At 37.0% G+C, this 72,089-nt stretch overlaps 2 protein-coding genes across 3 annotated transcripts; both read left to right on the top strand.

Annotated features, from left to right (window-relative positions):
- The first annotated feature begins 17,911 nt into the window (after positions 1 to 17,911).
- Positions 17,912 to 21,909, top strand: LOC127075189 (pentatricopeptide repeat-containing protein At1g05670, mitochondrial). 2 transcript variants are annotated; one of them, XR_007786238.1, is made up of 2 exons: positions 17,912 to 20,668; positions 21,277 to 21,909. XR_007786238.1 is itself a non-coding variant. In XM_051016668.1 (1 exon), exon 1 carries the CDS (start codon positions 18,184 to 18,186, stop codon positions 20,380 to 20,382), a length of 2,199 nt encoding a protein of 732 aa, XP_050872625.1. In that variant the 5' UTR covers positions 17,912 to 18,183; the 3' UTR covers positions 20,383 to 20,913. The 2 variants fall into 2 exon arrangements, 1 of the variants encoding a protein (XP_050872625.1); XM_051016668.1 differs by lacking the exon at positions 21,277 to 21,909 and having other exon boundaries at positions 17,912 to 20,913.
- A 144-nt stretch (positions 21,910 to 22,053) lies between these two features.
- Positions 22,054 to 23,080, top strand: LOC127075190 (glutathione S-transferase U18). Its single transcript, XM_051016669.1, has 2 exons — positions 22,054 to 22,504; positions 22,607 to 23,080. The coding sequence occupies exons 1-2, from the start codon at positions 22,178 to 22,180 to the stop codon at positions 22,982 to 22,984; spliced, it is 705 nt and encodes a 234-aa protein (XP_050872626.1). The 5' UTR covers positions 22,054 to 22,177; the 3' UTR covers positions 22,985 to 23,080.
- The last annotated feature ends 49,009 nt before the right edge of the window (positions 23,081 to 72,089 follow it).

Here is a 72,089-nt window from a genome sequence, read left to right as displayed (position 1 = left end):
GGTCATTCGTGAGCTGAGCCTTCGTTCCTTTAAGATCAGTGCCGTAAAAATGGGTCGGAGTGCCCTGAAAAACGTCTTGAAATATTAATGGGCAAATTTTGGGGTATGACAGCTGCCCCTGTTCAATATTCTTGAACCGAGAGAGTTAGAATGGTATGTGCCGTTCGTGGTCTGGAGGTGAAAGATTATTGAACACTAGAATGCCCCAAAAATTTGCACTTGCCAATTAGTCTTGGTGGAGATGGGCTTAAAGATGCCATCCAGGTAGTTTGATGAGGAGATTTCCAGATTGTGTCGTACGCTAGACGATGTCTGAAGACATGGATGTCATACTGGGTCATACACTAGACCGTATAGTGAATCCCCCATCATGCTGTTGACTTCGCTGGGGAGTCAGAGTATGCTGTATACTGCTGGGGATAAGGGATCAGAATGGGTCATATACTGGACCATATCTGAGTACCAGAGTGAGCTGTTCGTTAGGCGGATGACTTTGACGGGGATGAAAGATCAGAACGGATCGTACGCTAGATCGTTTCTGAGTTGCAGAATGAGCCGTCCGTTAGGCCGAATCTGCTTGAAGAGGGAGTAGCCGTATACTAGACTACCATTCAGAAATGTACCTGTCCGAAGGTAGCATCTGAGCAAGGGAGTAGTCGTATACCAGACTACCATTCAGGAATGTACCTGTCCGAAGGTAGCACCTGAGCAAGGGAGTAGCCGTATACCAGACTACCATTCAGGAATGTACCTGTCCGAAGGTAGCACCTGAGCAAGGGAGTAGCCGTATACCAGGCTACCATTCAGGAATGTACCTGTCCGAAGGTAGCACCTGAGCAAGGGAGTAGCCGTATACCAGACTACCATTCAGGAATGTACCTGTCCGAAGGTAGCACCTGAGCAAGGGAGTAGCCGTATACCAGGCTACCATTCAGGAATGTACCTGTCCGAAGGTAGCACCTGAGCAAGGGAGTAGCCGTATACCAGACTACCATTCAGGAATGTACCTGTCCGAAGGTAGCACCTGAGCAAGGGAGTAGCCGTATACCAGACTACCATTCAGGAATGTACCTGTCCGAAGGTAGCACCTGAGCAAGGGAGTAGCCGTATACCAGACTACCATTCAGGAATGTACCTGTCCGAAGGTAGCACCTGAGCAAGGGAGTAGCCGTATACCAGACTACCATTCAGGAATGTACCTGTCCGAAGGTAGCACCTGAGCAAGGGAGTAGCCGTATACCAGACTACCATTCAGGAATGTACCTGTCCGAAGGTAGCACCTGAGCAAGGGAGTAGCCGTATACCAGACTACCATTCAGGAATGTACCGTACACTAGGTAGCATCTGAGGAGATGAGGGTCTAACTTGGTCGTACATTAGACTGTATTTGAGCATCATCTGGTCTAACTTGGTCGTACATTAGACTATATTCGAGGCCTTGAAGGAGTCATATGTTGAGATGAATCAGGATGAACCGTACGCTAGGCTATATCTGATAGTATTTGTGTATGCTGTATTTGCAATGCCTATTTGGGATGAGCTTATAGATGCCATCGTTAGGAGGATGTCCGAATGAATGTTGTCATGGAGTGTATCTGAAAGATGTAGTTGAATCCTGAATGTAATTGATAAGGATGTCCGTCTGAATGGACCTTTGTTTTGATTGTATCAAGAGGATACTTGACCTGAAAAATAAAGTTAGCTTCATGCCATGTCATGATGCATGAGATGCAAATGTTGTATGCATGCGTATGCTGTGAAATGATGTAATGAGTGAATTATGCGTCTGGAATAAATGAGAGCATTGTATACATGTATATGTTATGAAATGATGTAATGTATATGATGCGGAACGAAAATTGTATGTAGGTATGTGATGTGAAATGATGTAATGAATGCACTATGTGTCTGAAACGTTCTTCCAGGGGACTCTACTGGGGAAATAAATCTCAGTCTTCTGGTCGGAGATATTTGTATTGATGATCCTTCCTTAGCTAGGGGTATTTGACTTTTATCTGATGGCAGAGATATTCAACAGAGCCTGGCTGGGGGTAGAAGAGATGACCAGTCTAGTGATGCCCATTTCTTCTGGGGAATAACTGGCTTAGCCGGGGAATAGAATTGGCAACAGATTCATTGGAAAGCCTGGTTAGACCTTCTCCTCGATCCTGAAGTCCTTCAGTAATTGTCATTGTTATTTTATGCATGTATTTTGATAAACATTGATCATATTCAAATGCATATATCAATTCAAGTTAAATCAACGGACGTTTACGCAAACAAAACAGAGAAAGTAAAACAAAAGCATCTTTTTGGAAATAAAATTGTATTGATTTTGCAAGAGGGCCTATAAATAGGCAATTTGAGTACAAGGAGACAGAAATCCTAGTAAGAGGAAATTGTCAGGCAAACAAAGAGAAGCTATGAGGAAAAATCCTGTTGATTTTAACTCCACTACTGTCATTATGTCTTCAAGCATCTCATCTCCTGCTGTCGGATAGAAGTGATTGGCTTGTTCAGTCCCTTGAACTTGGTTGAAGCAGACAGAGAATGAGGCATAGTCATACGCTTTAATCCCTAATTTTGGCCTGGACCGCCTTTTCAGGTTTTCAGTCCACCGGGATACCCTTTTTTGCTCAAGCCGCCTTTTCAGGTTTTCGACTTGCCGGGTGTACGTCTTTATATGTTTATCCCTAATTTTTGCCCGAACCCTTTTGGTTCGTCGGGATGCCCTTACTTTTGCCTAGGTACGTCGACCTAGCGGGTCTCTTTTATGCGTAGTATTTTTTTAACTATGCCAGCGTTCACAGGATGCGGGAACTCTTCGCCGTCCATTGTAGCAAGCATCATGGCTCCACCAGAGAATACCTTCTTAACTACAAATGGCCCTTCGTATGTGGGAGTCCATTTGCCCCTGGGATCACCTTGTGGTAGAATGGTACGCTTGATAACTAAGTCGCCGATTTGGTACACTCGTCTCTTGACCTTTTTGTTGAATGCCTGGGTCATGCGCTTCTGATATATCTGCCCATGACAAACAGCCGCAAGTCTCTTTTCATCAATCAAATTTATCTGATCGAGTAGAGTTTGAATCCATTCATCCTCATCTAAGCCTGCATCTTTCACAATTCTTAGAGAGGGAATCTGAACTTCCACTGGTAAAACGGCTTCCATTCCATAGACTAAAGAGAAAGGGGTTGCCCCCGTCGAAGTGCGGTAACCATGAAGAGCAAAAGGTAACATCTCATGCCAGTCTTGGTATGTTACTGTTATATTCTTGATATTGTTAGCAGCCTCCACGGCGTCGTTCGTCTTTGGCCGGTACGGAGAAGAGTTATGGTGTTTTATTTTGAACTGCATGCAGAGTTCATTTTAGTACCATTATCAGTGATAACTCTTTCAGGAGACAGCAGGTTTCTCGAATGTATATTTGATAAGATCCATCTTAGGAATCAATAAAGTGGTATGGTTCAACATATACTGTCTTAGTCGGCGAGCAGCCCAAGCCAAAGCGCAGCAAGCTTTCTCGAGCTGTGAGTATCTTGTTTCACAGTCGGTACCTTTTGCTAAGGCAGTGTATGACATGCTCTTTTCGACCAGACTCGTCATGTTGCCCCAGCACACCCTATTGAATTTTCTAACACGGTCAAATACATAGTTAGAGGTCTTCCTTTGACTGGTAGCATCAGAATTGGAGGTTCTTGGAGATACTTCTTGATTTTGTCATTCATCATTCCATACCATCTCTTGGTTTTAGTAATTTGAAGATGGGTTCGCAGGTAGCAGTCAAGTGGGGAATGAATCGGGCAATGTAATTCAAGTGTCCCAAGAAACCTCTGACTTCTTTCTTGTCTATTTCAGTACCCAGATTTACAATTTCAATTGATTCCTCATGCGGTTGTGTGGTCTTTTCTTCTTGCAGTACCAGTCTGGCAAGTTCTCCAGGGACTTCACAATCTTCCTCACTTCCATCCTCGGCTTGGTAGATCGGATTTTCAAAGTCATAATGAACAGTAGCAGAATCCTTACCAACAGGATCCAGAGTGGATATGGATCGGCAAATTGTTACGTGAGTGTGTGCAAGAAAACATAGCTTGTTTGAAAAATGACAGGAAAGATAAAGAGCGCAATATTTGAATGCAAAAAGTCCATTGATTTATTGAATATGAATATGCTTATGAAAATGACAAAACCCTTGAAAATTTAGCTATTATGCCCCGGGTATAGACACAATGCTTTTGAAATACTAAAATAGCAATAACAATTACTCCTGACTAAAGGAAATCGGGATAATGTCTTCAGCCTTCCCATTATTGAGTCCGTCACCAATTATTGGGAAAATCCAGCTATCCAAGTCATAATCGTTATCAGTATCTTCCACAGCATTGACAGTCTCGTCATGATTAGGCAGAGGAGCAGTGATGACATTAGGAGTCTCCGGAGGATCAGAGGTAACTGCCTGTATCTTTCCACTTCGAATGCCGCTTTCAACATGTTCACCTGTTAATATAAGTTCAGTGAAACCCAATGAGGAACTCCTTAATAGATGGCCGTAGAATGGGCCAGTCAGTGTGCTCATGAACATGTCCACTAATTCTCGATCAGTCATAGGGGGTTTGACTCTGCCAGCCAAATCTCTCCATTTTTGAGCATATTCTTTGAAACTTTCTTTAGGTCCCATAGTCATATTCTGCAACTGTAGCCGAGTAGGCGCTAGTTCAGAATTATACTGGTACTGTTTATAGAAAGCAGTTGCTAAATCAGTCCATGTGTGGATGTCAGAGCTCTCGAGCTGATAATACCACTCCAATTGTGTGCCAGACAGACTCTCTTGGAAGAAATGGATCCAGAGCTTCTTATTAGTGGTATACGGCTGAATCTTTCTCACGTAAGCTCTCAGATGCATCTGAGGACAAGATGCCCCATCATACTGAGTGAAAGCGGGGACCTTGAATTTGCGAGGAATGATCACATCGGAGACTAGACCCAAACTTTCAAAATCCAGACCGGGCGCCTTCTGACCTTCCATAGCTAGCATGCGTTCTTCCAGCAACTTGTACTTGCCATCTTTTGGAGAGTACTGTTCATTTTCATAGTCCTCATCGTCATCCTCAGGGTTGAAAGGATCAGCATTCTCATCTTCTGAATCTGTCTCTGTTTCCTCTTCTTGATCCTTCGGAATTCTGATTTTGATTCCCGCAGCCTGTCCTTTAAGCCTTCTTCCCGGGTTAATGTAACTCACAACTTTCTTGTCTTTCTTTTTCTCGAGCAAGAGAGCTTTCAGTTCCTCCTGCCCCCTGGATAAGTTCAATATCATCTCCTGGAGTTGAGCATTCTGAGCATGGAGATCCTTGACAGTTTGTTCGAGGTCCATTTTTCTGTTTGGAGGAAAACCGTGAGAACACTGATCCCTTTAGAGTACCTGTTATGCAATGTTATGTTATGCTATGCAATGTATGAAATGTTTTCAAGGCCTTTTGGAATTTAACTTTGTATAGACTACCGAAAAGGGAAACTTTTTTTTTTGTTTTTTTTTTTTTGTTTTTTTTTTGTTTTTGTTTTTTTTTTCATATAAAACAGAGCAAAGTTAAATCCCTAAGTCCTTGAAATGGTTAGTACAATGCCATGATGTTATGATGTTATGATGTTAAGTAAACAACAAGCACAAACAAGTCACACAACCATCATTCCTAGGTTTTAAGGCTTGCATGAGTTCCATAGGTAAGTACCCTCCCCACTGAAGTTTGGTTGGTTCAACCTGTCCTAGAATAGTAACCGGGTTCTAGAAGGATCTCAAATCATTGACCTTTCTTTAAGTCCACTTCAGTGCAACACCAAGTGGTTGACCAAAGCTTCCCTAAAGTCCGATCTCAAAGAGTGTAGTATCGAGTATCAACCAACTCCAGTCGGAACCGAAGTCAGTTATCTCACTACTTTCTAATGGCTAGGATGAGTCAATTAGGGTTCTAAAGGTCTGGTTAATGCTTTAATGACACCACGCGGAAGCCAAATTTTTCCTCAAGTGAACATGAGGAACATCAGGACATCCAAAGTGTCACATTAACCGTAGCCATCATTTTAACCATTCCAGTATACGCCGGATAGTCGCGATGATCTATTGCTACTTACCTAAGGTACACTAGATCCGGGTGTAGGATCTTTCACTCAAAAATACCCAAGCAATCCCTTAGAAGTAAATCAGACAATTTGGAATAAGTGATCTTGTTTTTTAAGGTAACCTCTCTTTTTAAAGTATCTCCCCAGCAGAGTCGCCAGTTCTGTCATACGGTGAACTGGACTTTTTTGTGGTTTTAATCGCAATGTCGCGGTTAGCAAGAGTCGCCACCGACTTTTCTTTTATCCAATAAGGAAAGGTGGAAAAGAACAGGAAAGACCTCAATAGATTTTGGGTTCGGGAGGTACATTATACAAAGGGAAGGTATTAGCACCCTTTGTATCCATGGTTATCCATGGGCTCTTAATTGCTGGATCACTTATATTTTTGTCTGAAAAGTGTTGGTGAATTGTTTAAAAATGTTTCGAAAAGAGAGTTTAACTTTGTAATGATTCTCGTATGAATGTATACAAAGTATTTATCTCGTTTGATTTTGAAAAACAGTTTAGAAAAATATAACTTGGTAATGATTCTAGTATGAATGTATACCAAGTGGTGATTTTCTAGGACTTGCAAAGTGTGAGGGGTGGAAAATGTTTTAGGTTATGATCCAGTAATTGAGAGTTATACCTTCCTAAGGTCGTTATGGGCATTTCCTATCCTTATGAGGGTAAAACTGTCCTTACTATTGAGAAGTAAGTAGTTTTATCCTTTGGATGTAAAAGGGTCATTGTAGGGTCACCGATAGGTCATTGAAGGCAACAGTTGTAAGGATACCTTAGCATTCGAAGGGACGATCATCATTTAACCGTAGGCTACACCGAAGGGTCATCGAGGGACAAAATCATATATTCGAAGGCAACATCCGAGGGACTATGATTTATTTTAAAGGGACATGATGATTTAATCGAAGGGTCTTTGCTAAGGGTATCCCCACATTCGCGGGACATGACCGTTATACCGTAATGTCGTAAGGCAAAAGAGAGGTCCAAGATCACATATTTAAAGGCCATATTTTAAAGTTAAGTAGGTAATTAGGATGAGCCTCCACATTAAAATCAATACATTAAAATTACATTAATTATTAAAATTAACACATTAAAATTAACTATTAAAATTAACACATTAAAATTAATTAGGCAATTTAGGGTGAGCCTCCACAATGGTATCCCACACATAAAGTGGAAGACCTAACGGCAATCTTTTCCTGGGCCATATGAACCTTTGCAAAATTCAACAAACGGGTTAGCATACCAAAGCAGGGTGTAATCGAGGAGTTGCACCAAAGCAGTAACAGTATCAGGTAAACAAAGCATGGTTATAATAAAACAGGTCAGAAGGGCAAAGATCAAAACAGAACGAAAAAACAGCGGCATCCATTACAACAATTCAAGGTATCCAGGCATACTTAAGTCTACATACAGAACCTCAAATATATTTATGAATTCAATTATAATATCACATGGGAATTCGGAACGTAAAGCGGCGATAGTAACGCAAACCTGTTTGCAATTGAATTGTAACCTTGAATTGGCACTCTCAGGGTTGATGCCGGATTGAGTTGAGCGGTGCCGCCGGCTCTTCCTTCAGGGCTTCCTTTAAACAACAAATTAAAACGAAGGAAATAAACTAAATCCTAACGTAAGGTTAGATTCGGTAAAAAGGTGCACAATAGTTTCCGTTGCAGAAACTATTGTGCGAAAAGAATTAACTAAATGCTAAAAAGGAAATGGGAAATTGCAAGGGGAGCCGTGTAGAACTCCTAATAAACAATGACTAAGCTATTGGAAAAGAAACTATGCAAAAGCAAAAACGGAAAAAGGAAAAAAAATGTGGAAAAGCCTCCCTGTTTTAGGTTTTCAAGGTGGCTATTTATATTGGTGTCGTTAGGTCATGCCTGCTGCCCAAAAAAAAAGTCTTCAACGCGCGTGGATATAAGGCCCAACATCCCTCAACGTATCTTCAAGTCTCCGAAGCATTACCTGCGCCCACAAAGTAGGGGAATGGTGTGACGTTCGTCACACCATGTGTGACGTCCGTCACAAGGTTGTGTTGCGTGACGCTCGTCACGCCCTCTATGACGTCCGTCACAGGCACAGCATTTGTGTCTTGCGCTTTGGGCTGGACTTTGCTATTTGATTCTTTTTCTCTTTGCACCTCCTTTTCTTCCATTTTACTTGTGCTTCAAAATAAGCCACATGAGACCAATAGGAAGAACATACCGCGTAATATCTAACAACATAAAGTGAACTGAAATAAATGATGATAAAATTTAATTGAATTAAGTCTTATAATATAAGTTCATGTTATCACTAGGCGAGTGTGTAGCGAACAGGCCAGTTTGGGTCATTCGTGAGCTGAGCCTTCGTTCCTTTAAGATCAGTGCCGTAAAAATGGGTCGGAGTGCCCTGAAAAACGTCTTGAAATATTAATGGGCAAATTTTGGGGTATGACAGCTGCCCCTGTTCAATATTCTTGAACCGAGAGAGTTAGAATGGTATGTGCCGTTCGTGGTCTGGAGGTGAAAGATTATTGAACACTAGAATGCCCCAAAAATTTGCACTTGCCAATTAGTCTTGGTGGAGATGGGCTTAAAGATGCCATCCAGGTAGTTTGATGAGGAGATTTCCAGATTGTGTCGTACGCTAGACGATGTCTGAAGACATGGATGTCATACTGGGTCATACACTAGACCGTATAGTGAATCCCCCATCATGCTGTTGACTTCGCTGGGGAGTCAGAGTATGCTGTATACTGCTGGGGATAAGGGATCAGAATGGGTCATATACTGGACCATATCTGAGTACCAGAGTGAGCTGTTCGTTAGGCGGATGACTTTGACGGGGATGAAAGATCAGAACGGATCGTACGCTAGATCGTTTCTGAGTTGCAGAATGAGCCGTCCGTTAGGCCGAATCTGCTTGAAGAGGGAGTAGCCGTATACTAGACTACCATTCAGAAATGTACCTGTCCGAAGGTAGCATCTGAGCAAGGGAGTAGTCGTATACCAGACTACCATTCAGGAATGTACCTGTCCGAAGGTAGCACCTGAGCAAGGGAGTAGCCGTATACCAGACTACCATTCAGGAATGTACCTGTCCGAAGGTAGCACCTGAGCAAGGGAGTAGCCGTATACCAGGCTACCATTCAGGAATGTACCTGTCCGAAGGTAGCACCTGAGCAAGGGAGTAGCCGTATACCAGACTACCATTCAGGAATGTACCTGTCCGAAGGTAGCACCTGAGCAAGGGAGTAGCCGTATACCAGGCTACCATTCAGGAATGTACCTGTCCGAAGGTAGCACCTGAGCAAGGGAGTAGCCGTATACCAGACTACCATTCAGGAATGTACCTGTCCGAAGGTAGCACCTGAGCAAGGGAGTAGCCGTATACCAGACTACCATTCAGGAATGTACCTGTCCGAAGGTAGCACCTGAGCAAGGGAGTAGCCGTATACCAGACTACCATTCAGGAATGTACCTGTCCGAAGGTAGCACCTGAGCAAGGGAGTAGCCGTATACCAGACTACCATTCAGGAATGTACCTGTCCGAAGGTAGCACCTGAGCAAGGGAGTAGCCGTATACCAGACTACCATTCAGGAATGTACCTGTCCGAAGGTAGCACCTGAGCAAGGGAGTAGCCGTATACCAGACTACCATTCAGGAATGTACCGTACACTAGGTAGCATCTGAGGAGATGAGGGTCTAACTTGGTCGTACATTAGACTGTATTTGAGCATCATCTGGTCTAACTTGGTCGTACATTAGACTATATTCGAGGCCTTGAAGGAGTCATATGTTGAGATGAATCAGGATGAACCGTACGCTAGGCTATATCTGATAGTATTTGTGTATGCTGTATTTGCAATGCCTATTTGGGATGAGCTTATAGATGCCATCGTTAGGAGGATGTCCGAATGAATGTTGTCATGGAGTGTATCTGAAAGATGTAGTTGAATCCTGAATGTAATTGATAAGGATGTCCGTCTGAATGGACCTTTGTTTTGATTGTATCAAGAGGATACTTGACCTGAAAAATAAAGTTAGCTTCATGCCATGTCATGATGCATGAGATGCAAATGTTGTATGCATGCGTATGCTGTGAAATGATGTAATGAGTGAATTATGCGTCTGGAATAAATGAGAGCATTGTATACATGTATATGTTATGAAATGATGTAATGTATATGATGCGGAACGAAAATTGTATGTAGGTATGTGATGTGAAATGATGTAATGAATGCACTATGTGTCTGAAACGTTCTTCCAGGGGACTCTACTGGGGAAATAAATCTCAGTCTTCTGGTCGGAGATATTTGTATTGATGATCCTTCCTTAGCTAGGGGTATTTGACTTTTATCTGATGGCAGAGATATTCAACAGAGCCTGGCTGGGGGTAGAAGAGATGACCAGTCTAGTGATGCCCATTTCTTCTGGGGAATAACTGGCTTAGCCGGGGAATAGAATTGGCAACAGATTCATTGGAAAGCCTGGTTAGACCTTCTCCTCGATCCTGAAGTCCTTCAGTAATTGTCATTGTTATTTTATGCATGTATTTTGATAAACATTGATCATATTCAAATGCATATATCAATTCAAGTTAAATCAACGGACGTTTACGCAAACAAAACAGAGAAAGTAAAACAAAAGCATCTTTTTGGAAATAAAATTGTATTGATTTTGCAAGAGGGCCTATAAATAGGCAATTTGAGTACAAGGAGACAGAAATCCTAGTAAGAGGAAATTGTCAGGCAAACAAAGAGAAGCTATGAGGAAAAATCCTGTTGATTTTAACTCCACTACTGTCATTATGTCTTCAAGCATCTCATCTCCTGCTGTCGGATAGAAGTGATTGGCTTGTTCAGTCCCTTGAACTTGGTTGAAGCAGACAGAGAATGAGGCATAGTCATACGCTTTAATCCCTAATTTTGGCCTGGACCGCCTTTTCAGGTTTTCAGTCCACCGGGATACCCTTTTTTGCTCAAGCCGCCTTTTCAGGTTTTCGACTTGCCGGGTGTACGTCTTTATATGTTTATCCCTAATTTTTGCCCGAACCCTTTTGGTTCGTCGGGATGCCCTTATTTTATGCATGTATTTTGATAAACATTGGTCACAGGCACAGCATTTGTGTCTTGCGCTTTGGGCTGGACTTTGCTATTTGATTCTTTTTCTCTTTGCACCTCCTTTTCTTCCATTTTACTTGTGCTTCAAAATAAGCCACCTGAGACCAATAGGAAGAACATACCGCGTAATATCTAACAACATAAAGTGAACTGAAATAAATGATGATAAAATTTAATTGAATTAAGTCTTATAATATAAGTTCATGTTATCACTAGGCGAGTGTGTAGCGAACAGGCCAGTTTGGGTCATTCGTGAGCTGAGCCTTCGTTCCTTTAAGATCAGTGCCGTAAAAATGGGTCGGGGTGCCCTGAAAAACGTCTTGAAATATTAATGGGCAAATTTTGGGGTATGACAGATGGGTCAGGATTACCTTCTGCAGTAATAGCTCCCCAGAAAGTATCTAGCTTATCCTATGTATCCCAATCATAAAATAGTTCATCTATAGCAGCCGAACCATACTGGAATCCTAATAGTTTTGCGAACTCCTTATGGTTATAGGTATACTCATGTCAAAATAATCTAAATGTGATGTTTCCTCTATTAAATCCATGACCATTATAAGGCTTGTAGGTAAGTGAATTCAGGACTCAAGAGTAAGGTTCCGATAGGTAACATTTTTGCTCTCTGAATACTCATCCCAATCTAACTAGCTACACATGGATATGATGTTAGGCTTGATCCCTAGGGTCTCTAAGCAGTGAGAGTCAAGGTATCTGGTAGGTAACATGGGTCTCTCAGATAATTCCTCATAGCGTTTCTTCTGGATATCATCTCTGAAATGAACATGCATGTCATCAAAGTTCTGCATCTTGAAAGTATAGTTAGTAGGAACAAAGAACACTGAGACCTGAAGTGATATCAACCAAAAGTTAGTCTCGTTAGTAGGAAGAAAATAAATCTCCATTATATACAAATAAAAATAATATGCATAAAAAAATGAAATCATGGATTGCCTCTCACGCAATGCTTTGTTTAATGTCGGTAGCTCGACAAAACGGAGAGATGCAAATGCTCATGGGGGGTTCTTTAGAGGATAATTCTTCGATTGAACTTTCAATAGTCTTTGGTTTCCATGGCCACTTATCGAGCCATCTCTCGTATCCTTCACCTTTTCTTTTTCCTTTTCTGTAAGGTGGCTCAGGTATCATTCTAGGTATTATCTTTTTGGGTTTTTAGCTTTTTCTTTCCTTACCTTGAGAGCTAATAATTCTCTATTTTCATGAGTTTCATGGTCCTCTAATTTTCTATTCTTATGCGGGACCTTGGATAAGGGAAAATTAGTGAGAATAATTTTTAAAGTCTCTACTATTTTCTTATCTAAAATTTTCTCAACCTCATTATCACTCTCTTTAGGATTTTCGATCTATTTTTAACTACTGATTGTTATTATAGTCGTGTGTTTCTCAGGGAAAGGGCCTAAATATGTTTGTGCAAGTAGGGAGATTTTAGTATCCAATGCCTTGCTTCCTGTGACTAGGGACTCAACCAGTGTGTCCAGTTTCCTAAGGTTTTCTTTAGTATTAAAAATTTGGTTCATAAACTCTTTATTCTGCATGGTTTGTGTTGCCATAAATTTTCGCATGGTGAATTTTAGTTTGGAGAGAGTTAGTGTCTCAACATAATTATCCCATATAATCTTAAGATTAGATTTATGAGACTCATGCAGTACTTCATAATATTAAGAGTGGTAATTGTAAGAAAAATCCCGTCGATGCATAGTGATAGAGACTAGGGTGCCTTAATCTAGACGGTGTAACAACAAGTTGCGATATTTTGACGTAATTGATCCCCGACAATGGCGCCAAAAACTTGATCGCGACTTTATGAGTCTATCAGATACTGCAAGTGTATAGTCTATCACGTAGTTTTAAAAAATATCGATCCCTCAGAGACCAATAATCAAATCTATCGTTTCTAATTGTCACAGTGTTTATCTAAGGCAATTGAATTAAGAACGGGAAAAGATGAAATAATAAACTTTAATGAATTCGAAAAAATAATACTAAAATGTGGTTCACATTAATTAACATTGCTCTTATTATTTCCAGATAAGATTACTTTACGGGGCAATATTTTCTACCTTGAAAAGAATTCAATTAAACAGGAATTATCGCTTTCGCGTATTTAGAACCAGATTTACTCCTTAATTTATACCGTCCACTATCACTTATAACTGGTACATATTATGTTAAAGTAGTAAAACCTATTTTAAGGAATTAAACTCTTTACTTAATTGAAAAGTGATTTTGATTGGTAAGTTTAGATAAAAAGGGTCCCAGCTTCCGCTCAGGTGACCGGATCCTAATCCTATAGGCGCGCGCGTTCGCAAATAGTTTTAAAACCACCTTCTTGAAATATTAAACTTCCTAAGTAATTAATAAAATGCTTTCACGATATTTACTAACAAAAAAAACCAATTTTAATCTTTAGTGTCAGACAACTTTCGATCTTACCTTACGTCATCACTATCCTACTTTCGTAGTAACAAATTAGATTAAATTCAGAAAAATTACGTTAAAACCAAAATAACCTACGATTGTAATTCTAAAGAAACAACAGTTAGAGTACCTCCAAATGACAATCCTTACATTCCAGTATTAATAAATTAGCTGGACATAATTACGATAAACGAATAGACAATTGGTTTGGATTTAGAATTAAGCATAATTAGGATTTAATAAAAACGGTTTTAAAAACAAAAGTGAGGAAATTAATTTAGGGAAAATAAATTGCGGTAAATAAAATGTAAGGAAAGTAAAGCGAGGAAACTGAATAGACAAGACAATTAAAACATAAATAAAGCTGAATAAAATAAGAACCTGCTCCAATCGGAGACTTGAATCTGGTACAATGCAAGTAGACGAAAATAAACTTCGATGGAATGTAAATGCGGGAATATAAATAACTTTAAAATAAGGTGCTCCAAACTTGATACACGAACAAAATACGATAACTCTTTGATGTAAAGAGTTAAAGCTCTAATGATACTAAACTTTATGGCTTATGTTTGTGCTAAGCTTAATGACTCAAAAAGTGAAATAAAACCACTATTTATAATGTTTCAAAATCCTAAAATGCCATGATAAAGTTTCTTAATTCATGGGAGAGAATATAGGAAAGCATGTGGTGAGTGGGAGACCAAGCAAGGCCTATTTGCAACTGCAGCGCAAAAAAAGGATGGCGAACTCCACCCCCTGCATGGCGAACACCATCTTCACAAAGTGGGCGTGACCGAGTCTTTCGACCGTTGAGGTGTGGGACACGCCATTCTCCTGGTGTCTACCTCCATGGCAAACGCCATGCAGGTCGCCTTAAGTGCAATTTCCCATTTTTTCTTCCTTTTGCATCTGAATTGCTTCATTTCTTCGCACATGGCTCCTATATGGTCAAATACCTGAAATACGGAAAAAGTACCCACATAACACTGGAAATAGAGGTAAAACTATCATAAAACATGTATAAAACGAGTCAAAATAATGGTATAATTTGGTGTTATTAGTAGAAACCTACCAAACATTATTACTAACATACTAACACCTCTATCAGACCCATTCGGGTATGTAATTATTATGGTCGACGTGGTCACATTCGGCCTTGTTGCTATAAACTATATGGTAAACCTCTACATCACAAACAAATCTATCTTAGTGGAATGTCAAGTCTGACTTGCGTCCTTAACAACTTTGGCGTTCCAAGCCTAAGATTCTAGTCCATATTGATTATACCTCACTTAGTGTCTCATCTCAAGAAGACTGGTACTTCTCTAGATACATGACTGGTGAAAGTATTTATATATCTTTTTCTATTTAAAAATCTATTGAAAACTGTGAAAGGACTCCTAAAGTTAAAAGCAAAAATAATTCAAAAATAAAGATTAACATCAAAAGCAACTGAAGTTGTGAAAACTCGCCTGGTCCCTCACTTTATTGTTTTATCTATTTTTGAAAGTAGTGTGTAAATAAGAAAAAGTTTATCTTGAGGTACTAAGGAAATTCAAACACAAACTAAAAAGTATTGTTCATTTGGTTGGCTACATTTGATAAAACAACATGGGTTGTGTAAGATGTATTTTTGTGAAGATGCAACATGTGGAACAAGATGTTCCAGCATGCATGCAACATTTGGCCTCGGTGTGTAGGTCATGGTTTGTGAGATCTTTTGAGTGAGATACCATTTGATTCCTGGAAGATCTGGTGTTTATGATTTGTATTTTTTAACAATATATATATAATAAGATTTTCCAAACGAATTATTAAGACAAAATCAATTTAAATGGAGATTTAATATTGAATGAAGATCAAATCAAATCATATCTTTTTGTGGGTGTTTTTAAAGCAAATCAAATATGACAGTTACCAAATCTTATGAACATTGGAGAAAAAGCTCAGAAGATGGATTTCTATTTAAAGAGACTCATTCTTCCCTTGAAGAAACACACGAAGCAAGCATTGAATATCTAACGTGCTAGGGTTTTTGTTCTTTGAGCATGTGTATTATTGTTTATTGTAAACCTCTAAAGTAGCCTAAACTGAATATTTAAGGCATATATGTGGATTGTTTAGTTGAGTTGTAATTCAACATTATTAATCTTTTGTAAGCATTGACCATTAGGGTTGTGATTAAGGGAAATTAATAAGGGTTCTCATATTTAGGGGGACTTCTAAATAGAAAAACACATGTATTATTAGGAAGTAGGTATTGAACATGGGTTGTTCATCAAAGACTAATTGTACTAATACTATTGAGAATGTATTTCGTTTATCGGGTTGGAAGCCCCCCAGATGTAGATGTGGCTGCACTGAACTAGGTCACCAACTCTCTCGTATTCTTTATTGATTTTTGCATTTAATTCCTTAGTACATGTGAAAATCTATCAATCCGGTTTAACTCGTGGTACTCGTTGTCCCAAACATCGTGTTCAACATTTGTCCCCCTGAGAATAAAATTTCAAAAATGATTTACACATCTTCATATATTTCAAAATCTCTTGAAAATTGCTTTTGACCCCCATCTAATCAATTAAGAAGCATCCTAACCAATTAGGAAAGCAAAGTTTCACCGTTTAAATGATTAGAACTTGCATCTAATCAATTAAGGAGAAAACTCGCCCCCGAATCGATTAGGAATCCTTTTAATGATTAGGATGTAAACCTGACTTAAGGGTTTCCTTATTTGTTAGGTATAATTGATTAGCGCACTGGCTAATTGATTAGAAAATGGCCAGATCCCATTAATTATTTCCTTTTTGAGTCAAATTTTTGTCCTATATAAGGGAGTCATGTGCACTCTTCCGAAGCACAAAGTTTTTGAGTTCAAACTCTTGTCTTCTCTCACTTTCTTCCTATAACTTTTTTCTTCACTATACATTGCTTTAATGTTAAGAAAGCAAAAAACTTATACTCAGAGTTGTGTACTTCTGCTATTTATTTATTTTGAGTTGTAACTGTAATTCAAGAGTATAGTTCTCTTGTATCTTTGTAGGTGACATTAAGGTTGCAAGGTAGACATGAGAAAAAGATTGGTGTAAGGATGGTTGTTGACCTGATCCTAGTGTAAAAGCTCAAGATGTTTAATGGAAATCTCAAGTGGAAATTCTTGGGAACCGGATCATGCCCTGTGATTTATGGCCGAACCAATATAAATTCTGGTGTCATTCTTCTATCTCTCTTTTACTTTTTCGTATTTTATTTTCCGTTGCTTAATCTCTTCTCTTTTTTAAAAAACCAATCAACCTTAAAATCACTTTTTGTGAAAACTTTTTCTAAAACCAAATAAAACAATTCACTTCTTTTTTTGAAATCACTTAGTTAACAATGATAGCTTGAAGTTTTCTATCACAAGTGCATCCTAGACTTCATTTGAGAAGGGTCGAAAATTTAGGATCTAATCACCTTCAGGTTAATTATCCTCATGTTGTTGTTGTCGAAGATGCAAAACATTATCTTTCAAAGTTTTGTTGCCTGATGTAATTCTTCCATAACAACCTGCTCCACCGTGGCTTCTTAATCGTTGCTACTTCTAAAGGTGCTTTGTCTCACCATTGTGAAACAATGATTAATGTAACAAGTATTTCATATGAGAGTGTGATTCATATTAGTTTTACCGGACCCCGCATTAGACGTCAACTATACTTGTGGTAAGTGCAATAGAGAATACTCTACATGCAATGAGATGCACATGAATGCCTTTTTGGTACTGACTAGTGAAACAATTAATAATGTCACAACTACACGGTTGTGGTAGTTTTTCGTTTGAGTGGTTGCTGTAAGGATCAATTCAAACACCTATGAACCCGACCTCACATCCTCAGTCTTGACCAACTAGTGGGAGTGAGCGGAGCTAACCACCCTCCATAATAAGGATGCAATTAACTTCATGATGACTTCAATTATTGTCCGGGTTGACACATTCTACCATATTTCATAACCGAGAAATATTAAAACGAGTGAGAACGAATATTGGGCCAAGGTCGATTCTCTTAATCGCCACCTGACCCCGCTAGTTGCCCTATATGACTCTCCATGTTATATGTGAGTCAAATTATTAATGGACCAAGCCTCTTACTTAAATGAGTTTTTTTTTTAATTCATAGCCTCTCAAATACAAAGCTCAAAAGGTAGATGTGATTAAGGGAAAATATACTTAGTTCATATATGCATGTCATGTGAAATAATAGATATAGCATTGTTGGTTGCAAATTAATTCCGATGAGAATTTAAAATTGATTTAAAATTATTAGTTTGGAGCCTTTCGGGTGGGTTTGTGTAGGGCCTTGGTCACTCTTTCTCCCCCAAACACCGTTCAATTCTTCAGCCGTTCATCAATAACCGCACCACCCCCACCCGCCGAACGCAGATTGTCAAAATGAAGATTAAAAACATCCTCAAAATTTCAACGAGACACTATCCTTAACGCGGTAATGGGTTTTACTGTTCCACACAACACATGAAGAGAAGAACATCCATCATCACCTATCTCCACCGTTTCCATCAATATAATTTTCCCTCTGCCACCGCCGCCGCCAACTTCTCAACAACTCCTCGCCCTTTTCCCGACTACTCCCCACGAAACCCTTCCGTCACAGACACCGAGCTTATCCGCCACGTCACAACTACAATCAAACGACGCCGTTTAGAACCCTTCCGCCGCGTTCTTAAACCTTACGAATCACGCTTCAAACCAAGTCATCTTATTTGGGTTCTCATCAACATAAAAGACGATTACCAACTCGTCTTAAACCTCTTCAACTGGGTAAAATCCCGTTCACAACAACAACTTCACCCCACTTTGGAATCACTTTGCATTGTCGTTCACATTGCTGTTGCTTCAAACGACATCCAAACTGCTAAAAGACTTGTTTTTGAGTTCTGGTCTACGCCGCGGTTGGATGTTTCGAAATCGTTTGATCTTTTTATTGAGAGGTTGATTTATACTTATAAAGATTGGGGCTCACACCCTCTTGTTTTTGATGTGTTCTTTCAAGTGTTGGTTGAAACTGGGTTCGTTTTAGAAGCTGAGAAACTTTTTCATAAGTTGTTAGGGTACGGTGTTGTTGTGTCTGTAGATTCTTGTAATTTGTTTCTGTCTAGGTTATCTAGCAATTTTGAGGGGATTAAGATTGCAGTTAAGGTGTTTGAAGAATTTCCTGAATTGGGTGTTGGTTGGAATACTGTTTCGTATAACATTGTTCTTCATTGTTTCTGTCAATTGGGTAAGGTGAAAGAAGCACATAACCTGCTTGTACAAATGGAGAATAGAGGGAGTTTTCCTGATGTTGTAAGTTATGGTGTTGTTGTTAGTGGATATTGTAAAATTGGAGAGCTCGACAAGGTTTTGAAGCTTGTGGATGAGTTGAAGAGAAAGGGGTTGAAACCTAATGAATACATTTACAATAACATAATTTTACTACTCTGTAAGAATGGTGAAGTGGTTGAAGCGGAGCAAGTTATGAGAGAGATGAGAAAATGTGGTGTTTTTCCTGATAATGTAGTGTATACGACTCTCATCAGCGGTTTCTGCAAGTCTCACAATTTTTCGGTTGCGTACAAACTGTTTGATGAAATGAGACATAAGAAAATAGTTCCTGATTTAGTGACATATACTACTGTGATTCATGGGATTTGTAAGACTGGAAAGATGGTTGAAGCTCGCGAAATGTTTAATGAAATGTTTGTGAAAGGGTTGGAGCCCGATGAAGTTACTTATACGGCACTTATTGATGGGTATTGCAAGGCTGGTGAAATGAATGAGGCTTTCTCGATTCACAACCAGATGGTTCAGAAGGGTCTGACCCCTAATGTTGTCACTTATACTTCGTTGGTTGACGGCCTTTGTAAGAATGGAGAGATAGATGTAGCGAATGAACTTCTTCATGAAATGTCTAGAAAGGGACTTCAACCGAATGTCTGCACGTATAACACGATCGTAAATGGTCTTTGTAAGATAGGAAATATAGCACAAGCAGTAAAACTTATGGAAGAAATGGATCTGGCAGGGTTTTATCCTGACACATTTACATACACTACACTCATGGATGCATATTGTAAGATGGGGGAAATGGCCAAGGCACACGAGTTGCTGCGAGTTATGCTCGATAAAGGACTTCATCCTACAATTGTTACATTCAATGTGTTAATGAATGGGTTTTGCATGTCAGGGATGTTGGAAGAAGGTGAAAGGTTAATCAAATGGATGTTAGAGAAGGGTATAATGCCAAATGCCACAACATTCAATTCTCTTATGAAGCAGTACTGCATTAGAAATAACATGCGTGCAACTACTGAGATTTACAAGAGTATGCACGCACGAGGAGTGATGCCAGACAGTAACACGTATAATATTTTGATTAAAGGGCATTGTAAGGCTAGGAACATGAAAGAGGCAGGGTTCCTGCATAAAGAAATGGTTGAAAAAGGATTTAGTGTTACCGCCACTTCCTATAATGCTCTTATTAGAGGTTTCTATAAGAGGAAGAAATTTGTGGAAGCTAGGAAGCTATTTGAGGAGATGAGAACACATGGTTTGGTTGCTGAGAAAGATTTATATGATATTTTTGTCGATGTCAACTATAAAGAAGGGAATTGGGAAATAACTCTTGAGCTTTGTGATGAAGCAATCGAGAAATGTCTTGTTAAGGAAACTTAGTTGACTTTTGTCTGCAGTTTATGACAGAATTATCAGGGAAAGTATTTTCTTTCTTGGTGGATCACTTGAAAGATAATTCGACATTACAAAGCACAGATGCTGGACACGACACTGAAATGGACACGCCAATACGATTATTATTTGAGCAAATGAAATACATATTGGTGTCATGTTGTTGTCAGACACTTAGACATGGCTAACACACCTTCAATTTGAAATGTCGGTGCTACATAGACTGGACTGGACCACCAATTTTCGTCATCATAGTGTGACACTTGACTTCCAGGTTTCTGCAAAACACTGAAGTAAATTTTTCACAAACACACAAAGTTAGGAGTAGTAATATCATCAAATTCAAAAGGATAGTTCAAGATTTGTTGAGGTTATTTTATTGAGATCCTGTAAGATGGACGTGCTTTAGCCTTTGTCCCCCTCAGTATGAGAAAGAAATGTAATAGAGAATTTTTTTTCAATAGAAAGATGTAAATAGAGATTTTAAATTAAAGCAACTCTTGCAACCTTCTTCTTTTCTGGTGTGGTTTTGCCATCCATCAAATCCTGTTATAGAGAACTGTAATAAATGCTGAACTTTGTAGTTTATATAAGTAGACGTGTTAACAAAAATCACTTCACTTGAATGCTACATCTTTAAAAAACTTAAACTCATCCGTTTAAATACTTAACCTGTATGTATCAGTCCGAAAATGAAGCTTGGTTTGATGAACCTTAATGATATTTATCATTCTCTTTTGCAACATCATTCCATCCAATTCACAAGTTGCATTTCTGAGCCTGCTCTGAGATTTTGCAAGTTGCTTGTTTGTATTGCATCACATTTTTGGAATGATTGCTCTAATATTTGATGCCTATATCTTTCTTGTTTTTAATTTTCAGGTAGATCACTGGATTTTGCCAAAGATCAAATTTTGCTCCCTTTTGTTTTGAAGGTCTGAACTTCTGATTGCAAGTTTGATTGCATCTGGTTTTGGATGACATCTTTAGTAATATTGATAATGTTGTGCGTGTCTGGGTTATCATCACATCTTTGTTGACAACACTCTGGTTTCTGATTTCTTCATAATCTGAGTTTGATATTGGCACTGCATAGTTTCATGTTTTTGAGCTCATGGATCATCATCTTTTCCACACCGTTTACCTATTTCTCTTATATGAAAATTCGAATTCACATAATTGCTAATAGGTTAAGAAAAGAGCTGTCATGATGTCCTTTGAACAGGGTTGAAACTAATGTTTCACATGTGGTGGTGGCTGGTTGGGAATTGGAATCTTCAATAAATAATTAATGAAACTCATGGAATGACAAAAATTCTTAAACCAGTGTACTTTAGCGTCAAAGCATGGCGATTACATTTGTATTTTGCATGCAAAATGCACTACAGTGTAAGACTCTCCAATCTGATATGCTTGTGAATTTATAGTAAAAAATAGTATAGTAATTAAGACATTTGATTGATCTTGTTTTCCTTTCATTATTCAGGATTACATGATCTAATTATAGAAAACAATTGATTAGAGATCATGGATGTGCATGTATAGGTTAAACCAATATAAATGGCTAATCAGTGTCTGTTTCTTTGTCTTGTCTGCTGGTATAACGTCATTGTCACTGCAAAAAGAATAAGGATATTTTGATATAAACAATGTTATTGGAATCCATCCAATGCTGTGTGTCTATTTCTTTGTCTTGTCTGCTGGTCACTGCAAAATGGGTATTTTGATATAAAACAATATAATATAAATTTCCACCATTATTCATCGTAGATATCCAATTTCAATGGCCAACAAGAGTGAAGTGAAGCTTATTGGAAAATGGTCAAGTCCTTATGTGACAAGGGTGAAGATTGCCCTAAACATCAAATCGCTTGATTATGAAAACTTTGAAGAGAACGAAACTTTTAACCCCAAAAGCGATCTTCTTCTTCAATCCAACCCTGTTTATGGCAAAGTCCCTGTTCTCATTCACCTAGACAAACCCATCTGTGAGTCTCTCATCATTCTTGAATATATTGATGAGACTTGGTCAACTGCTCTTTCTATTCTCCCCACCGATCCTTATGATAGAGTTCTTGCTCGGTTCTGGGCTGCTTATATAGATCAAAAGGTACCTTCTTTTTTGTTATTTCCTTTCCATCTTCTTCTTTGTAATGAATTGATTTGTTTGATATACAAGTTAATTTTATCATTTTGTGTGGAAATGGTACAGTGGTTTCCTTGTATGCAAAGCATAATTACTGTTGAAGTAGAGGAGGAAAGGAAGCCATATTTTGAAGTCATGGAAGAAGTGGTTGAGAGGATGGAGGATGCTTTTGAAAAATGCAGTAAAGGAAAGCCCTTTTTTGGTGGTGACAGGATTGGGTATCTTGATGTTGCATTTGGGAGCTTTTTGGGATGGCTTAGTGTGATAGAGAATGAGTATGAAAGGAAAGTGTTGGTTGAAGAAAAATCTCCTAATTTGGTGAAATGGGCTGAGAGATTTATTGCTGACCCTGCTGTTGTCGGGCTTATACCCGAGACTGAGAGACTTGTTAAGCTTTCCAAAGCCCTTCAGATCAAATGGAGAGCTGCTCTTGGTAAGAAATAGAATGGAAATGCTTGTCCAAATAATGTTGTTGTATAATGAAGTTGTTGCAACAAATAAAGTTAAATGTGTGGAATTCGTTTCTTTTTGCAGTTATTATTTAAATTTCTTATATATTTAGTACTTATAGTACTCCATACTGTAACTCACTACACGAAGATAACAATTATCCGTTTTTGATCAATAGCTTGCGAATATTTTTGATTCATTGGCTGAGTTTTTGAATCTGGATTTTCCAATTTCAATCAAATAGTTTTCATTTCTTAAGTTCTTACTGCAGGACGGATTGGAATTTCCTGCTGTTAACAACCAATTTGAGTTGTTTGATTTTAATTTAATGGTTGAGATAGTTTTAACTAAAAAGACAGTTTTCAATCTGAACTGTACGATTTAAAGTCAACGACCGAAATAAAAAAAAAAGTCTATGTGTTATCGAGTGCATTATATACTGCAGCAAATTCCGTTTTCAGCAGAACTGCAGGCTTCTGTGATGGTTAGGAATCCAAGTTCAGTTATTGATTGGAGTGAATTTGTGTCTGCTTTTACTCCTAATGTTCCATAGGTTAGTCTTTTGGATCGAGTTTTCTCCATGTATCTTAGTCCTAACAGTAATGATACGAGCAACGTACAGGATGCAGCATCTTCTTTTCCAAGAGGAGAGTAGTTGACAATTGACATAAAATTAAGAAATCTGAGTTTGAGTAGTGAGTTAACATATCAGCAGAGCATTCACTCACTCTTTGGGGAGGTATATGTCATGGATCCGTCCAATTCCTATTGTTCTTTTTTACTATCAAATGGGTTGGTGTACCATATATAGCCGATACAATCTTGTTTAGGGGGTTACTTTTCACACCTTATGGGGGACTAGTTCACCATAGTGAAAAGTCACAAAAATTATTTGATTTCAGAGATGCATTTTTGTAAGTACTCAAATTAAATTACACACCCAACGCTATAGTTAATGAGCCATCCTATTTTGTCCAAAAATATTTCCGGAGATGCGTCTCCATAATAAACCTTATATGAAAACTCGATGTTTTATTCTCAATGAGTTTTATAGAGATGTATCTCCAGGTGGGTCTTAATTGATATGCCTCGTGCCAGAACCTTCCCCTTCCTTTTTCATTTTCTATACTTTCAAAAGCAAACACTTCAGAGTTCGTGAGCAAGAACCAAGGCCATTTTTAAGCTTTATTTCTACTTCTACTTCATTACAATTAATCCCAAGACATTTCATTCAAGTTTTCGCACAACTCTCAATCGGTAAGTTTCACATTTCATTCCTGTTTTTGAGTTGTGATGCACGTATTGGGTAAAATAGGTTGTTTAAAATGCATTAGTTTGTAGTTACATTCAAAATAGATAGCTTGTATAGACATGAATTGACTTTTGTTGGTGTTTAGGGTATAACATGCGAGTTTCTGGTTTTTCTGTAAAATTGCACATTTTTACGGAGATGCATCTCTGGTTTTTGCTTTTTCTATTCTACGGAGATGCATCTCCGGATTTGACTTGCATTAATTTTAATATGATTTCCTGGTTTGTATTATAGAAGAACAATGGATGAAAATCAAGATAGATTGAGACACGACCGTGTATCCCAACAATGCACCCATTCGTATGGAGAGGACAGTGTGCTCGATGCCACGAGTTAGTGCTAGTTCGTTTGACGCGTAAGCATCGACTTCACATGGTCGCATGTCTCAGGCTTTACAAGGTCGTATGTCTCGGATTTTGACCTCCCGAGGGCACTTGTCTTAAGCTTCTACTCTAGTTGGTTGACTTGTGGGTCGCGCCTGATGTATCCACATCTACCTGAGCGAGTCATGCGCCAATTCAGGTATCTTCAGATTATACCAAGGCATCCCTTCGTGTTTGCTCCTCTGACAGTCCACCGCAAAGATCTTAATGCCATACTCGATGATTTTATAGTCACCTGGTATCCTATGAGGCATGCAGGGTGCTAGCGCCTGATCCTTGGACTGCTGTAGAGGGCTACATCCATTGGTTATATCAGGTGTCACATCCTTACATGACACCAGATATCGTGAGAGCACAACCTAGACCAACTTATCAGGAGATATTGGAAGATAAATAGGTTATGGATGAGAGAGTGAGAGAGAGAGAGAGAGAGAGAGAGAGAGAGAGAGAAGGTTTTTGAGGAAGACAAATTTGTTATAGCCACTGTACATGCTGATCAGTCACCGTTTATGTTGTATGTTCTGTCACTTGTTCGACAAAAATCCAAGTAAACTGTAAGACTTTGTTCTTATTTAGTAGCCTTTTGAGTCAATTTATTGTACCGATAGTTGATTTAATTGTTGCATCGTTTTTTAAGTGTTATTTTTATCTTTCGCATGTTATGCTTTAGTTGTGTGCCTTTACAGTTTTTCAAGTTCAAACAGATGTTCAAGTACGATCAGATGTAGAAACCAAGGAGAATCGCAAAGAATCGGATAAGTGTTCCCATGCTCCAGTAGGCCTGCTACGGCCACCCGTAGCACTTGCTACGAGCCGTAGCAGGAAGGCTTGAACCAGAAGCCAAGTCCATCCAAATAGGGCCCCACTACGTCCACCAGTAGCACCTGCTACGGGCCTTAGTGGAAGGTCTGGAGCAAAGCCCAGATTTCACAGAGACAGTGGCCTGCTACGGGCCGTAGCAGAGGGGCCTGGACAAGAGCATCAAATACATGGTCCGACTACGGCCACCCGTAGCACCGGCTACGGGCCGTAGCAGGCATGCGTGCAGAAACTAGATATTTCCTTTGCTTTTGTTAATTTTAAGTGAAAAACGTTTTGGTCCATCGAAGACCTGATTTTGTTGACTATTGTGGATCTGTTTGAGGAGAGAGAAAGGAAAAAGGATCATTTTTCTATTTAAGAGAGTTTTTCAGACAAGGCAAGGGGAACTTTTTGGGAAGCGAAAAGAACACGACTCATAATTGGAGAAAACAAGGTTTTGTGGGAGACGAGATTTTCATGAGCGGAAGCAATTGAAGATCAAATTTCATGTGAATACTTGTAATGTCTATATTTTATCTTTTGATTTCCTTGAATATTATGAGTAGCCAAACCCCTCAATGTTATGGGGTGTCCCTGATTTGAATATGTAATAACTTTGAGTTTACATTTGCAATAACAGTGTTGTTTTTCATAATTAATCTATTCTCTTGATGTTCTTAATACTTTCTCTTTCGGAATAATTGAGATGGTGATATGATTATCAATTAGGTTGGATTGCCGTTGGTAATGCTTTCATGAGAATATTCTATAGTAAATATTACCTAGGATTAGGGATACCATGTAGAAGTCAAATAATTCTTGATATAAAAAGGCTTAATTTCATCGGTCAGTTTCTATGGACATAGAGATTAGGTATGAATGATTAAAGGTTTTCTCACTAAGGCATTAGGAGAAAACACCCTTAAGAACTGATATTAATTAATTGATATTTGTTATTGCAATAGTGATTCAGAGTTGTTACAGGAAGAAATCACACACATTTCCTAACATATTACTCATATCTATCAAAACCGTTCCCTGCACTATTTATTTTATTCACAATTATTTTTTATATATTCGCATCAAAAATTCCAAATATTAGTTTTTGTTTAATTGAACAACAATTAGAACTCAATATTTACAAACAGTCCTTGAGATTGACATTCAAGGAAATTTTCTCATTATTACTACAAAGACAGAATAGTACACTTGCTATTTTCCGATCACATGCCATGTTAGCAGAGGAACAAAATGACTCAGGGTACATGCGCCAAAGGAGAAATATGAGGGGTTAGATATACACATTAGTTTATTTGTATTTGTATTTTAGTAAAAGAACAATTGCATTTTCATTTGTATTTTCTAAACAAATTATGTAACATGGTAATGTTTAGATTTATCATTATTGTTTGAATTTATATATGACATCTTTTAATTATATTAGTAAAATTAGAATGATGTTAATATATCAATTTCGCCTAAAAAAATATCTTTAATAATAATGGCCTAAAAAATATCAATATGAGACATTTATTGTCAAGGAAAAAAACCCTCATAAATTCTTTCAAGGGTTATTCCAGAGATGCATCTAAGAAATCACCTCAAAAATATTACAGAGATGCATCTCCGATCTATTTTTTTGTGACAAATTTGGGGTGGATGGTTTACTTGTGAAGCATGAAGTGCTTTCAGGGGTAAAATTGGAGATGCATCTCCGTAAATATTTCGTAAATGCATCTTCAGACCAGTTTTTAACAGATATGGAGTGAATGACTCACTTATAGAGCGTTATTTTCATTTAAGGTGCGTTTGGAGATGCATATCTAAAATATAGAAGGAAAAATTTGGGTTTTCAGTTTGTTCACTCTCACCCCATGGGGTAGATAAAGTAATGTCCTTTTATTTATAGACTCTTGGAAAAACCTTTTGTGAATCCTTCGCCGCTTGAAAGCGACAACCCACAATAATGGTCGTACTCAGTATGGTCGCTCAACGGAGGAAAGAAACCTTATGCAAAAAATGAATTGAGATCGAACGGCATGTTCCAAGATAAGTTGAGGCTCAAGGGAGCCCATAACTTAAGTGATTTGATGACTATAATACAATCCTACATCAATTATAAAGGAAAAATCCTGCTCGAGGGAAGTGAAACAGGTCGAGGAGCTGAGAACTCTGGACTTAACTAGGCACAAGAAAGGGACAATGGTCATCTTAGAGAAAAAAGAGAACATGGTACATGTACAAGGTCAATGCTTACACACCCTAAACATTTTGTGGGAGAAAATTTGGAAGGAGTGTGCAAATAATAAGTTCAAGTAGGTCGGGATCAAGAACCCTTACCCGATAAAGGAATTGTCCTGAATATATAAGTCCAAATATTGTTGTTTCCATAAAACTCATGGTCATAATACAAATGATTGCATCAAGCTAAAATATGAAATAGAAGGAATGGTTAAGAAGGTTCAATTGGATAAATATACCCGAGACAATAATAGAGGTCGAGGGATCCGATACGATTCACCAAAGAACAAGAGCTCCCCCGTAGAGAAAAATCCTCCAAAATGAGTGTTGAAGTTGTCACATGCACTATAGGAAATGAGGATATAAATAGTGAAATAGAAGAAAGTCGTGAAGGGAAGCGCCAATACATCACATCCATTAGTGCAGGGCTTCCGAGAGAAAGGAACCCCTACAAAGGGACAATGAAAAAGGAATATAGTCAAGTTGATGGTCGTAAGAAAAAAGAGGGAGACATTTCTGAAAGTGCAGTCACGATATCGTTTGGTATCAGTTTTGTGTTTTGATGTTTTTGTCAATTTGCATATAGTTGTCTTATTTTGTTTGCATATTTTTAATTTGCCTCTCGTTTATTACTCATGTGCTTGTACGATATTAATATTTCATTTGTATTGTAATCGCTTCGGCTATTATGATATGTACCACTGAAAACCCTTTTTTTCTCAATTGAATAAGAGTTAGTTTAGATTCATGATATTGCTTCTTTTTTAGCCTAACTAGTTGCTAATTTGTCATTTCAACAGGCGTTGCTTAAATCACAAGTGTAAAACATGATTTGAATCATGAGCTGTGAGAAAATTGGGGATTGCCTCTGGACCATTTGATATGAATTACAAAATAAACATGATTAGAATCACTACCTCACATGATCCGAATCAAATGTAAAAATTGATTCGAAATAACTGTCATTTTAAAGCCCCATTTGGGCTTTACTCAAATTGACTTGAATCACAATTTCTTCTTGATTCAAATCAAAGCTTCAGAAAACCCGTTTTCTATCATTGATTTAAATAGTTGTTTATTTGATGAAAGTAACAAGTGAATGAAACATATGGGAGAAAACCATAGAGATAAAGATGTAATTTTGTCTTCCCTTCTTAGTGTGTCTATACCCATCACCATGAATCTTTCTCTTATTCTCTAGAACAACTTCTTGAGTGTAATCAATGTCAAATTCACTTTCTTTTTGTTGCATCTTATTCTTGTCTAATTTTTTGTTGTTGCTTGTAGATTAGAGAGAGTGAGTTGATTAATATTGTATGTTCATCATGATTGATCAAGCTCATGATAACAATTTAAAACTAAGACCCATTTACCCAAAAATTTGAGAGAACCTTGTGTCTAATCCCTTGACTAACACCTTGTGCTTTTAGATTTGTTTGTGATATATTCTGGCATTGTTCATGACCTTCATCCTTATTCTATTCCATTATTAATTATCTTCATCTCTAAAGATTGAGTGGTTGAAGGAGACTAGTGGTACATTAAGGTATCTAATATTTTGTGTGTGAAATTTGATGTTTGTAACAGGCAAATGTATCCTTTCTTAAATGAAATTTGACTTTCTTTGTTATTGATCAAGAAGGGAGTTCTCAATATACTCCAAGGAAGACTTTGGAGATATCAAGCATCAACGGTCTGTAAGGTGGCTTTGGAGAAAGATTGCTCTGAAACAAAGTTGGGAGTTGTTAAATATACACTCAGTTAATGGCAATCGCTTAGACAAGAAATCGGTGAAACCAGGGGGATCAACACACATGAATACTTGGATCAATTTATTGTGGATAGTGAGGTTATTTGATAAAGATTTTGAGGGATCTTGTTTTTTTTAGAAGTTTGAGTGTCTGCATCAATAGAAGGAATTATCGTGTGATAGTTCATTGTAACCAAACTGCTTGTATTAAACTAATAAAAATAGTGGAAGATCGTAATCATTTTATAGTGGTTAATTAACACCATTGAAGAGTGGAGTAGGAGAAGTGAGGACAAACGCCGAACCACTATATATCTTTGTGTATCTTTTCTCCTTCCCCTCACTCCTTTATTTTTCTAGCATCCATTAATATTGATATTGCATAATTGCATTGATTGTATGCTACATAATATATACTTTTCTTATAGAGATTTCTCGTATAAGCTTAAGTATGTTGTGTATCAATCTTATATAATCATCATGAATCCAATTATGACTTGGTAGAACATCTATGTGAAGTTTTTAAATTGTTTATTCAAAGCAGTTTTAGTTGTCTTGTGATTGACTTGCATTAGAAGAATCAATTCTTTAGTGACATCTTGTATTATCTCACTTGTTTTAATTCATTGAGATGCTTCCAAGCTCTCTTGTTTTTGTGTTTTTCTTCTGCGCTTCTTAAAATCTTTGATTTCGTTTATGTGATCTAAAATGTTTTTGAAATTGTCTTAAGGTAAAAAGGGTCTATTGAACCCCCCTTTCTAGACCTCTTTGTATCCATATTCTCACCCAATAATTAGTATCAGAGCCGAGATTTTGATCAAAGTCTTGCGACTCTAAAAGTTGAGGATATGGTTCCTTCGATCCTAGACGAGTTTTTCTAATCATTTGGAAGCTTATGCAATTCAATGAATTCCAATGCATATACAATTATTTACTAATGCTTTATTATTTGTTGCATGCATTACATAAATTAACTTAAAGTAAAACTCTACTAAAATATTTTTCAAACATTAATTGTATTTAAGATATTCTCTAAGTTTTGGTTCATTCAAGATTGAACTGACAATATTTTGAGGTATGTTCAGTATAACCAGAAGTCTGACATTATGTCCTGAAGATTGCTCTTGATTGATCTTATTCAAACATGAACACACATTCACACTACAACATGCTGGAAGTTTTGTGATTTAAGAAGAAAGAAACAAAAATAATCTTCTAAGTTACCTATATTTCCAAGGTTATCGTAAAAAGAAGATGAAGGCAGTTTTATGACTATTGGCAATGATTCTTTCCGAAGTTTCAACAACTACAAAAGATGTTAGGATAAAGTATGATCCTTGAAGTGTTATTCGATCGTCAAAGAGTTGAATCAATTATTCGGGATTGACAAGTTGTGTCAATCAAATTATCATTGTTCAAAATCTATTTGAAGCCTTATGAAAGAGAGTCCGATAGTATTCCTCATAAGTTCAAAAGGAGATTGTATCCGATTAGTATATGACTATTCACATTCCAAGTTTAAGATATTCTTATTGTTGATTACTTATCATTCTTGTGTACAACAAGTTAAGCTTAGATCGTCAAATTGGTATGATCGTGCAAACCCTATTTTATTTCTTTTTTAGTATACATGAATGTATTTATTCAATTGGCCAAATGCGTTGTTTGTTTGAAACATGTTTGCGTGTGTGATATCTTTGCTCATTTTGTTCCTTAATCATTCAAATCATTCAATGTATCAGTTACATTTTTATTTCATTCGTTCATTGCATTCATATGCATTATACAAACATTCACGCATAATCATTTAATTTCTTTTATCAAAATTATTTTGCATCCACACCAAATATATTGTGCATTAATAATCTATTTTAAACATTTGCATTAAAAATTGCTCAAGTTGTTTACATTCATGCATAACATTAAAACTTGTTTTCATTTGCATTAAAACTTTTTCCATAATTAAAATGTGTTTTAAATTTGAAAATTTTCATTAAATCAAGTTTTTTTTAAAAAAATTGAACTATTCGATTCAAACTAGACCTTTTTGCACGTGCCAGTGATTCCAATCAAAATCCTGAGACTTGAAAACCTTTTGGGGCTATCTGATTTGATTCGAATAAGATATTGCACTTGATTCAAATCAAAATACTTTTCTCTTAAAAAATATAGCTCGTGATTCAAATCAATATTTGCACATGATTCGAATCATAGTTGAAAAGTCACGTTCTTATTGAATTACATTTAATTTTTCATTTCATTTTCAAAACATTTCCATTTTTTCAAAAACCCCAAAAACTCGCTTGCGCGAAAATCATCATCATTATCAAACATTCATCTCATCATTTCATTTTCTTCAATGGCCTTTGAATTTCCCCAGAAGAGCTTTTCTAACAAGTAACATGGAAAGATACCCACAACATCTTCTTCTCCTCCACTAGTTCCTAAGAAAGCAAGGGCCAAGGTTCAAGCAATCAAAGTAACACCTAATGCAAAGGATTAAGAAGAAGTCATCCAAGAATCAAACTGCTGAAGTTATGTGTCATAAGGTAAAAGATCTTCTTCTCGAGGATAATTTACAAGTGTATCAAGAAAAGTTTCTAAACAAACCAGTTGATCCTGAGTATTATGTTTACTCATCTGTTGAAGTAGAATTGGGGGCTAAATTTTAGAAACCATTTTCTTTTCATCACCTATTGATATTTATTGGTCTGAATAAGAAATATAACCCGAATTATGTTAAAGTTTTTTATTGTAATCTGGTAATAACCAATGTTGGTCTTGAAAGTGGGTTCAAAGATAAGGTTATTAAGTTTAAATACATGGATTTCACAAAGTATTTTGGTTTGAATTTTGGTAGTTATGTTATGGTTGTTAGTAGATCATCTGATTGTGATAGGATCTCATTTGTTCTCTCCATCTCTAAATCTATCTATGAAAACCCTGCCATGTCAAACTTTGGCATAACTCAAGTCAAGTTTGGCATGCGTTTGTTGCATTGGATTATTGTCAATATTCTTTACATGAAACCAAATAATTGGGGAAGACTTAATGCCAATGACCTCTACTTGATATGGGAACTTATTATAGATAGTGGACTCAATTGGGTAAAATTAATTATTGATAGGATGCTATATTGCAAGGACAATCCAAAGAGATCTTTATTTTTCTCTTCCTTTGTGCAGATGACCCTTGAGATCAATGGGATTGTTTCAAAAGAAGTTGGCCTGGTTGAGGCTCCTAAGATTCTAGATGAATCTATTGTTTTTAAAATGATATATTATAGGGACCCTGATTGATACTGCCACTAGCTTAAAGAATTTGGTCAGAATATTTATGAATACAAGGTTGTGGAGCCTGCTAAGGATCCATATATTGAGGCTCATGGTTCCCCCCATCCTCTACTGCATTTTCTTCTAATTTAAAATCCCACCTAGATGAGTTGGTTAGAAGAATTTTTGCTGATAATCAGATAAGGAAAGAAAGGATAATGGCATAAATGGGTAGTATGGCCAAGGCAAGTGAAGAAAGCCAAGAAAAATTGAAAGGTGAATTGAAGCTGAGATGCATAACTCTAAGGCTCAAGTGATTTCTCAAGTGGAGTTTGTGAGAGGTGTTGTTGACCATATGAGTAAATCCAATATCATTCTTAATATTGGTTCTCCTGATCTTAAAATAGGTCCATATTTCACTACTATTGCACCACCCTCTAATGATGCCTCTACCTTTCCATGATTTCATTGTATTTTATCTTCCATGCATAACATAACATATCACAACATATATGGATATTTATTATATTTTGATTGTCTGGTTATTTTGTGATTTTTGACTACTATTTTGGGATATGTATCATGTAACATGTTTAGTCTATTTGTTGAATATTTCTATTATTCACTCTATGTTATCTTATTCTTGATACTTTTTGCTAAGTTGCGTATTTGCGATAGTTAATTTTGTGTGCGATTTATCTGGTGCTTGTTTAGTTCACTAAGTATGACATTGTATTTTTAGGCTTTTGCTTTATCTTGGATTCAGTTGTTTGCGTGTGATCTCTCTATATTTTATCTCTTTTTGATATTTTTCAAAGGGGGAGAAGGCATCGAGATATTATTAATATTCACACACATTAGGTGTTTAATGCAGGGGGATCTTTAAAGTTTTTACAACTCAAGCAAAGTATTGTAATTAGTTCAATCGATTTATTTCATCTATCAAATTCCAAATAACACTTTAAATAAATGATCAACAATAATATATCACATTTTCCAAACATATAAAAATGGGAGACTGGAAGTGCAGTCACGGTATCTCTTGGTATCGCTTTTGTGTTTTTATGTTTTTGTCAATTTGAATATATTTGTCTTATTTTGTTTGCGTATTTGTAATTTGCCTCTCGTTTATTATTTGTGTGCTTGTACAATATTAATATTTCATTTGTATTGCAATTGCTTCGACTATTATGATATTTAGCACTAAGAATCCTCTTTTCTCATTTGAATAAGAGTTAGTTTTGGTCCATGATATTGCTTATTTTTTTAGCCTAACAAGTTGTTACTTTGTCGTTTCAACATGCATTTCTTGAATCACAAGTTAAAAATCTTAAATTTGGAGTTTCAATTATTTGATTCGAATCAAGTGTAAAACATGATTTGAATCATGAGCTGTGAGAAAATTGGGGATTGCCTCTAGACCATTTGATCTGAATCACAAAATAAACATGATTTGAATCATAACCTCACATGATCTGAATCAAGTGTAAAAATTGATTTCAATCAACTGTCCTTTTGAAGCCGTATTTGGGCTTTGCTCAAATTGATTTGAATCAGAATTTCTTCTTGATTCAAATCAAAGCTTCACAAGACCCATTTTCCATCCTTTATTTAAATAGTTGCCTCTTTGATGAAAGTAACAAGTTAGTGAAATATATGGGTGAAACCCATAGAGACATAGATGTAATTTTGTCTTCCCTTCTTAGTGTGCTTATACCCATCACAATGAATCTTTCTCCTCTTCTCTAGAACAACTTCTTGAGTGTAACCAATGTCAGATTCACTTTCTTTTTGTTGCATCTTAATCTTGTACAATTTGTTGTTGTTGCTTGTAAATTAGAGATAGGGAGTTGATTAATCTTGTGTGTTCGTCATGACTGATCAAGTTCTGAAGGTGAGAAAAACAAGAAAGGGGGGGTTTGAATTGTTTGAAAAATAAGCGCTTTTCCAAAAAGAAAATCACACAATGATTTTATACTGGTTCGCTTATAACACAAAGCTACTCCAGTCCACCCGGCCAAGGTGATTTCGCCTTCAACAAGGACTTAATCCACTAATCTTGAAAGATTACAAACACCCCTAAGAGAGAAGAAAATCTCTTAGTCCTCTCAAGTCTACAGACTACAAAGAGTCACTTGAGGAAATCAAACAAATAAAAGATACAAGATATGTAATCTAGAATGCTTCTAGTTAAGCAAGTATTACAAATTTAAGAACAGATTTTTCACTTGATAAGCAAAAGCTTAGTGAAATTCTTTGAAAACAAAGATGATTTTCTTGAGCGTGAAATAATTCAGTATAGTTTTGGCTAGTTGATTTCTTGCTTACTGAAAGTTGATTTCTTCTCTATTTATATAGGAGTTGAAGTAGTGTTGAAATAGAGTTGAAGTAGAGTTAAATCTGCTGGATAATGAGATGTAATTACGCCATTCCATAAATAGCTTCTGCAGGAGACTTTTTCTTTTAGAAGTGACTACTTACCACAAGTAGTATCTTCTCTCTTGGAAGAGGAGATTAACGTCTCTTTCTAATTGAGGAAATCCATTTGCAGAACTTTAACTTGGCTTAAACGTTACTTCATCATGATTAACAAATCTGATTAGAGTCTTCGTGTATCTGGAGAATCTTGCTTCTGATGTTATCTCTTGAGAGTTCAGATGGCGCTGATAACTTCCAGAGTTTACAGAAGGCATTTGTTCAGAATCAGAGCTTCTAGACTTTACTTCATGTTCAGATGCTTCTGATACTTTGCAGTTTTGTCCAGAGTCAGAGCTTCTTGAAACGAGATTCCACTTTAGATGCTTCTGATACTTGAGAATTTGTATCTGATCTTGTTGTGCATCTGATGACCTCATCAGATTTATTTCTTCTTTCTTTAGAACCCTGCACACTTAGAAACTTTTCGTTAGGGTGCCATTTTTGGTTTCATCCTTTGTTATCATCAAAATCAAGGAATCTGTTGTAGAACAATTTTTGTTCTTACAATCTCCCCCTTTTTGATGATGACAAAACAACTTAAAATAGCAGATGAAACATGAATAAAATAAGATCAGATAGACAGAAGCTCCCCCTGAGTTAGTGCTAGGGAGTTCAGAAGTTCTTACCAGAGCTTTTCAAGTAATGAGATTTCTGAAACTTTCTGCAAATTCTTAAATTTAATGTTAGAGTTATTTAATCAGAGCTATTTTTATCAGAGCTATATCTACAAATGTTGCATAGTGCTTAAGGTTTTAGACAATTTTCATCAGAGCTATTTAATGATTTCTCCCCCTTTTTGTCAGAATCAAAAAGGTAGATAAAAAATAACAAGACAATAAAGAGAAAAACATTTCATTAATCAAAAGCACAAAAGCAATCAAAAACATCAGATCCAAGAGAATATCAGAGCTAAAGAATATAGAAGCAAAAACACTAGGCAAGCAAACAAAATAAATCCTAAGTGCCTAAGGGTTTGGAGGTTGAGGAAGTCTCTGAAGCAACATGGCAAACATGTTCTGGATGTTTTCATTCAAAGCATCTTGCTTGTCCATCCTGGCACGGAGCTCATTCTGATCTTGCTTGATTTCTTTCTGATCTTGCTTGATCTCTTTCAGAGCATGAAGAATCATAGGGATCGCAGAAGAAGACTCCCCCTGAGTCAGAGCCTGCTGAGCTTCAGCTTCAGCAGCAGCTTGGGCTTCTGCATCTGCCTGAGCCTTGGCTTCAGCTTCCTTAATCCTTAGAAGTTCTGCTTCCTTTGCCAGTCTTTCTTCTTCTAACCTTCTTGCTTCTTCCTCAGCTTCCTTAGCCAATCTTTCCTCTTCTAATCTCTTGGCCTCAGCTTCTCTGGCCAATCTCTCTTGGAGCCTTTCCTCAGCATCTCTGATGTAGCCATTTCTGACTTGTTCAGAGATACTCTTCAGCCTATAAGACTCAGAGGTCATCCAACTAATGACTCTGTTCCAGTGTGTCCTAACAGATTTAGGATCATCACTAACTTCAGAGTTTTTAGCCAGAGACTTGACCTTCTGGACTGAAGCTTCTGCAACCTGTATAATGGCCTCCTCAAGGGTAGGTATGGTAAGTTCAGGTTCAGGTTCAGGTGAATGAGGTGGAGAGTTTGAAGGGCTAAGATTTAGAGGTTGAGGTTCAGATTCTGCTTCTGGTTGAAGTTCAGAATCTGCGTCTGGTTGAAGACTAGGGGATGAAGCATATAGTGGATTTAGGTCTAATGGGTCAGAGTCTGGTCCAGGTACAGCGGGAATAATTGGTGGAGTGATATTAGAGGTGAAGGGATCAGATGGTTGAGTTTCAGAGGGTAAGGTTGTTGTTTGTTGTGGTGGAAGTGAAGTTTGGAAGGGTGAGGTTACTTCAGATTGTCTTGTGGGTTGTGGAGCGAAATTTTTAGCATAAATTTCAGCTATTGTTGGGGAGTTAGGGTCAGAGTGTTCTTGGTCAGAGAACTCTTGGTCAGATAACTCTTGGTCAGAAGAGGGGGAAAGGTAAGGAGGTGATTCATATTCAGAGGATGAGGAAGAAGAAGTGCTTTGGTGGGTTTGTATAGGTTGAGAGGGAGGAATGAAGGTTCTAGCTATGTTTAGAACTGGTGTTGGTTGGGAGGTTCTGGTGATTGAGGGTGGGATTTCAGAGGTAGTAAAAATTGGTTGAGAGGAGAGAGGGTTAGAGGAAGCCATTATAGATTCAGAGGAGACAGGAGGAACAGACTTACCGGAAGAGACATTCAGAGGTGCTGAAGCTTTGCTGCCAGAAGTTTCTCCAAGTCTGGCTTTCTTTGCTCTCCTTGCCTCAGCAGCTATCTGTTTCTCAGAGACACCTCTCTTGTATCTGACAAGATCTTCTACAGAGTCCAGACAGTCTTCAAGGCGGAAATCAGAAACATCAACACCTTCTTCCAGCATACGATGAAGATAGAGGGCAACAGCGTCTCTGGGCTCATCCTTGAAGAATCTGACCAGGCCATGAGGCATCTTCCTCTGATCTTTTAGAGATTCCCAGGACACATCCATAGTGGGCTTGACTCTAATCTCTTTGATGATTCCCATGCTCTTCAGGTTTTTGGCATTCAGAGGCTTTCCCACATCAATTGCCAGATCATCCATACATCTGGTCTTCTCCAGATCATCTACCAAGCCATGCTCAATGAAGACATCAGAGAGCAATCTTCCCAGAGGAATGTAGGATCTGGGCTTCATATTATTCCTCGTTTCTCTGACTGAATCTCTCAGATATCTAAAGAGGAGAACATGGAGGTTGATCTGGATACCCTTCTGAATACAGTAAAGGATGCATTTCTGATCAGCGTTTATGTAATCTGAAGAGTTGGAGGCTGGACGATGATGGATTGTTCCCAGAATAATCTTTAGCCAAACTCGGAGGTTCTGATGAAGCTCCTTGTTCTTAGAGGGGTTTCCTTCAACATTAGGTTTGAAGATTGTAGGGTTAATGACTTCAGTGATGCGCTTTGACCTTGGAGGAATGTTGTAAATCCTTTTACCTCCAGCTTTCTCCATGTTTAGCAAGGAAGCAATTGATGCTTCAGTGATGACAATCTTTACTCCCAGAACAAAAGAAACAATGAACTGGTCATCTGCATCAGCATGTCTCCAAAATTCTTTGACAAGAAGAGGGTAAATGGGACCATAAAGCCTGTCGAAGTAGTTCTCCCATCCTTGCTTGCGAAGATCTTCAGTAAGATCAACACCGTTTCTTCTCAAGTTCTCAAAATCTACCAGCGATTCACACAGTACATCCAAATTTTCAAAGGAGGTTGCAAGATGAATGTGGCGTTCACGTTCCAAAATGTGAGGTTCTTGATAAACAGGGGTTATGGTAACGCCTGTAACAGTGGGTGTTTGAGTGTTTGAGGTTTGTGGATTAGAAGCGGATTCCATCTGTTGGGAGAAGTTAAAAACTTCTTGCTCTTGAGCATTCATGAAGAAGATTGATGAAGAAGATGAAGAACTTGCAGAGAACTTGCAGAGAAGGGTTTAGGGTTTTAGAGTGAGTGAGAGTGATAAGTGTGTGAAATGTGAGAAAAGTGTTTATATACCTAAGTAAAAACGCATGCAAAACGACACCTCAGAAAGCGTTAGACACAAAACTCAAAATGGCACGCTTGGGGGGAAAAATGATTACAGCTCATAAATGAATGTCTAATCCCACAGTTTGCACACTGCTCGAGGAAAACTCAAACGTCTGCCTTTTGAATTTCTTGACAGCTGTCTAGAAGTTCTAAGGTTTGACGCTCAGAGATCCACGTGTTTAATGTATCTGATCTTCAGGAATACCAAGAGATTGGTTTCTGAAGATTTCTGATTCAGATGTCTTCTTAACTTGTAGAAGTATCAGAGTCAGAGGCAGAATCATATTTGTTTTTATCAGAATCTTATTTTATATTTTTCAGAGCCATACTTCATTCAGGACAATTTTTAATGTTCAGATTTTCTAAGATGAAAAGAAATCTATCTTCAACTAGAGGCTTAGTAAAGATATCTGCCCATTGATGTTCTGTATCAATGAACTTCAGCGTTACTATTCCTTTCTGAACATAGTCTCTAATAAAATGATGTTTAATTTCTATGTGTTTGGCTCTGGAATGTAAAATAGGATTCTTACTCAAACAAATAGCAGCAGTATTATCACAAAAGATAGGAATGTTACTCTCAAAGATTTGAAGATCTTCTAGCTGATGTTTCATTCAGAGCATCTGAGTTGTGCACAGTGATGCTGAGATGTATTCTGCTTCTGCAGTTGATAGAGCAATAGTTGACTGTCTTTTGCTAGCCCAGGAGATTAGATTGTTTCCCAGAAGCTGGCAATTTCCAGATGTGCTTTTTCGTTCTATTCTATCTCCTGCATAATCTGCATCACAATAACCAGAAAGCCTATACTCTGATGTTTTCTCATACATCAGGCCCAGGTTAGGAGTTCCTTTCAGATACTTAAGAATTCTCTTAACAACTTTTAAATGAGATTCTCTAGGATCTGATTGGAATCTGGCACAAAGACAGACGCTAAAGAGAATATCAGGACGAGTAGCAGTCAGATAGAGAAGAGAGCCTATCATACCTCGATAGAGCTTCTGACAAACCTTGTTGCTTACCTCTTCCTTTTCCAGAATGCAAGTTGGGTGCATGGGAGTCTTTGCAGAGTTGCATTCAGTCATGTCAAACTTCTTCAGAACGTCTTTAATGTATTTACTTTGATGGATGTACGTGACTTCTGGAGTTTGATTAATTTGAATTCCCAGAAAGAACTTTAGTTCTTGCATAAGACTCATTTCAAATTCTGCCTGCATTAACTTAGAAAATTCTTGGCAAACAGAGATATTAGCAGAACCAAAAATAATATCATCAACATAAATTTGGCATATCATGAGATCATTTTCATGATTTTTACAGAAGAGTGTAGAATCAACTTTCCCTCTGATAAAATTTTGTTCCAGAAGAAAATTGCTTAGACGTTCATACCAAGCTCTGGGGGCTTGTTTTAGTCCATATAAAGATTTTTTAAGTTTGAAAACATGTTCTGGAAAGTTTGAATTTTCAAAACCTGGAGGTTGATTTACATACACTTCTTCTGAAATATAACCATTTAGAAATGCACTCTTGACATCCATTTGGTATAATTTGATAGAGTGATTAATAGCAAAAGATACAAGAAGACGAATAGATTCTAACCTTGCGACTGGAGCAAAGGTTTCATTATAATCAATACCTTCTTGTTGACTATAACCTTGAGCTACCAGTCGTGCTTTGTTTCTGACAACTTCTCCTTTCTCGTTCAGTTTATTTCTGAAAACCCATCTGGTTCCAATGACATGAGTGCCTCTGGGTTTAGGAACGAGATCCCAGACATCATTCTTGGAGAATTGGTCTAACTCTTCTTGCATAGCTGCCACCCAATCGTTATCTTGAAGAGCTTCATCACAGGACGTAGGCTCAATCAGAGACACTAGTCCCAGAGGAATATCTTCAGAAGTTCTGAAGGTAGATCTGGTTCTAACAGGTTCATCTTTGTTTCCCAAAATCAAATCTTCAGATACGTTAATACGACTTTTAACTTTCCTTGGAATTTCTGGAGATTTAATTTCTTCAGAGTCTGGAGTGACAGTTGCTTCTGGAGTTTTCTCAGATTCTACCAGAGTGATCTCTAAATCTGCAAACTTTTCAACTAGCTTTGACTTTTCAGGGTCAAGCTTATCATCAAATCTAACATGAATTGATTCCTCCACAATTTTGGTTTCTGTGTTGTATACTCTATAGCCTTTAGAGCGTTCTGAGTATCCTAACATAATACCTTTCTGTGCTTTGGAATCAAACTTGTTCAGATGTTCTTTAGTATTTAATATAAAACAAATGCATCCAAAAGGATGAAAATAAGAAATGTTGGGTTTTCTTCCCTTACACAGTTCATAGGGAGTCTTTTCCAGAATAGGTCTAATAGAGATTCTATTCTGAATGTAACACGCTGTATTTACAGCTTCTGCCCAAAAGTGCTTTGCTACATTTGTTTCATTGATCATGGTTCTGGCCATTTCTTGGAGTGTCCTATTCTTCCTCTCTACAACTCCATTTTGTTGTGGAGTTCTAGGGCAGGAGAAATCATGGGATATTCCATTAGAGTCAAATAATTCTTCAAAATCTTTATTTTCAAATTCTCCACCATGATCACTTCTGACTCTAACAATTTTAGAGTCAAATTCTTTTTGCACTTTAGAACAAAAACTGGTGAATACAGAGTGAGACTCACTCTTGTGCTTTAGGAATTTTACCCATGTCCAGCGGCTGTAATCATCAACGATTACTAGTCCATACTTCTTTCCATTGACTGATGCTGTTTTCACAGGACCAAATAAGTCAATGTGAAGAAGCTCCAGAGGCTTAGAGGTAGAAACAACATTTTTCTTTTTAAAAGATGTTTTTGAAAACTTTCCTTTCTGACAAGCTTCACACAGAGCATCTGAAGAGAACTTCAGTTTAGGTAAGCCTCTGACTAACTCAAGTTTAGTTAGCTGAGAAAGCTTTCTCATGCTAATGTGGCCTAAGCGTCTATGCCATACCCATTGCTCTTTGTGAACTGACATTAAACATTTAACATTTTGATCTTTTAAATCAGAAAGATTTATTTTATAAATGTTGTTTTTCCTCTTGCCTGTGAAAAGGACAGAGCCATCGTTCTGACTAATGGCTTTACACGTTTTTTGATTAAAGATTACATCATAACCGTTATCACTTAATTGACTTATGGATAACAAGTTATGCATTAATCCTTCTACATAAAGAACATCAGATATAGAGGGAACATTACCAATAGTTCCGGAGCCTCTGATCCTTCCTTTCTGATCTCCTCCGAAGCCTACAAATCCAGCGTCTTTAAGTTCCAGGCTTTGGAACATAGACTTTCTTCCCGTCATATGTCGCGAGCATCCAGAGTCCAGGTACCATGATTGGTGTCTGAACTTTGCTGCATAGGATATCTCTTCAGATTCTTCATCTGAGCTGCTGGATGTGGTAGCCATAAGAGCTACGTTGGCCTGTTCATCAGAGTCAGATTCTGATGATTCGGATTCACTGTCGTCCCAGGTGGCCATTAATCCCTTCTTTGTTCTGAAGGTATTTTTCTTGAAGCTTTCTTTCTTAGAGTTATCTTTCTTCAGCTTGGGGCATTCATTTCTGTAATGACCTGTTTCTTTACATTCAAAACAGGTAATATCTTTATTAGGTTTACCTTTTGAAGTTGACTCTGATCGATCCCCTCTGGGTCTTGATCTTCTGAAGTTGTTGTTGTTCCTTCTTTTCCAGAGTTGCTTAACTCTTCTGGTTAGTAAGGACAGTTCTTCTTCATCATCAGAGTCTTCAGGTTCAGAGTCGTCAGTATCTGCAGTTTCTGCCTGGAGAGCTTTGGTTCTGTCTGACTTCCGTCTTTCAGGTCTGGACTTCAGCGCCACTGACTTGTTTCTTTTCTGAGGCTCATCCTCCTCTAGTTCTATCTCATGACTTCTGAGAGAGCTAACAAGTTCTTCAAGGCTGATATTGTTCAGATCCTTTGATAACTTCAGAGCGGTAACCATTGGTCTCCATTTCTTTGGCAGACTTCTGACTATCTTCTTAACATGATCTGCAGTCGTGTATCCTTTGTCAAGCACTTTAAGACCTGCAATAAGAGTTTGGAATCTGGAAAACATAGCTTCTATAGCTTCGTCATCTTCCATCTTGAAGGCTTCATATTTCTGGATCAGCGCCAGAGCCTTCGTCTCCTTGACTTGGGAGTTTCCTTCATGGGTCATCTTCAGAGAGTCAAGTATATCTTTAGCCGTCTCTCTGTTGGTGATCTTTTCGTATTCGTTGTATGATATAGCATTTAGAAGTATTGTTCTGGCCTTGTGATGATTTTTGAAATCACGTTTCTGATCTTCTGACATTTTGCTTCTGGGAACTTCAGCTCCATTTGAGACTGGAGGTTTGTATCCATCTGTGACAATGTCCCAGAGGTCAGCATCATAACCCAGAAAGAAACTTTCGATTCTGTCTTTCCAGTAATCAAATTTTTCTCCATCAAAAACAGGAGGTTTAGCATTGTAAGAATCTCTTTCATTTGAGTGAGCCATTTGTTTTTCTCGCACTGGATCTCTCTACACGGTTAAGTGTTTGATTTGAAAATCAATAACAGAGCCGGAGCTCTGATACCAATTGAAGGTGAGAAAAACAAGAAAGGGGGGGTTTGAATTGTTTGAAAAATAAGCGCTTTTCCAAAAAGAAAATCACACAATGATTTTATACTGGTTCGCTTATAACACAAAGCTACTCCAGTCCACCCGGCCAAGGTGATTTCGCCTTCAACAAGGACTTAATCCACTAATCTTGAAAGATTACAAACACCCCTAAGAGAGAAGAAAATCTCTTAGTCCTCTCAAGTCTACAGACTACAAAGAGTCACTTGAGGAAATCAAACAAATAAAAGATACAAGATATGTAATCTAGAATGCTTCTAGTTAAGCAAGTATTACAAATTTAAGAACAGATTTTTCACTTGATAAGCAAAAGCTTAGTGAAATTCTTTGAAAACAAAGATGATTTTCTTGAGCGTGAAATAATTCAGTATAGTTTTGGCTAGTTGATTTCTTGCTTACTGAAAGTTGATTTCTTCTCTATTTATATAGGAGTTGAAGTAGTGTTGAAATAGAGTTGAAGTAGAGTTAAATCTGCTGGATAATGAGATGTAATTACGCCATTCCATAAATAGCTTCTGCAGGAGACTTTTTCTTTTAGAAGTGACTACTTACCACAAGTAGTATCTTCTCTCTTGGAAGAGGAGATTAACGTCTCTTTCTAATTGAGGAAATCCATTTGCAGAACTTTAACTTGGCTTAAACGTTACTTCATCATGATTAACAAATCTGATTAGAGTCTTCGTGTATCTGGAGAATCTTGCTTCTGATGTTATCTCTTGAGAGTTCAGATGGCGCTGATAACTTCCAGAGTTTACAGAAGGCATTTGTTCAGAATCAGAGCTTCTAGACTTTACTTCATGTTCAGATGCTTCTGATACTTTGCAGTTTTGTCCAGAGTCAGAGCTTCTTGAAACGAGATTCCACTTTAGATGCTTCTGATACTTGAGAATTTGTATCTGATCTTGTTGTGCATCTGATGACCTCATCAGATTTATTTCTTCTTTCTTTAGAACCCTGCACACTTAGAAACTTTTCGTTAGGGTGCCATTTTTGGTTTCATCCTTTGTTATCATCAAAATCAAGGAATCTGTTGTAGAACAATTTTTGTTCTTACAAGTTCATGATAACAATTGAAAACCAAGACCCATTTACCCATAAATTTGATAAAACCTTGTATGTGTTCTTCATTCAAATTCATTTAATCCCTTGAATAACACCTTGTGCTTTTAGATTGGTTTGTGATATATTTTGGAACTATTCCACATCTTCATCCTTAGTCTATTTCATTGTTTATGACTTTCATCTCTAAATATTTAGTGGTTGAAGGAGACTAGTGGTACATTAGGGTATCTAATGTTTTTGTATGAAGTTTGCTGGTTGTAACAGGTGCGAGTATCATTTCTTGAATGTAGTTTGACTTTCTTTGTTATTGATCAAGAATGGAGTTTCTCAATATACTCCAAGGAAGACTTTGGAGTGATCAAGTATCAATGGTCCATAAGGCGGAGTTGGAAGTTGTTATTCTTTGGCGGCGTTGGAGAAAGATTGCTCATAGACAAAGTTGGAAGTTATCCAATATACACATTGCTAATGGCAATCACTCAGACAAGAAATTGGTGGAATATGGGGGATCACCATAACAAATACTAGGAGTAGGTTCTTGTGGATAGCGAGGTTATTGGATCAAGATCTTGAGGGATCTTGTTTTTGTTAGAAGTTTGAATGTATGCATCAACATAAGGAATTGTCGTGTGATAGTTCGTTGTAACTAGAATGCTTGCATCAAACTAATAAAAATAGTGGAAGATCATGATTATTTTATATTGGTTAATTAACACCATTGAAGAGTGGAGTAGGAAAAGTGAGGAAGAACGGTGAACCACTATATATCTTTCTTTATCTTTTCTCCTTCCCTTAGCTCCTTTATTTTTCTAGCATCCATTAATATTGATATTGCATATATTGCATAATTGCATTGATTGTATGCTATATAATATAGACTTTTCATATAGAGATTTCTCGTATAAGCTTAGGTATGTGGTGTATCAATCTTATAGAATCATCATGAATCCAATAATGGCTTGATAGAACATCTATGTGAAGTTTTTAAATTGCTTTATTCAAAGCAGCTTTAGTTGTCTTGTGATTGACTTGCATTAGAAGCAATAAAGTCCTTAGTGAAATATTATATTATCTCACTTAGTTTAACTCACTTATATGTTTCCAAGCTCTCTTATTCTGGTGTTTTTCTTATGCGCTTCTTAAAATCTCCGATTTCGTTTATGGGACCTATTTTTTTTTGAAATTGTCTTAAGCGAAAAAAGGTTTATTCAACCCTCATTCTAGACCTCTTTGTATCCATATTCTCACCCAATTTCAATTGGGGAGCTAGAGAGTCCAATCCTTAAATTATGTGATAGTGAAAAGGTATGTAGGATCCCAAATGAGATACTTCCTTTACTAATAACAGAAAACATTATGAATTTTGACGTTTCTTAAGTCCTTATTGATGACACTAGTTCCTGCAATATCATGTACTCTGTGTATTTTGAGAAGATGGGATCGACGAAAGATAAATTATGGCCTTCTGAAGGATCCAATTTGCAAGCATTCAACGACTTAATAACATAGCATTATGGGTAATTTCAATTTAATGGTCATCCTGGGAAAAGGATGAGATACCAAGAAATCGACTCATATTTTTTTGGTGGTTCCTTGCAAAAGCGTCTACAACTGCATCTTAGGAAACCCCTTCACAATAACCTTAGACGTTGTAGCTTCCTTGGTCCATCTTAAGCTGAAATACTACAACGTCCGTGATGATATGATAAAGAAGAAAATACAAGGACCTTTAGTGAGACCAAAAGTAAGGCGAAGGTATATCTATGGAGATCAACGTTGCTTCCGTAGTAAGGTAGATAAGACATATGGTTATCTAGTCCCCAACAGGTACTGAGGATCACTATGACCTGACATATGCAATTAATGAGTATGGATGAAAGTAAAAGCCAACTACAACATCTCCTACGACCTATAAAGAATGGCTACACCGCTTGGTTAATTTTAATTTGCTTTATACACTACTACGAATACTATATTTCATGACGAAGCTTTCACCTCAGTTATTCAAAAACCGAGGTCAAACGACCTGGAATGCGCTATATAATATATACTTTTAAGAAACTTTATCTTTCACCTCGGTTTTCTAGGAAAACTGACGTAAAATGTTGTTCAGTGTTTGAGCTTCGATTCCCAGCTCCTACAATTTTATGTTTTATTTAATACTAAAAGGCGCCTTTATTTTTTATACATTTTGCGTTGGATATTATCCCTCAATTTTTGAATAAAAATGAGATAAAAACTCTATAAAAAAAATTATTCCTTCAGAATTAATGTTTTGTCTCATTCATTTTTTGCGCCCTAGCAAACAAAAGGAACCCATTCTTCTCTAGCAAACGAAGGAGTTTCCCAAGACTCAAAACCACCACCCTTCTTCTCTGAGGAGGAAGTAAGCTCGAATTACTCTCCATTGAGTCTCTCATCACATTTCCGGTATGTACAAATTCTCCATTACTGTTGTTGTTGTTGTTTCTGTTGTTGATTTGTAGTCGTAGGTCGTTGTTGTAGTTGCTCTATCATTGATGTTGATGCCTATGTGGGTGTTGTTGTTTTTATTATGGGTTTTGAGAATTATACTATTTACTATAATGTTTTTATGGTATTTGTTGTTGTTTTGGTAGTTAATGTTAGTTGTGTATTATTTTCATTTTATTTTCAGAAGTTGTATGTGATTATGAATCGTAGCTGGTTGAAAGCCAATATATCATGTAAAGAATATGAGAATGGAGTGATTCAATTTCTTGATTTTACGAAGAAAAAAAACCTTCCTAAGGGGAGGGGATTTTTAGGTGTCATTGTAAAATTTTCCGAAATACATAAAAACATCCAATGGATGAAATATTCAATCGTTTAGGTTGTGATAGAATTATTCAAAATTACACAAAATGGGTATGACATGGTGAAGTGACAAAAAAATACCTCTATCACATACAGTTGAAGATGATGAGGAATTTATGAATTATATTCTAGAAGACATGATTCGTGATATTGGGATAGATTCTTTCTAGAATGCTAATGTGGTAGATACTATGCAAAAAGACATGGAAGAGTCGTTGTATCCGGGATGTAATTTTTTTACAAGATTGTCAGTTGTGTTAAGACTATTTAATCTTAAGGCAAAAGGTGGGTGGATAGATACAAGTTTCACTGAATTGCTTGAATTTTTGTAAGAAATACTTCTAGAAGGTAACACATTGTCGAATCGTAGTTATGAGGTCAAGAAGATATTGTGTCAAATGGGTTTGGATTATGTCAAAATATATGCATGTTGTAATGATTTCATATTATACAGGAAATAATATGAAAACTTTAAGGAGTGCTCGAGATGTGGGGAGTCACGCTACAAGAAGAAGGCCAATGGTGTTGAAGACGATGATAGTGTAACTAGAAATGGTGTTCCTTCCAAGGTGATGTGGTACCTATCAGTAATTCAAAGGTTCAAGAGATTGTTTGCTAATGCAAATTATACAAATAATACTAGATGGCATGCAAATGAAAGAGTGTGTGATGGAAAAAATCTCCATGTAGCTGATTCATTGTAATGGAAGAAAATTGATTCCTTATTTCCAGATTTTTCACTAGAACCAAGGAATCTTAGGCCTGGACTTTCCACCAACGGAATGAACCCTTATGGTAATTTACGTAATTTGGGTTCATTGAGGAGATTATGAAGATTGATTATGTTTCTTTTAAAGTTCCTTTATTTAAGTGCAATTTGATTGACACTAACATTGGTGTATAAACCGATGAATTAAGATTCACACGAGTTGATCTTTGAAAGGCAACTTATAAGAATGAACAATTCATCATGGCAACCCAAGCAAAATAGTTTTTTTATGTCACTGATCCTTCTAACACTAGATGGTCAATTGTACTTCAAGGAAAATATCTTCCTGATGAAAATCAAGATTTTAACTACGAGACCCCTTGTTTCGCAACACATGTACGTCAACCATCTGAAGAAATTGATTCAGATCATGTGCATGGTATTTGTCGTGATCATAAAGAGGGAATATGGCAAAACTAGTAAGTAACTGTTTATATCACTTAGAATTTATAATTATTCCTTTTACTCTTTTTTATTCCTTTTACTAAAGATTTAATGTAGTTGTTGATTATCCTAATTGGTTTAAATTGTTGTTCAAATTATAGGTGTTTAATGACCGGTGACAAATCTTATCATAGAACTTTTTGATAGCCTACAAGACTTTCCATTTTGGTAATTACTTTTATTGGTTAATCATTTGATTTAGTTTTATTGTAAAATTACAAGGTTTGTCATATTTTGGCTTTGCATTTGGAGTAAACTATTATTCTCCTGTGATATGGTTTTGTAATGCAGGTACAATGTTTCTATTTCAGAAATATGCAAAATATGGTTATGTATTATGTGATATGGTTCTGTAATTCAGGTACAAACAAAAATATACATAAAAAAATCCACCCCTCGGTTTTTAAATAAAACCTACGTAATAATATAGGGCTATTACCTCGATTTTTAAAAAAAATCGTGATTTTATGTTGGGTGCGCCATCCAACTTTGTAAATAATAAAAATACAGATGTTGGGGTTCGAATCCATGATGAAATAAATTTACCCATCGGTTTTTCATTAACCGAGGTGTTAAGTGGCATCTTTTCATGTCGCCTTTCGTTACGTTGCTTCGGTAGCCGATGTTACATCTTTTTTTCACGTGTAACGTTAAAAGCTTTATTTTTAGAAGTGATATATAAAGCTACGGTGTATTGCTATGATGTATAACATTATTCAATCAAAGAAAAAACAAATTATTTACTAAACCCTCTCTTTTCCTTGTGACTATAAAGGTAAGAACGAGTCAGGTGTGCTTTCACAAATTCCATAGGCGTATGAACAAAGTAATCAAAGCTCCATTACAAAAGATTCAAGGGTTCTATCACTAACCCCATATGTGTATGACTAAAACAATCAAATCCCCACAGTGTTAGCGCACAAACAAATGCAACATACCACAAAATGGAAAATACGGGTTCACCCACTCTTGGTAGATAGTCACTCTATAGGTAGTGATGAGTCAACATTGCGTCGACCTCAAACCAGGTTTTCACCTGGGGGCAGGGAACGTGTGTCGACCATTGGCCAGGTATGATTCTCAAACACTCCCAATAAAAATCCAAGCACGGTCTCAAAAGATAAGTTATATCCTAGAGAAATGAACTTGGGGTTGAAATCAATACCACATAAATAGGTAAAAGCAACCGTAAGTAAAAAAGACTGAAATATACATTGTAGTTTAGGAACCATAAAGTTTACTCATTCGATAAAGATACATACATGTCGGGTAGAAACACACCAAAATAAAAAAAAGGAACATGTATCCAGCAAATCCCCTAAGGATACTACTTCCCATCTTCTATCGCTTGGTTAAGACGAACTTGCTCTCGAGATATAGGCCCAATGGATAAAAATATTCCATCTATTGAAAAGCGTTTTCAAAAGAGTCGTGCATAATAGACTAACTCTTTTCCAATAACTTTGTGCAGTACTTGGACAAGGAAAGGTTCTCGAGATGCATCTCACAAAGGTCATCTTAGGCCTTCTTCTAACCTTTTTGATACCCTTTCAAATATGCCTCAAGCTCTTTTATCCTTTTTCGAATAGGATCCAAGAACTTGTTTGCTTTTGTCAAAAATAGCATTCGCCCTAGTTAAGGACGCTTGAGAATAAACTAAGGTTGAGTTTTTCTATGTCACTCTACACAAGCAATTTAACCTTCTAAACCAGAGTGTCAGCATACTCGAAAGTTTCTAAAACGGTCTATATACCCAAAATTAAGTTAGGCGTGTTTTGAAGTTCTTATAAATAACAATTTCTCTCTATGATAAGGGTGTCAACACTCTCTTTGAGCATTTTCTTATGCCTCTAAAGATGGTTAGGTAAGAAGACTTCCCCTGACATGGTAACTCCAAATTCCAAGACAACTGATGCTCGGTGGGTGTAACACGATAAGTATGATAACTCCTCCTCACGAGCTTCTTTAGATTTGTTTAAAAAAATAAGAGCAATCTTCTTCGAAGATGGAAGGTCAAAACTCCATATCTGCTCTCGAACCAGAGTTGGCCAATAGTGTAGAAGGCAACCCGATTAAAATTGGTGCATAGTTCTCAACCGAGGATCTTTAGTAAGCAACCTATCTGCTCGAAGCTTTTTAAGATAAGGACTAGGCCCCAAGTATCCTCCATCACCATGTTTTGAGGATCCTGAGGGATATTCCATCGTGACACTGTCAGATGAGCCTCGGGCCTCCACCTGTGCCCGCATAGGTGCACCTCAGGCCACCAAAATAGTAGTAACCCTTGTAAGAGGTGCATTGGTAACGCTTACCAGAGAGAATATTATATGGGTGATCCTCTTCATTTGCTGCATTGTTTTCTCACATTTCATCTTCTTTGCGGGAAAAGAATGGATAGGTTTCAAGAGGGGTCATAGAGAAATATTCAAATAAGAGGCCGTTCTCTAGATTAATTACCATAAATGTCCTTCATAACCTCCTTCAAGATGGATTCTATAAGAAAGTGTTTCTCTATGAGTCGCCTTAATAATTTCTTCGACGTTGCGTCAAAAGGGGTAACACATCATCATAACCTAGATCCTCGTAGGATGACATCAGCTACCTCTTTAGGAAGATGTCCTCTTGAGTCAAATTGTACATCTTGTAAAATAATTGGATGGCACATGATCTATGGAATTTTTTTTAGCACGAGCCTCATTGTTGAAAGGGATAACCAAGAAGAATTAGTCCTTGAAGTGCTTCATGTTATTGGAATACACGTCAAAAACCCTTGCACATTTCTAGAGAGATATTAATATTTGACCCCTCGTCGTAGTAGCCATGATACACTAAACCTTCAAGAGGTGGAAAAATAGCACCATGGTTGACACACTCCCCTTGTACTCACAATAGTATTGAAATACTTAAATGTAAGCCTAGCTCATCGAATGATTAAGAATTCCAACCTTAAACGTATTAAGGGGAGACAAAACCAATCAAAGACAAAAGAAACTTATGAAGAGGGATGACATGCCCATCGTACCTATTACATATCGTCTTATCTGTTGGTGTAAGCCCTAGAGGCCAATACTTTTGGTACTTGTATCAAATTATTTATTAATAATAAAAGGTTTTTTCTTTATTATGTTTGTTTAATAAAGTCCCTAGGATAGCTAGTCCGTTTAATGGATCAGGTATGACTTAATCATGAGATCACATTAAACATAAGAACACTATTCTTAAAGTATCCGTAGTCGAGCTTTATTGTGAAGTGGGATAACATTAAAGCATAAAGACTATTATGTATATAGACTGATGATCACATCTCATGGATCATGGATAAGGAGTTATCAAGTCTTAAACATAGGTATGAATATTAAGAGTAATATTCACACTGGATTGACCCGCTATGAGAATACTATATATAATGTTATGCAAAGTTTCATAAGTTATTCTCATGGTGATAATGGTGTATAACACCCTTTGACCTGAAACCACTATGGACCCTAGATGTAGAGTCGAGTGCCTTGTTACTGATCAAACGTTGTCCGTAACTGGATGACCATAAAGACAGTTGATGGGTACTCCACGAAGCATGCTAAGGGACATGAGTGACCTAGATATAATTTGCCCATCCTGCGTAACAGGATAAATGTTTATGGGTCTAATATTGAACTGGACAAAGATGACACGGTCTATGCCTTGTGTTCAATATAGACATAAGGGCAAAAGGGTAATTATACACAGAAGTATTATCACAGAAGGATTTGTCAGATCACATGACATTTTCGTGTCTTGGGTAGCAGTGATGTGTTGCTAGATACCGCTTACTGTTTATTATGTTAAATGCGTGATTTAATATAATTGCCAATTCTGCGAAAACCTACAGGGTCACACACAAAAGGACAGATTGATGAGAGATAGAGTAACTACGGAACACCGTAAGGTACGGTGCACTTAAGTGAATTGTAGAACATTGTAAGGTACGATGTACTTAAGTAGAATACAAAATATGGTAATGTACCATGCGCTTAAGTGATTTTGGCATATTATAAGATATGAGCCACATACACTTAAGTGGGCTTTTTAGCTTTCAGCCCACACAAGTGGTTCTATAAATAGAACCCTTGTGCAAAATCATTTGTGCAGTTGCAATTTCGTTTCTCTCTCTCTCACTCAGTGCCTTCATTCGTAGCAGCTAGCACTGAGATTGAAGGAATCCGTTCTTGTGGACTAAGTAGAGGCGTTGTCATCGTTCAACGTTTGTGATCGCTCCGTAGATCTGCATCAAAGGTTTCAATCGTCATAAGAGGTAACAATTCTATCATTGATCATGCCCATTCGTGAGGATCACTAAAGGAGAAAATTTTAAATTCCGCTGCGTTTTGGATCGCTATTCTCCTTCAATGGTATCAGAGCCACTTACGAAACCATGCATCTGATAGTTGTTTATTTTCTGTATTAATATGATTAAAAGACAGAATGAATCAAAGAATAAACGAGTAATTAAATTTGGCATCATGTGTGTACGATTTGGATGATTGATGTTGACTATGCTTCGGAACCGACATTAGTATGATGAAGCAGCGATACATCGATCGTCCATAGGTTACACAATTGAGATTGATCAAGTTATATATATATGATATAAGTAATCCTAATGCAAAATACAGTATATATGATATATTGTTTCTGTTTCGTTCATTCAAACACTTAATGGTTGTTTTTCTTTGAGCTATCAATGGTCGTTTACTTCGGAATCCGACATTAGTATGGTGAAGCAATGACCTGTTGATCAATCATACTGAATCAACAATCGAGACATGTTTGACGGTCTGAAATTGGTGCATTAGGGTTAGTGACGGCACAAGGGTTGTGCTGTCAAAGAGTTGTGAATTGAGGGCTTGTTGGATCACGTCAGTTGACTGGTTCAAAGCGCTGATTTTGGCCGCGTGACGTTCGTCATGGGCCTGTGATGGTCGTAACAATCTGGACGTGACAGTCGCAACATGCTTTGTGACGGTTGTCACATTCACAGAGTATGTATTCTCTGTTTTTCTGTTTTGTGACCGGACAGCGGACCCCGGCTAACTCTGCCTAGTATGATCGATCGCCAAAATTTAATTTGGCTTTAATTAATTAAAAGAATTAAAATTAATAATAATAATGTGTTTATTATTATTGTCTTGTGGTGATCGGTTATGGCCTTAATTTTCCTTCATTTTGTTTTGGGATTTTAAAATACGACCTGCGTGTCGTGCCTCTCTTTTTCTCTTAATGTAACTTCTTTTCTCATCTCACTCCCTCGTATGTAAAACGAGTTTCTTTTATGTAATGTAATGTTATGAAGAAAGAGAAGAATTCAATATCAAAGGAGGACAACCTTGAAGATCTTGCTTGGAGAAGCTTAGATCATTATTAGGTTAGCTTAGGTTCTCTCATTGGCTTGGGAGAACAATTGCGCTAGGGGCCATAACTGTTTCATTATATATGTTGATGCATATGAATGAATGTTGATGCATGTGAAAGACGATTTATATGATAAATAAGCCGGCGAAATCATAATAATTGCAAATTCCCTCAAATTAAATATTAAGTTTATGCTTTCCAAGTTTTAGCACTCATCAAGACTAGTATCGGATAATGTAGGTTTCGCCTACGCGAGGTGCATGTTCTATATTAGTAAGGTGCGATGGGATAATTGTAATATCCAATTGCTAAAACAATGGGTCAAACTTAACTAAACAAATTATAATAAGATTATATGTGTTTAGAAGCAAGAGTTGGAAATGATCCATGTGATGGATTGGAATAAGGAGTTATTCACCTAACTAAAATATTTGAGAGTTGTATTAGATACAATTGGAAGGAGTTCCTACCTAAATAACCTAGTTTTGTGTAATCCGCCTACGCGGACTTAACACAAAGTGAAATGTGGATCTCGAACCACTAGAAAATCTTCCAACGGGATTTCCGAATCAAATGGTGAGGGTCATTTGTTTTGAGTAAAATAGTGGGAGCATATTTAATTAAAGGCCTAATTAAATATGTTATTGATACTTATATTTTCATTAATTTCATGTAGATTACCATGACAACAAACACCTCTAACAACATTTTACGATCAATCCTTGACAAGGAAAAATTGTCTTGGACAATTTTTTTGGATTGGCGGCGAAATCTGAGGATTGTCCTCAAACATGATAGAAAGCTGTATGTCTTGGAGAAACCTGTTCCTGAAGAGGAACCTCCTAGTTTTGCACCTAAGGCAGAAAGAGATGCTTATAAGAAGCATGTCGATGATGCCAATGAAACTGCTTGTCTCATGCTAGCTACCATGAACTCAGAGTTGCAAAAGCAACATGAGAACATGGCAACGTTCGATATGATCGAACACCTGAAGATGCTCTATCAAGAGCAAGCAAGGCAAGAAAGGTTTGAAGTTTCAAAAGCCCCTTTTCAAGGCAAGTTAGCTGAGGGAGCCCCTGTAGGTCCCCATGTGCTCAAGATGATTGGGTATGTGGAAAACCGTGAAAGGTTGGGTTTTCCCCTCGGAAAGGAACTTGTGACTGATTTGATCTTGCAATCGTTTCCAGATAGATTCAGTCAATTTGTTCTAAATTTCAATATGAATGATATGGACAAATCTCTTCCTGAACTGCTAGCCATGTTAAGAACTGTTGAGCAGAATCTGAAGTCAAAAGGGAAGTCCATTATGATGATCGGAAATGGAAAGAGACAGAACAAAAGACCCACAAAGCAGGGTGATAAAGGGAAAGGCAAGGAAGTTGCCAAACCCAGACCCACTGTTGCTGCTCTGAAGCCTAGTGGAGGCATAGCAAAGGCAGGCACCTGCTTCCATTGAGGTAAGACCGGACACTAGAAGAGAAACTGCCCAAAGTACCTGGAAAATATGAAGAATGGAGTAGAGACTCCAACTTCAGGTATTTTTGTTATTGAAATTAATTTATCTACTTCTGCATCATGGGTATTAGATACTGGGTGCGGTTCTCACATTTGTACAAATGTGCAGGGGCTAAAAAGGAGTAGAGATTTGGCAAAAGGTGAAGTTGACCTACGAGTTGGCAATGGAGCAAAGGTTGCTGCTTTAGCCGTAGGAACTTATGTATTGACTTTACCTAGTGGTTTAATAATTCAGTTAGAGAACTGTTATATGTACCTGCAATTAGCAGGAATATTATTTTCGTTTCTTGTTTGGACAAGTTTGGCTTTTCATTTATAATAAAGAACAATTGTTGCTTAATTTATTTTTGAATGATATATTCTATGCTACTTCACAAATGAACAATGGACTATATGTCCTTGATCTTGAAATGCCTATTTATAACATTAATACTAAAAGAATGAAACCTAATGAGTTAAATCCAACTTACCTTTGGCATTGTCGATTAGGCCACATAAATGAGAAACGCATTTCCAAACTCCATAAAGATGGACTCTTGGACTCTTTTGATTATGAATCATATGAGACATGCAGATTTGTTTAATTGGAATGATGACAAAGTCTCCATTCACAGGAAAAGGTGTGTAACACCTCAAAATTTGCCCTCCTATCTTGGGACTAGCTTAACATATGGCATATCATTTTTAGGTCATTAGGCATTGCATATTGCATATCATGTGGTTACATTGTGCAAGCCATTCTCCCAAGTCTTGATCAGAAGATGAAGAGGTCATGGTGCAAGCTAGGGTTTCATTGGACTGGTCATTAATCATCTGAGGATGTGGAAGTCCAAATTAGGGTTTTGTGATTCTCAAAGGAGATTGGTCTTCATCTTGGTGGGGATGATACATCATCATTATCATGGTTTGTTATCATCAAGTGTTGGAGCACATTCCTTGAGATTAGGGTTTTGACCTCTGGTCAACCCTAATCAGCTGCATTGGGCCAATCAGGGCATTGCAAGGAGATGGGGTCTACAGTGGATATGGGGATCATTTCATGATTATATTGAGCTTATGGAGGCTAGGGTTTCATCCTTGAGCCATTTCATCAGAGAATTGGGGCTCAGATTGATCAGTGCATTGCCAAATTCATCTATCAGTTGAAAAAGTCAACTGTGGTCAACTGTGCATGATTTTATGGATTTGGAGGTGGAAGAGAGTTGGATACACTTCATTCATGTTGAAACAAGTGTTATTTGACATGTCAAAGCTCAAGAATGAAGAAAATAAAGTCAGATGGAAAATTGCCAAAAATAGAAAGTGACTTGTAATGGAAGTTTCCAAAAATGGAAAGTTTTTCACCACAAAATTACGTGTCCAAAAAAGATTCAAATGAAAATTTGTTCAACATGAAAGTTGTAGATCTTGTTCTCACCTTTCCAAAAAGTCCAAGAACTTGAAAATCCCATGTATGGTTGACAAGTTATGGTCCATTCATTTTCCAAAAAGACCTATAATCAAAGTGGCATAACTTTCACATGAAGTGTCCAAAATGAGTGATCTTTTTATGAGCAAACTCCATTTCACATGTACTTTCATGGTGCATAATCAAAATTCATCAAAAATGGTCAATGCAAAAGGTCAATTTTCAAGTGTACTAATTAAATCCAAGGGCAAAATGGTCCAACTTGAGAAATACTTGGAATTTTGGAATGGGAGTTTTTGAAACACATCACAAATTCCAAATGTGACTTGTTCCAACTGTCATGAGCTGTCAAGGATCAATATTTGGCTAGGCTATTTTTGAACTTTCACTTAAAGTGCATTTTTGGCATGGCATAGTGAAAATGAGAAATACAAGGCCAATTGACATGAGACCAAAGCCAACACACTCCAAATGACAATTAGAAGATGTTTGAGCTGGCACCTTGCTGTCACATGGCCTAATGTGAAATGTCACTTTTGCCTTTGCATTAAGAAAATGGCATTAAACTAATTAACTCATTTTGGCTAATTTGGATTAAGAGGAGGATTAAGGCATTGGTATTTAATCATAATTGTAACAGAATGCTAAACACAATCACAATTCTCAAAGTTTGTAACCACTTTTCCCTCCATTTTCTCCAAAATCTCAAGAATCTTCATTCAACATTTTTGATCAAAACTCCACGAATTCTCCATCAATTTGCATAATTCCTTTTGGTTCGTGTTCTACAAGGCAAGATCTCCATCTGTTTCATCAAGCCATTGCCATAACCTTGCTGGATCGTGACTGTTCATCATGAGTGCATCAATGGCATTTTGAAGTTTCTTCCAATTTAAGCAACTTTGAGCTGAAGTACGAGTTTCTATCATCTTCTTCAACCTTCATCATCATCTGTTTTGGAGAATTACATCAAGAAACATCACGAATCATCACTGCCATCTCCAAGGTGCATAAAATCGAATCTCACCAATTCTTGAATTAGCATATGCGTTTTGTAGTGTGTTCAATGTAGATGATCATGATGTGTTTAGTTTTTGAATTGATTAACTGTAGAGAGAGATATCGTGATTTGAAGATTTGTGTTCATGACTTTAATTGATCGATCCGTGAGTTGTGGTAGGAATTAGGTTACATAGGTTACATATCCTTAATCTACATGCTCATGCGGTTCTTTTGACTGTACTCTTGCCAATTTTCGTGGAAATTTGTTGTTCTTGAAAATCTGCATTTTCTGGGATTTGTTTGAAGAAGAACGATGAAATATTTGGTGTTTGATCCATATAATTGCTTTGGGCATTTGAAAATGTGTTTGGCGCCACCAGGAGCCAATCAGAATGCTCCGTTACCACTTAACCAAACGACGCCGTTTTGGCGTTCGTCCCAGGAATTACAAAAATGCCACTGCAGTATTTATTTAATTATTATTTCCATTTTGTTTTTCATCTCATTTTCATTTTGATTACAAGAACTTCAAAAATTCCTAGAGGCTTCAAAACACATCCAAATTTTGTGAAATTTTTTGCATTATGCTCATGATGATATGAAGAATTTTATGGTGATTTTTGTGGAATTTTTGCACGTGTGGAAATTTAATTGGCCTATTGATCTTGTTCATGTGTACATTTTTGTATGTTTTGCCAAAACCTTCATAAAATGCTCATACCTTTAAAGAAATGAATGAAACTTTTTGTGCTTGTTCTGGACTCATTGATGGTGATTTCCATATAGAGTTTGTGATTTTTGGATACTTGGTGATGGAGATATGATTTTTTGAATAGAGGTGTGACAATTTGTGTCACACCAAGCTAGGTCAACTTTCTGATTTTATTTGCCTGGCCTAGAAATGTTGAATTGCCCTAATTTTTTGCATGAATGATCATTGATATGTCAAGATAACATGTGATTTTTGCTGGAATTTTTGGTTGCATTTTCTAATTGATTGATAATTTTCTTCCCTGTTGGCTCATTTGGTGACATTGTGTGACACATGTTGGCATTTTGCTTGTGAAATTCTCATATGGTATTGAATGAAGATGAAATTTGACATGAGCATTCTAGACACATTGTAGGACCTCATGGTTTTGATCCCATTCATTTCTAATATGTTGTCACTGTTTTATGAATTATTGAAGTGGATGCTTGTTTGGATGCCTTGAATTGGCTTGTATAATTTTGTCTGGATTTCTTGATTTTCATTGACCTACTTTCTTTTGTCCAATTGAGCTGAAAATTGACATGCTATACATTGAATGTGTCCTGTTTAGGTGTGAATTTTTGTGGAATTAATTGAATTGTTTTGATATGCTTTTGAGTAAGATAGTTCTGTTTGGTCATTTGGTGTTGTATTTGACCTAGTTTGTGGTGTTTTGGTCATGAAATGATAATGGTGATTGATATGAGCATGGGACCAATTGCATTTGCTTTTGAATTGGTTGAATGTGATTTTGGTTGGTTTACACTTGCTGTTTTGATTTTTTTATCGCTTTTGGACCCTAGGCTTGGCCTAGTGGTCTTGTTTCTCACATTTGGTGTGGATTTTCAGGTTGAAAGGCAAAAAGCTTAAGGAGATAAATGCAAGTTGCAAATTGAATTTGTTTGATGTTATCCACTAACATGATTTTGTTTTGTAGGGTTTGATGCTTGAGTTTGAGCTCATGGCTTGCACTTATGTGCATTAACTTGTGTTGTCTGTACAGATTAACTGATTAACATTTGCTGTTTACTGTTGGTTTGTCTGAGTACTGATGATACTTGATTGATTTCAGGTACATTAAGTTGCTTACAGTTCCTTGAGAACTTGCTTGCTGTTGCTTGGTTTTTAAACCAATTGAGGTAGGATTTCTATTCTCCATGTAGTCTGGAAGACCTGGCCTGTTACTTGGCCAGGCAAACTGTCTGAAGTCCTCCTTAAGAGGCGATGTTTGTGTTTGTTTACTCTTTGTCCCCAAGCAGGCAAAAGACCTTGATTAAGGCAATTGGTGAATCATAGAGATATGCAATCTATCTCCCACTATTCTGTTGAGTCGTCCCTCTGCTCACACCACTGTGTTGATGCATTGGGACACAAACCCAAGATCTTGTACATTGTACAGTTGTGTCAGAGTCTTTGAGTGTAGAAGGGTTCCTCCTTTCTGAACCCACGCTCCTATGTCTGAAGCTCTCCCTGGACAGGGATAAGAGCTGTGAAGTCTGATCTTCACTCACCTTTCATCTGGCTTCACCTTAGCCCCTCAATGGCAAGGTTAAGAGCTAACTCTACCCTTGTACAGATGACTTGCCTCGGCAGTCAAACCCATTGTTTGAGCCCACTTGACTGGATATAGTGTGTGCTTTGTGAATACTTGCTTGAAATGCTTGTTTTGTTTTGTTGATGCTTGTATGCTTGCTTTCTTCCTGGATAGGATTAGCTTGCAGCCGGTGCAAGTTAGGATAGAAACCTGAACATAGGGCAATGATGCATGATAACACTAGGCTCGAGTACAGCTCCCTGGTAGTGTGTCTTCCCTTTGTCTCTGGTTAGGAGATAGTTTCTCCCCTGTTTAGGGGAACTACGTCGCCCTGATCCTCGTTCTAGACGAGGTACGTAGGCAGGAGACCGTGCGAGGTCTCTCCGGGCACCTTTTTTCCTTTTTGTGTGTGTTTGTCTGACAATTGCTAGGCTCGAGTTCCCGACTCCTTAGCAACTTGTTGTCTGTTTGTTCTTGTGTGTCAGGATATGGACGTAAGCCCAGCGATTGGCTGTCCGTATCCTGATTGCGTTTGTTTTGGTTCGGAAGCCGATGTAAGTCCAGCTATTGGCGTTCGGGTTCCATGTTTGCCTGAGTTTGTGTGTGTCTTGTTTGGCGTGCGTGAGCCGAACTACAGTAGCTCTGATTCTCGTTCCAGACGAGATATGTAGGCATAGGATGCGATGTCCTAGCGAGCTCCCTTCCTCTTAACCCCACCTGCGTTCCTTGTGTGTGTGTGATGTTTTAGCAACCTTTTCTTTCTTTTAGAACGTGGATCCCGTCGAGTACGACGGACGTGAGGGGTGCTAATACCTTCCCCTTGCGTAACCGACTCCCTTACCCTTTCTCTTTGGTCGCGAGACCATGCTTTTTCCAGGTTTCTCTGAGCGTTTCCTTTCCCTATTTTGGGATAAATAACGCGCAGTGGCGGCTCTGTTTGTGCTTTTGTTTTAGCCCGCCGGTTGTTTTTTCGCGGATGCGACAAGGTGAAAGAGCTAATGATCTTTTGGCCCTCATACATACTGATGTATGTGGACCACTGAACATACCAGCCAGAGGAGGTTTTCAGTACTTCATCACATTTACTGATGATTTCAGTAGATATGGTTATGTGTATTTAATGAAACACAAATCAGAGTCCTTTGAAAAGTTCAAGGAATTCAATAATGAAGTACAAAACCAACTAGGTAAGAATATTAAAACTCTTCGATCAGATCGAGGTGGTGAGTATTTAAGCCTAGAGTTTGATGACCATCTGAAAGAGTGTGGGATCCTATCCCAACTTACTCCTCCTGGAATAGTGTATCTAAGAGAAGAAACCGAACCCTGTTAGACATGGTCCGATCCATGATGAGTCACGCCGATCTTCCAAACTCCTTTTGGGGACATGCACTACTGACAACAGCTTACACACTTAACCGTGTTCCATCCAAAAAGGTTGAGAAGACACCATATGAGATATGGAGTGGTAAGAAACCACATATGTCTTACATGAAGATTTGGGGTTGCGAAGTTTATGTGAAACGACAAATTTCAACTAAGCTTGAGCTCAAATCTGGAAAATGCTTATTTGTGGGGTATTCTAAAGAAACCAGAGGGTATTACTTCTATAATCCTTCTGAGGGCAAAGTGTTTGTCGCTCGAACTGGAGTTTTCCTAGAAAAGGATTTTATTTCCAAAGGAATCAGTGGGAGGAAAGTAGAGCTTGAAGAAATTCAAGAATCACAAAGCATTGATACACTTATGGAGGAATTAGAGCAGGAAACACAAGTAGTTGTGGAAGAGCAACCTGCTCAAGTAGAACAAGACCTGCGTAGGTTAAGCAGGATACGTCACCTACCTGAGAGATATGGATATCTCATAACTGATCAAGGTGATGTATTACTCATGAATCAAGATGAGCCTGTGACCTACCAAGAGGCCATAACTGGTCCCGAGTCTGAGAAGTGGCTAGAAGTCATGAAATCTGAAATGGATTCCATGTACACAAACCAGGTTTGGACCTTGGTAGAGCCACCTGTAGGAGTTAACCCTATAGGGTGCAAGTGGGTCTTCAAAAAGAAGACTGACATGGGTGGTAAGGTACATACCTATAAGGAAAGACTGGTTGCAAAAGGATATAAACAAATTCATGGGGTTGACTATGATGAAACCTTTTCACCAGTTGCAATGCTTAAATCTGTCCGGATTTTACTTGCTATCGCTGGGTATCATGATTATGAAATATGGCAGATGGATGTCAAAACTGCTTTCCTTAATGGGAATCTTCTTGAGGATGTGTATATGACACAACCTGAAGGATTTGACATACCTGGAGAAGCCCAAAAGATATGTAAGTTACAAAGATCAATCTATGGATTGAAGCAAGCTTCTAGAAGCTGGGATCTTCGTTTTGATGAAACAATAAAACAATATGGATTCATCAAGAACGAAGATGAGCCTTGTGTCTACAAGAAGGTTAGTGGGAGCATGATCGTTTTCCTGGTATTATATGTAGATGACATATTACTCATTGGAAACGATGTCCCTACCCTACAACAAGTAAAGTCTTGGTTGGGGAAATGCTTTTCTATGAAGGACCTAGGTGAAGCAGCCTATATATTAGGAACCAGAATCTATAGAGATAGTTCATAAAAACTGCTTGGCCTAAGTCAGAGTACATACATAGACAAAGTGTTGAGACACTTTAATATGCATGATTCCAAGAAAGGATTCATACCTATGCAACATGGTTTGTGTCTATCAAAAACACAATCCCCTTCAACTAAGGAAGAAAGGGATCGCATGAATAAGATTCCATATGCATCTGCAATAGGATCTATCATGTATGCCATGTTATATACTCGACCAGATGTCTCGTATGCTTTAAGTGCAACGAGTAGGTACCAATCTGATCCTGGTGATGCTCATTGGGTAGCTGTCAAGAATATCCTTAAGTATTTGAGAAGGACTAAGGACTCATTCTTGATATATGGAGGTCAGGAAGAGCTGGCTGTAATTGGATACACCGATGCTAGCTTCCAGACAGATAAGGATGACTTTAGATCGCAATCTGGTTATGTGTTTCGCTTAAACGGTGGCGCTGTGAGATGGAAAAGTTCAAAGCAAGATATAGTTGTTGATTCTACAACCGAGGCCGAGTATATTGCTGCCTCAAGTGCAGCAAAGGAAGCTGTTTGGATCAAAAAGTTCATTAGTGAACTTGGCATGGTTCCTAACATTGTGGATCCCATTGGTCTCTATTGTGATAACAATGGTGCTATCGCACAATCTAAGGAACCTAGATCTCACCAACGATCCAAACACATACTTAGGCATTATCACCTCATTCGAGAGATAATAGATAGAGGAGATGTGAAAATATGCAGAGTACCTACACTTGACAATATTGCTGACCCACTGACAAAGCCTCTTGCGCAGCAGAAGCATGATGTCCATACTAGATCTATGGGCATTAGGGGTATGCCTAATTGGCTCTAGTGCTAGTGGGAGATTGTTGGTGTAAGCCCTAGAGGTCAATAGTTTTGGTACTTGTATCGAATTATTTATTAATAATAAAAGGCTTTTTCTTTATTATGTTTGTTTAATAAAGTCCCTAGGATAGCTAGTCCGTTTAATGTATCAAGTATGACTTAATCACGAGATCACATTAAATATAAGGACACTATTCTTAAAGTATCAGTAGTCGAGCTTTATTGTGAAGTGGGATAACATTAAAGCATAAAGACTATTATGTATATAGACTGATGATCACATCTCATGGATCATGGATAAGGAGTTATCAAGTCTTAAACATAGGTATGGATATTAAGAGTAATATTCATACTGGATTGACCCGCTATGAGAATACTATATAGAATGTTATGCAAAGTATCATAAGTTATTCTCATGGTGATAATGGTGTATACCACCCTTCGACCTGAAACCACTATGGACACTAGATGTAGAGTCGAGTGCCTTGTTGCTGATCAAACGTTGTCCGTAACTGGATGACCATAAAGACAGTTGATGGGTACTCCACGAAGCATGCTAAGGGACATGACTGACCTAGATGGAATTTGCGCATCCTGCGTAACAAGATAAATGTCTATGGGTCCAATATTGAACTGGACAAGGATGACACGGTCTATGCCTTGTGTTCAATATAGACATAAGGGCAAAAGGGTAATTATACACATAAGTATTATCACAGAAGAATTTGTCAGATCACATGATATTTTCGTGTCTTGGGTAGCAGTGATGTGTTGCTAGATACCGCTCACTGTTTATTATGTTAAATGCGTGATTTAATATAATTGCCAATTCTGCGAAAACCTACAGGGTCACACACAAAAAGAAAGATTGATGAGAGATAGAGTAACTAAGGAACACCGTAAGGTACGGTGCACTTAAGTGAATTGTAGAACATCGTAAGGTACGGTGTACTTAAGTAGAATACGAAATATGGTAATTTACCACGCGCTTAAGTGATTTTGGCATATTATAAGATATGGGCCACATACACTTAAGTGGGCTTTTTAGCTTTCAGCCCACACAATTGGTTCTATAAATAGAACCCTTGTGCAGAATCATTTGTGCAGTTGCAATTTCGTTTCTCTCTCTCTCACTCAAAGCCTTCATTCGTAGCAGCTAGCACTGAGATTGAAGGAATCCGTTCGTATGGACTAAGTAGAGGCGTTGTCATTGTTCAACGTTTGTGATCGCTCCGTAGATCTGCATCAAAGATTTTAATCGTCATAAGAGGTAACGATTCTATCACTGATCATGCCCATTCGTAAGGGTCACTAAAGGAGAAAATTTTAAATTCCGTTGCATTTTGGATCGCTATTATCCTTCATTATCTTCCTCAGGGATAAACATTCCTTAGTTCGACTGAGGCCCCACCTCGGTAAAGGCTCGATCAAAACCACCCTCATAGGCAAAAATAAAAGATGTGTCCAATGTCTCCTGATCCATCCAGATTGAAGAAATATCACTTTTTCACATGGTAGATGGAATATCCATTCTAAAGAACAATGTAAACACATAAAAGGGAAATATGAAGAGTCATTACCAGTGTAGCGAGGCATTACTTCATTGTTCACCAAACAACTCTAATTCTTCAAGGAAACAAATAGTTTATGCACTTAAATCAACTCTGATTCTTCATCGAATATTTATAGAATTATCATATTAAATTTTTTAATATAATCAAAATTATATTTTACTATTTTTTTCACAAATAAATCAATAATTTCATTTATGTTTTTTTGCTTAGAAATTAATTTATTAGAATTTTAAAAAGAATAGAATAATTATTTTATGGCCATCAAGAAAGAGTTGAACCATTGAACTACCAGACTAAAAGGCCAATAGGATTGCCAACTATGCCACAAATTCCTTGTAACTTAAAAGAAAAAGACATTGCCTTTACCTTAAAAGAAATAGGTTGGTTGTCTCCACGTATCAAATGCCACCGAACAAAGATCACATGTGAGCTTTAGCCAAGAAACTAGAACAGAAGAGCTCGCAGAAAAGAACGTAATTGGCAAGACATTAAGAAGATCTTTTACAAGTCACGAATCACATAAAAGAGAAAAATCATGCTTCATAGATATTTTATATGTGCATCAACCATTGAGGATTGTATGATCCAATGTGCACCACTAACGGTCGAGGTTTCATCAAAGGAATAAGAAACATCATTACTAACTAGCATATTGACACGCGTTAGATGTTCCTTGTGAAACGTTACCTATTACAAGAAAGGAATTTAATGTGTTTGCTCATAATGATAGTGACGTCTCGTCAAGGCTTTTTATCTCCTCGGACCAATCAAGTGGTCTAGGGTGTATACGACAAACCCTCGTCTTGTGAAGCAAGGAAAAGAGTTTGGGAGAAACTATTTTTGGCCGCTTGGGAGAAAAGGGGCTTAGAAGGAAACTATCTTTGCTCACAAGGCCCAGAACCGAAGAAAAGAAGCGCATGCGAGAAACATGCGTTCCTCTATCCCCGCCTAGAGTAGACAATTTTGCCTTTGAAGCATTACTAGTCATCCAGATTGATTAGATGGTTTACCGTGATCCACATTGCACTTCATGCTTTTCGTTTAAACCCTCCTACTATATAGAGAAAATGTGTCTTTATCTAGAATTCAATTTTATTTCAACTCTTACAATTCCTTTCATTTTGCCACTGACATGGTCGTTGAAATTGCTAACCTTAAAGACAAGTCCATTTCTACCATACCAGAAACCCAAGACCACATTAGCGAGGCACCACTTCACCTTTCACCGAACAACTTTAATTCTTCAACAAAACAAACGATTTATGCACTAAAATAAACGTTTTCTTCATTGAATATATATCTTTATAATATTATTATATTAATTTTTTTAAAATAATAAAAATAAAGTTTAATATTTTTTTCACATAATCATACTAAATACTAAATTATAATCCTATAATGTGTTTCTCAATTTAACTCCTACCGCTATTAATTTATTTTATTTTTATATTTCTACTAATCACCTCCACCACTTTTAGTTTTTTATTAATTAACTAATTAATATATTTATTTTCACCTAGCTACATCCACCATTAATATTTTTCTATTAATTAATTAATTAAAAGAAATGAATTTAATTAATTAATTAAAATAAATAAATAACCTCTATAACAATTACTTATTACTAAAATTAATGGAAAGTTATAACTCCCCTATCCTTCCCTGCCCATCAAACATGAAATCAATTCTCTACATATTATCCTTCTATTTGTTGGGGAAATTTTTCACTATGCAACATTGAACATTGTGAGACTTCTTTTTTTAGAGCAACATCTTTGTGAGAGACACACCATATATTCACCCAAAATCTTAAGGTGATATGTGAGTGACTTCTATCACTTACAAATGATCAATTCTCCATATTTTCAACCAATGTGAGATTATTATCCATACTACTCACACTTATACATTCTCAACACTCTCTCTCAAGTGTGCGTCCACAATGCTCTCCCTCAAGCGAAAGCTCCTCTTACTTCCACAAATTCTTGTACCGCACAAAACGTTTCTTATTCACCACACTGGCGCCGTTGACACTCTTCAACGGAACATTTCTTATTCATCACACTGACAATATTGACTTTCGATATAAGTAAGTCGGTCCCTTTTTCGAAACAGGCTCTGATATCATTTATTGAGAAATTTTTCACTATGGAGCATTGAATATTGTGAGACTTCTTCTTTTAGACTTATTGTATCAATTTAATATCGATTTGAGCCATTTTATGGTGTTTCATTTTATTTGACATGACGATTGGGTTAAAAAAGCTAAGAATGAAGAATCAAATTTGGATGGATATGATGATGAGAAATAAAACTAAACTTAATACTTTATATTTAATTATTCTAAATAAATAGCTGCGCAATTTGTTGCCGTTTGTCTACTATTGATTTCGTCAAATTAATTCTTTACCAAAAAAATAAATAAAGAAACCTTATAAAAGATGGTTCGTACCACCTGAAGGCGACACAGTTACTTATGTGGAAGAAACATAAGGTGTTGGTGATATGACACTAATAGCATTCATATTCATCATACTCAAATCAAACCTTAAAATAGTTATTGATACTTGAAGTATAATATTATAATCGAAAGGAATGGAAAAAAACGCTCTTAAATGAAAGAACATAGACCATAAAGGAACGTTTTTTTTTCTCTCAAATATCCATTTATCTCTAACATGGTAACTTTCTGTGTAGCAAGACTTAATTAAATAAACTGATAATTATCCTCTAATGGTACTAAAAGAATAGTACAATTAAAACATCCTTTTTGACTTGGTTCATAATAATAATAATAATTATAATAATAATAATAATAATAATAATATTAATTTCATTTGTTATTATTTATTAATGACAGTCATTGGTGAATAACTAATCCACTAACTCCATATAAAAACCTTCAAAAATTATTACTATTAATTTCACTAATTAATTATTACTCCTTTTTTTTATTAAATAATAATAATAATAATAATAATAATAATAATAATAATATTATTATTATTAATTTCATTTGTTATTATTTATTAATGACAGTCATTGGTGAATAACTAATCCATTAACTCCATATAAAAACCTTAAAAAATTATTACTATTAATTTCACTAATTAATTATTACTCCTTTTTTTATTAAAAGATATTTTTGACTTTTCATACCTATTAAAAAATATAATAATTATGGTATAAAAAAAAAGAAATTATAAATTTTTTTATAAAATTATTCTTCATTAATAGTATTGAAAAAATAAATTGACATAATTAAAAGAAGAATGAATAATAAATATTAAGGATATAATAAGAAAAATAATATTATTAATGATTTATTAATATAATAAAACGATGATATAAAATATTTTTCTAAAACGATTTATAATAAAAAAACGAAGATAATATTATTTAGTAATATGTGAATAAGTAACACATGATATCCATTAGTCCCCTTACATTAACTTCATTTCCCATATAAAAAATTCTATTAATGAATTAAAATATATGGTTTTACTATTAATAATTTTTGTTATTACTAATTAACCTCAGTGCTCATATAAAAATCTATGCAATTTAATTCACTTCTAAAGATATTTGCAACTATAAAAATCTATGCAATTTAATTCACTTCTAAAGATGGTTATTTGCAAGTATCAAATGTTTATTCCTATTTGCGACTTCTAAAGATATTTGCGACCTATAAAAACCTATGCAATTTAATTCACTTCTAAAGATGGTTATTTGCAAGTATCAAATGTCACCGAACAAATAGTAAAAGACCTTTTATAAGTCGCAAATCACATATAAAAGAGAAAAATGATCTTGCCTTAACCATTCAAGATTGTACGATTTATTAATACCCCAATTTTAATAATTTATTTTATATAAGTCATTTTGATTTAATTGTGTATTTTTATGATTATTTTATTATTGGATGTTGGTAGAGTACGTGTCCTTGAGATGGGAGAATATTTAAGGGATTGTGGTAATGTGATTAATCTAGAATAATTTAGAGTTATTTTAGATAATTAAAATAATGATTTAATTAAATAATAAGAAAAGAAGAGTGTGTAGAGATTTTGAGGGCAATGTGATAATTATAAGGTTAAGTTAAGGGTAGAATATGGAAAGTATATTGGGAGAAAGACGGTTAATAAAGAAAAGGGAAAATGGGAAAAAGGTGAAGGAAAATTGCGATCCAAAACGCAATGAAAATTAAAAAATCCTTCTTTAGTGATCCTTACGAATGCGCATGATCAATGATAGAAATCGTCACCTCTTTTGGCGATTGAAACCTTTGATGCATATCTAAGGAGTGATCACGAGCGTTGAATGGTGACAACGACTCTACTCAGTCCACACGAACGGATTTCTTCAGTCTCAGTGCTAGCTGCAACGAATGAAGACTTTGAGTGAGAGAGAGATAGATAGATAGATAGATAGATAGAGAGAGAGAGAAACGAAATTTCATCTAATGAAATGCTTCTGCACAAGGGTTCTATTTATAGAACCACTTGTGTGAGCTACAAGCTAAAAAGTCCACTTAAGTGTATGTGACCCATATCTTATGATATACCAAAAATCACTTAAGTGTGTGGTACTTTACCATATTTCTTATTCTACTTAAGTGCATCGTACCTTACGATGTTCTACAATTCACTTAAGTGCACCGTACCTTACGGTATTCCTTATTTACTCTATCTCTCATCAATTCGTTCTTTTGTGTGTGACCCTGTAGGTTTTTACGATATTCGCAGTTATATTAAATCACATATTTAACATAATAAACAGTGAGCGGTATCTAGCAACACATCATTGCTACCCAAGACACGAAAATGTCATGTGATATGACAAATCCCTTTTTGTGATAATACTTGTGTGTACAATTATCCTTTTTGCCCTTATGTCTATATTGAACACAAGGCATGAACCGTGTCATCCTTGTCCAGTTCAATATTGGATCCTTAGACATTTATCCTGTTATGCAGGATGGGAAAATTCCATCTAGATCACTCATGTCCCTCAGCATGCTTCATGGAGTACCTATCAATTGTCTTTATGGTCATCCAGTTACAGACAATGTTTGATCAGTAATAAAGCATTGGACTATATAAAAACAAAAATCCTTGGTGGATTTTCTACTAATGTTGCAGAACCGTCCCCTGTTTATTCCTTGGTGTCATCTTTTGGAGAAGAGACCGTTCGTTATCGTTATTTTCCATTTCTTATAAATAGGGATCTTAGTGATGAGGATTTGTGTGTTCCATTTTGTACAAAAACTCACATATTACTCAAAGTATTTGTGTTATTGAGAAACAGGTTCTTGAGTGTAATGTACGTGTGATCACCATTTTTATACTTTTGTATCAAATCATTTATAATTCTATTATTTACTTTCTTTGTAAACTTACTTTGAAGTTATTTACATTGGCATTTACATTTCTGTGTTTCTTTACAAACGTAAACATTTTTTTCAACGAAAATAGCATTGTCGAAATGTTCATAAGTGATAAAACTTGAAAAGAATTAAAGCACATGTCCTAGAATCAACCTAGTCGATCCTGCGAGTAACCAAAAATATAGAATTTGGACTAGTGCTTGTTTACCAATTTCGACGGTAAACAAATTGGCATGCCCAGTGGGACCAGTGCTTAAATCTCTGAAGTATTTAAAAGTTCTTCATTTATAGCTTCTCTAACTTCGTTGCATGAGATTAAGAAGTGGTAAAGTAGCCACAAATAACGAACAATACCAAAAAGGAGATACGTAAGAAGGATAACGAATCCGCCAAATGACAATGGAGAATAACCCTCTCAGTCGACAGGGGAGACTACGACCGCAATATCTGTGTCCGAAGAATTTCCATCCACGACGAGTATGACGGCCATACCATCGAGCACTCAAAATGGACCAATTTTATATTATATGAGGACGCATGGTCAACCGATGACCCCTCCTCCAGTAGGAACTTGTGCATTCAGGCCCTATGTGACTGAATTTACAATGCTTTTGAACGGCCGCGAACAACCATATGACATGCCAACTTTTATGATGGTAAATTTGCACAATGCGACGTCAACATTTTTGGTCCCATTGGTGAACATGTTCTTTCCTTTACAAGGGTTTGGGTTGGCTGTTAATAATATGGGTCGAATCAACTAACCCCCAGGGGTGGGATTTTCTACCCAACAAATGCCCAATTTTACTACAAACTCTGCAACAGTTTTAAGGTAGCAAATGGACAAAAATAACCATGAGATGGTCCATATGCTTGCCCAACAAATGGGCACAATATTCAATCCCTTGATTTAAAACACCACCCAAACAAAGCAACAAATGGCAGCGCAGATGACGCAAATTTCAAACTTCTTTGGGGTTCCACAAGCGCCTCGACAACTTCGAAGGGAACGGGTAGTAGAAAACCAAGGAGAAATCCTTGAGAAGGACCCTACCATTAACTAAGCCCATTGAAATGCACCCTGTGAAGACGTGGAAAACCAGGGGGTTGGAGTCGAACCTCTCAGGATCGAACAACAAGTGCCGAGGGAAAGGGAACCAAGGGTGGTAATGGTTAACAGGAATCAAGATGCAAACGAAGTCATACATCGAGTTCGACATGATATAACAACTTGACTACCATGGTCGAGAGGATTATGGCACGAAATGGGGTAAACATTGGCCTCCATAGGCCAAACTATAACTCCCCATTTTCAGAGTACATTTTGCAGATCGAATTGCCTAGGGGATTGAAGGTCCCAAAGTTCACGATTTTTTTGGAGATACTAGTGAATCTATCGTCGAACATGTGGCAAGGTATCTAACTGAGGCAGGGGACATCGCCAATAATGAAAACCTGAGAATA

Source organism: Lathyrus oleraceus, chromosome 4, assembly GCF_024323335.1.
Source record: "Lathyrus oleraceus cultivar Zhongwan6 chromosome 4, CAAS_Psat_ZW6_1.0, whole genome shotgun sequence".
Lineage (NCBI taxonomy): Eukaryota > Viridiplantae > Streptophyta > Magnoliopsida > Fabales > Fabaceae > Lathyrus > Lathyrus oleraceus.
This window is presented reverse-complemented; position numbering and strand designations above follow the sequence as displayed.

Excerpts from the sequence above, each read along its gene's own strand:
- LOC127075189 (XM_051016668.1), top strand. The coding sequence starts at position 18,184 with ATGAAGAGAAGAACATCCATCATCACCTATCTCCACCGTTTCCATCAA.
- LOC127075190 (XM_051016669.1), top strand. The coding sequence starts at position 22,178 with ATGGCCAACAAGAGTGAAGTGAAGCTTATTGGAAAATGGTCAAGTCCT. Across the intron at positions 22,505-22,606 it reads CTGCTTATATAGATCAAAAG|TGGTTTCCTTGTATGCAAAG; the intron begins GTACCTTCTTTT and ends GAAATGGTACAG.